At 40.6% G+C, this 72089-nt stretch overlaps 1 long non-coding RNA gene across 2 annotated transcripts; it reads left to right on the forward strand.

Moving 5' to 3' along the window:
- Positions 1-14415: 14415 nt before the first annotated feature.
- On the forward strand, positions 14416-37083 carry LOC135749475 (uncharacterized). 2 transcript variants are annotated; one of them, XR_012335180.1, is made up of 5 exons: positions 14416-14630; positions 22056-22110; positions 22213-22314; positions 22894-22975; positions 36870-37083. It is a non-coding gene; the product is annotated as an uncharacterized lncRNA (long non-coding RNA). The 2 variants fall into 2 exon arrangements; XR_010532392.2 differs by lacking the exons at positions 14416-14630; positions 22056-22110; positions 22213-22314; positions 22894-22975 and adding exons at positions 35826-35960; positions 36032-36290.
- The last annotated feature ends 35006 nt before the right edge of the window (positions 37084-72089 follow it).

Below are 72089 nucleotides of genomic sequence, written 5' to 3' on the forward strand. Positions count from 1 at the left end.
AACATCCTATTATATTATATAAAGTTAGATTAATAATACCATAATGCTTTCCTGATGTCATTATAAAATATAAACTTCTGTCCAAATCTAACTAGCCAATGAGAGTAGGCGTCATTAAGTCACGCCCACATGAGCACTGCTAAAAATGACTTTCTTACTTTTGCCTTGTGTTCAGTAGAAATATTTAAAAATTCCTAAATCAAGATGTATTTTCTCGATGAGCAAATGGCCTTAGACAATAAGTTTTTAGACAAAAATATCAAATTTAAGCAATTAAATTAAGTCGCAAATTCTGACTTAATTTGTCAGCACAGCTCACAAATGATGCAGTAGCAAACAGAAATGGAGAAAGAAAAGGGTCATCTGAAAGGAAAATTCATATACAAAACAATGGCTGATGGTTCTCTTGAACATGTAAACAGGCTGGTGTAACATACATTTGCAAGCATCTATATTTGTTCACACCCATGTTGATTAGAGTATTAAAAAACTGAAAATTGTTAAACCTTAGTATACTTAATAAAATGAACTATCCACTGACCTGGGTTGCACTGACATAGATTCTTATTTCCACCAGTGAACAGGCTAATACTGTTCTCAGATCAGCTTTAGCTGTGAAAGCACTCGTTCTGGTGTGTATTGATAAGGCCAAGTGTAATGGAAGAGATGGCTCCCATTGTTACATTTCTGACAGCAGCAGGTGGGAAGGTAGCTAAGAGGCCAACATGTCACTTCATTTTAGTTGTGCCAGGGAATAGCAGGGATTAAAAAATCATAACCAAATGTTAATTTATATTTTCAGAAATTCCTTAATAACTCATATAAATAAATAATAATATTAAGTGATTTGTGTTGTTTATACACTGTTAAAAAATTTAGGATCCTTATGGTTAATTTCCACATGTAAAGGCTTTTAAGAAATACTCCTCAAACTATTATTTCACACTAATTTGAGGGTTTAAAAATGGTTAGGGTTTGAGTTAAGGGTAGGTTGGGGTATCTTTTATTAAAACGTTGATCCAGGATCAACAAAAAATGTTGATCCAGCATCACATCTTACTTTGTGAAATCACGGCGACCATGCGGATGATACCCAGCTTTACATCTCGTCACATCCTAGCGAAACCCACCAGTTTGCTAAGCTAACAGACTGCATTAGTGATATTAGGGACTGGATGGCACATAACTTTCTTATGCTAAACTCCAATAAGACTGAGATACTTATTATTGAACCAAATCGCTCCAAACATAATATGTCAGATTACAAGTTGCCCATAGATGGCTGCACGGTGGTGTCATCTTCCACAGTCTAGAATTTAGACGTAATGTTCGACAGCAACCTATCTTTCGATAATCATATCTCCAACGTCTGCCGCACAGCATTCTTCTATCTTAGAAATATCTCAAAAATACGCCATATGCTGTCTGCATCAGATGCAGAGAAGCTTATCCATGCTTTTATGACCTCTAGAATAGACTTGTCACGACTCCTGGGTGATCTGTGGTGTGTATGTGTGCGTTTGTTTTTTACCGGTTGGTGACGGTTCCTCACGTGTGCACTTGCCCCTCCCGCTCGTTTCTGTAATCATTTGCCAGCTCTGTCTCGTTTCCTATCTCTATTTATGTTCCTCTGTTCGGTTTCTTGTCACGCGCTCATTGTCAAGGTTGATCATAGTCACGCGTCCAGTCCAGACAGTTGTTTGGTAGTTTTTGTCGCTCTTCTCTGCTCTTGTCTCAGATCCTGTCGCCGACATTTGGATGCTAGCATCAGCTCGGAATCCTCAGCCGGTGTGTGACTGTGTTGATGTCCTCATCTGAACTTTGTCCTTCTCCGGTGCAGCTGGGTTGCCTCGCCTTTAGGCAGTACACCAGCCTTTCCGGTTTTCTGAGGAGTTTCGTGCTGATTGTGTGGATTACCTCTCCGTCGGAATTCCTTCCTTCAGTAAGGATTATATCGCTGGACGCCGCGTGTGGTCTTCGTCATCTCCAGTGGACTGAGGATTATTGAGTTTTCTATTTTTTCTGTCTCTTCTTTTCTGAATAAACTTCCTTTCATTCGCATGAGACTCGACTCGGAGTTTTCCCTGACAAGACTATTGTAACTCGTTACTCGGGGGATGTCACGCAAATCAGGTAAACAAGCTACAGCTGGTTCAAAACGCCGCCGCAAGAGTGCTTACTCAATCTAAAAAGTATGACCACATAAGCCAATTCTGGCATCTTTACACTGGCTACCAGTTAAATATCGCATACAATTTAAAATATTACTAATCACCTACAAAGCCTTAAATGGCCTAATGCCCTCGTATATTATAGAATTACTATCAGAATACAATCCACCACGTAAACTGCAGTCACAAAATTCTGGTCATTTAATTATCCCTAGAACAGCAGCGTAACGAGCCAACACCGGGCCCCTAAGCAGGGTTATCAAGGCGGGCCCTTTACTACAGCACGTGATAACGCAATGTCCACAAGCAGGCTAAAATGAATAGAACAGGGCAGGATCATAGAGACATTAGATGACTGACAAAATCAGAAGTAGCCTAAGCGCACCACAACAAAAACATAACACTGGTGACAGCGCACCATAACATATGAAAAAACACTGCTGGTGACAGCACACTATAACATATTGCTACTCACTGCTATGACTACACACACATACACCTAGGTCTAAATACATGCTCACTCACTTACATTATAGGCTATAGTGTTACATTATAATCACATTATAATTTATAGCGGCATTTTCCGGGCTTCAGTTCTGGATGACATGATGCACACAGCAGCTCTAAACTTCAGACAAACACAGCTCAATCATTACATACGCAGGGTCGATCCATACCGTTTAAAATCATGTGTTTACTTACTGCTAGGGGTGTGACGGTCATTATATAACCGTGAGACCGACGGTTATAGTTGAACACCGTCATTAGAACCCTATAACCGCAAAAACCGTGTTATTAAAATATTTAAAAAAAAAAATTTATCATAAAGAATTTTTAAATACTAATTAAAAACAACTGTTAACAGTCTGTGTTACACGCCCCCTCACGTTCTCACGCAGTGAAAAATACAGAGCGGAGCAGACACTGACAACGCGCTGACATACAGGACAGACCAGGTTACTTTTCGGTTACTTTTGAGATTGAACATATTAAACAAAGTCTCGCCTTTCCAATCATCTCTTCCTTCTAGTTAATTTATAGCATCAAATAAACATGAATGACCATGAGAAGGAATGTTGTTTTAACCGCGGAAGGCGTCAGTACTCTCCGCTTTTCAAGTTCAAATCCTCCCATGCTAATCTACTAACTCTCTTGAATGCACATTCACTGCTAGTTGTCTTGCTGTTAATTTTAAAGAAACGTAGAGCAAGTAGCTAATCAGTGTCTAGTTTATTCAAACGCCGGGTGTGCACTGTGCAGCGCTTCTGCGGAGAGCGTTTGCTGCGCATGGCCATTGTGCTTTTACACCGGCTGCGTTTAATAACAATCTCAAGTTCACATAACTTTCTTTTAGCTGCATTTATGAGCAAAACCTCTTCAATACGCTTTTAATCCACATTGTTTTCGTGCTGTTCTGGCCCGTGTAATGACAGATATATAGACACAATTACAGACATAAAAAGCCCAATGCACAAATATGTTTCTCTGAAGATTATTAAGATAGATGATAGATAGAGGATTAATTTATGCTGGGCAGAGAGTGACAGCGCAGTCTTCTGGCAACAGTGTGTTTTTAAATATTTCATTGCTTTCTGTTAAATTGTTCAAAGTTATTACTGTTTAAAATACACTTGGCATCACATTCATGCTTTTATGGTAAAATGACACTTTCCCGTCAATCCACGAGCATTTAAACGAGCAAAACGCCCCCCACCGACGTCATCACCCATTCTGAAACCGGCACACCCCTACTTACTGCTGCACTTTGTCCTTTGCTTCAGGTGTCTGGTGTAGTATTTGGGTATTTAAAGCGTTATCGTTTCTTGTTTGTGCTAAAAAACCAAAAGATACAAACCAGCCGATTTCAAACGTGCACAGAAACTCTGGGCTGTGATTGGTTGGGCTCTAGCGCTAGCGGTGATTTCATTGGGCGATGGCTTGTTCGACTTTATGCGCTGCAAGAATTGACCCCCGGGGGTAACTCGTTACTCGGGGGATGTCACGCAAATCAGGTAAACAAGCTACAGCTGGTTCAAAACGCCGCCGCAAGAGTGCTTACTCAATCTAAAAAGTATGACCACATAAGCCAATTCTGGCATCTTTACACTGGCTACCAGTTAAATATCACATACAATTTAAAAAATTACTAATCACCTACAAAGCCTTAAATGGCCTAGCGCCCTCATATATTAAAGAACTACTATCAGAATACAATCCATCACGTAAACTGCGCTTACAAAATTCTGGTCACTTAATTATCCCTAGAATATCAAAAGTGTCTAAAGGTGGTAGATCCTTTTCCTACTTAGCCCCTAAGCTCTGGAATGATTTACCAAATAATGTTCGAGTATCAGACACAGGACATTGAGACAAACAGACCCAGTTCCTGCTGCTGTGAATGTCATCGCACCACTGATCTATTGGCTGTCCTTCAACGTGATGCCCAGCCGATGCGCGACCAACGTCCACCGGCTGAACCAGTTTAATCGCTTACCCGCTTCCTATCCTTACCGTGTCTATATATATATAAATATATATTAAATTCTCCCTAGGGTTTTTTGTCCTTCTAGGAGTTTTTCCCACCGGGTTTTCTCCTAAGGGGGTTTTTTAGTCCCAGGGAGAGTCAGCCAACTTTGGCTTAACCCTCTGGGGTCTAAGGGATTTTTAGGGCCCTTGGGAAGTTTTGACATGCACTGACATTTGTGCTTTTTTCAGTTGCTTAAAAACATATTAATGGCAAAAGTCTCATAACACTGTGTTCATCACAAACTGGGCTAAAATATCATATAATCAACATGTATGTACATGTTTGTATTTTTGAGAGAAAAATGTTTATGCGTGGTTTTTGAAAAAGCAAAATTTTTAAGTCACTGATATAACTCCACAAAACTCATTCTAAACATGTTTTCCCAAGACTTTCCAAACTGGATCTAGTAGTCTAGAGTTTTTTCTTCAAAATAATGTGAAAATCATATGGCCTACTTATTCACATAAAGCAAGATATTGATTTACAATTTCTAAGACACTTTTGCTTGGGAAAGGCTGTATGCGTGTAGGCGGGAAAGCTCCTGAATAATCAGTGATTGACAGCTGAGAGACAAAAGAGTTGAATAATGAGCCACATAATGAGCGTTGTGGGGATGTTCAACAGGAATGTAACTTTCTCTGTAGTAAAACCATGATAAGGTTTACTTTTCAATATAATGTAAATACACAAACACACACACACACACACACACACACACACACACATTATATATATTTATATATATTTATATTAATTTCACAAGTATAAGTTACCTTTTAAAAACCATAGTAGCTTAATCATGGTAAAGATACTGTTTGGCCATCTTAACATGAACACACTTCAACCCAGGGTTAGTGTTTGGTTGGCCAGCGATAGGTTTACTTTTGTGCAGTAAAAAGCTCAAAAGAACAACTGCCTATCGTTGTCTGGACTCTTATTTGTGTATTTGTAATCATTATAGTAGAAACACAACAAGGAACACGCGTGGTAAACTTATCAATGTTTGTTTACAGCCGCCACCATTACCTCACGTGTTGATCATGAAAGCAGTGAGTGATCCTGTGTTTAATAAACTTGCTGTGCGGAGATATGCGCTTAGAAGCAACTAAATAAGGATTGTACTGTTTGCAATCGCGTATTATATAAGAATACCAAAAAGCGCGTCGAGTTTCCGAGTGTTTGTGTATGTGCGTTCCAATCGCGTGAACTGTTTGACGGAAGAACAAAGAAAACACTCGCGTCTGGAGATACTGACACACATACGCAAGGAAATAAGGATTTATGTCATGTTTGGTGCAATCGGATGGAACAACAAGGAATGGAGAGACTGGATTGTGGATTGCGTATCCATTGACTGCAGGAGGCACGAGTCATGCATATGGATGTTTCTGCTCATTCACTTCAATGGCGCAGGGGTGTGGCGATCCGATCTCATTACAGATAATGAGGTAACTGGCGAAATACGGTACTTCTCCTCCTTCTCATACAGTTTACACCGAATGACAATATCTGTTTTCAATATCACTTATATCATTTAAAAGGAGACATTCCAAGCATTATGTAGACATTTATCTTTTGTTTCTACACCAAGTATTCGTTAAGTTACAGTTTATTTTTCTGACGCGTTTCTGAAAGGACTTCACTGAGGAAGAGAGAACAGAACGTGTATCATGTTTATTTTCTTAATTTTGCGAAAAGCACAACATTCTGTTTTTATTGGGAGTGGACAGAAAAAAACTAGACACTTTAACGTTTTAAATGATGTATAAATCATATCTGTATGTCAAAAATCAGCAGAGTAATTTAAGTCTCTTTGCGGAGTGATTGAAAAATAAAGAGTTTGCGGCGCCCGCGCCACCGTCGACCCCAGAGTGTTAACTTAGCACTTAACTGTATACGTTACATTATTAATATGCATGCTTATTTTAACCATTTTAACCTTAACCGCTATATTTTACTTCTTATACTATCTATTGATTTTCTGTGTTCTCCTCTACATCTTCTCATGTAAAGCTGCTTTGCAACAATTAACACTTGTGAAAAGCGCTATATGAATAAAATTGAATTGAATTGAATTGAAAAGCGCTATATAAATTAAATTGAATTGAATTGAAATTTAATCTTTTTTTTATTCAGGTTGAGTTTAGACCAAGAGCAGAGAAAGACACCCACCCCAGCTCCACTTTATATTACTTAAAGCGCCCAAGTCAGACAGTCACAGCCTAATACTGCGTTTACACCAGCCGCAGTAGAGGCAGCAAGCACGGGTGATTTACATGTTAAGTCAATTTAAATAAGCAATTACATGTGGATTATTATCCTGCGGCGTGGTACATACCGCGTGAATTAAGCATTGCAGCAGGAAACGCGCGAGTTGAAAATTTTTTAACTTCGGCAGATTTCCGTGCCGCGTTAACCATCAGGACCTTGCTGTAGTAGTTTATGTGATTACAGGAAGCGAGTGGAGTGGTGGACTGTCCGCGGAGTCGCAGAAGCCCCTCCCATGATGCGAATATCTGCGTGAATTTCTCAAATTGAATTGAATTGAAATTTAATCATTTTTTTATTCAGGTTGAGTTTAGACCAAGAGCAGAGAAAGACACCCACTCCAGCTCCACTTTATATTACTTAAAGCGCCCCAAGTCAGACAGTCACAGCCTAATACTGTGTTTACACCAGCCGGGGTAGAGGCAGCAAGCACGGGTGATTTACATGTTAAGTCAATGTAAATAAGCAATTACACGTGGATTATTATCCTGCGGCGTGGTACGTTCCGCGCGAATTGAGCATTGCCGCAGGAAACGGGCGAGTTGAAAAATCTAAACTTCGGCAGATTTCCGTGCCGCATTAACCATCAGGACCTTGCTGTAGTAGTGACGTGATTACAGGAAGCGAGTGGAGTGGTGGAGTCTCCGCAGAGTCGCAGAAGCCCCTCCCATGATGCGAATATCTGCATGAATTTCTCAAATGACTAGAATTTCATCCGCGGCTTTCACGAGTGAATGAAGCAAATGAACTCAAATGTTCAAGCATCCAACTTCGCGCGAATAGCGCGTTTTTGCCGCCCATACCGCGGCTGGTGAAAACGCAGCATAAAGTTTTTTTTTCATAATACCCTCAGAAGACGACAAAATACCTAACAGTACATAGAGTGTTTAAACACAAAGATGGCACAGACAGAAACCGCGGCTGGTGTAAACGCAGCATAAAGTTTTGTTCATAATACCCTCAGAAGACGACAAAATACCTAACAGTACATAGAGTGTTTAAACACAAAGATGGCACAGACAGAAAATGGCTTACATACTGTGAAGAGAACCATACTCTGTATTGTGTAGTGTGTTTAGCATTTGCCAAACCAACTGAAACCAGTCCCTTCATAAGTAGTGTAAGACTGTAACTGTAGTGGTGATAAATGACAAAGGAAAAGAAACATTAAATGTATTGAATCAAAGGCAAATGTGTAATTTGGAACTTGTCAAGTAGGAGGCAACCTGGGGAAAATAAGGACAGACACACAAGATCCCTTCCCCCACACTTGTTACAGATCAAGAAAGAGAAGCAGATCAAATGTGCTTGTGTCTTACTTATTTTAAAATATTAAGATTATCTTTTCAGGTAAGCCCCAATAACTATAAAATATGATGACTGAAAGAGTGAGCAAGTTTATGTTTGTTAGAGACGTGATGTTTTTGAGATGTTAAACTAAAGTACTAAAAAACTGGGTAACACTTTAGAATACTGTATCTTACTTACTGTATAACTAATAAGGAATTACTGCAGAATTAATTGTTAGTTCTTCATTAACACTCAAGTCACTACTATTAACTACTAAGAAATATGTGTTAACTAATCAGTAGGTCATAGCAGTTTTTAATTATGTTAAGTAACTATTAATTAATCAGTAACTAATCAATTTAGTCATTCCTCCTGAAGAACTACGATTAAGTAACTACTAATTCCGCTTCAGGAGGAATAACTATTAAGTAACTATTAATAAACTGTGATGCTCAGTATCCGGTTATGGCCTGTCTTCTTCTTTACTACTATTGTTAGTTGATTTACTTAGATGTATGCCTACTATACTGATTACATTCAGGTTAAAGTTTGAGCGCACACAGGTAATATCTGTGAGTTTTGTAATATCTCCCACTTTGTAAGAGAGATGGGACTGGGGGTTTCCAACTGTCAGCGGAGAGGTGCATCGCTATCGCATTTTAACAATGCGCTGTCGACCCTTAAACCAAACACTGTAGATACCACATTAATGAACTGTAAAAGTACAAGAAAGTTGCTTTTTTTGGTGGGGGAGGGGTTGTCTAAGGCTTAGTTGTTTAAGATAAAATAAAACTGGAGAACTGTATCACTTTCTGTAAAATGTAACATCTTTGATTCTCCAATAAAAAAAAGAAAGAAAGAAAGTTGCGTATATTTTTTGTGTGTGTTTTTAATCAAGATATTTCACATCACTATTATAAAGTGATGACAAATGAATTCTGTATTCAAGGCAATGATCAAAGAATTACCACATCATTCTCAAAGAATTACCTTGAACCCATTGATAATTAATAAAGAATTACCACATCATTATCAAGTAATTACTAAGAACCTGGAACAGTATTCTAAAGTGAAAACAATGGGAACTACCACATAATTCTCAAATAATTACTTTATTAATGAACCCATTTGCGCCTGATTCTGCGCGCCGAAACATTACATCTAATGCTGGTGCATGCAGCATCAGGCGCAAATGGGTTAATAGTGGGTTTGAAGTAATTCTTTGAGAATTATGTGGTAATTCTTTATTGTCAATGGGTTCCCATTGTTTTCACTTTAGAATACTGTTCCAGGTTCTTAGTAATTCCTTGATAATGATGTGGTAATTCTACATTAATTATCAATGGGTTCAAAGTAATTATTTGATCGTTGCCTTAAAGAGTAACTAAACCCTAAACCAACTTTTTTTTAGTTAATGATCTGAAAGAATGATGCTTTATTAGTGCTGTTCATTGATTTTAGTAAGTTTTTTGACATTTGGATATAAAGTGTTTCAATACTACAATATGGTGTAAAAACGTCTGAGTGCTGCCCTCTTCAGGTTGAACGGTGGCTACTGCAGTTGAATTTTTCTATTGGATGTTGGGTCCAAAAAAGAACTCGTGACGTAAGCAGGTTCAAGCTCACCACGCCCTTGTTACGATTTCACCACACACTTGGTACGAGCTTAGTTCATCCCCTCTTTCTCCGTTGGGATCTGCCTACTTTTCTTGCATTTTTCAAATATTGCAATGGGTGGAGTCAGGCTCTGACCGGGGGTTTAGTTACGCTTTAAATACAGAATTCTTTGTCATCACTTTATAATAGTGATGTGAAATATCTTGAGTAAAAACAGACACACAAAATATATATATATATAAGGCCATAAACATACCTGAGGTATTGGCAGGTCATGGCTCCATCTAAGTAAATCAACTAACATTAGTAGTGAAGAAGACAGGCCATAACCGGATACTGAGCATCACAGTTCATTAATAGTTACTTAATAGTTATTCCTCCTGAAGCGAAATTAGTAGTTACTTAATCGTAGTTCTTCAGGAGGCATGACTGAATTTATTAGTTACTGATTACTTAATAGTTACTTAACATAATTAAAAAAGGCTATGACATACTGATTAATTAACACATATTCCTTAGTAGTTAATAGTAGTGACTTGAGTGTTAATGAAGAACTAACAATTAATTCTGCAGTAATTCCTTATTAGTTATACAGTAAGTAAGATACAGTATTCTAAAGTGTTACCAAAAACGGTTTCTATGCTTTTGTGTTAATGGATTAAGTGAGACTTCTGGACCAATTCTCTAATCAATCTTTATGTGTCTTACCATACTTTTGTTAAACTATATATATGAAAATGATATAAAAGTGAGAATGTTACTATTTGCGAGGCCTGTGTTGGATGTTTGCACATTATGCAGATATTTTCATCCGTATATAGTATATTTGTTTTGTTATATATTTATTGGGCAAATTTCACACATATACTTTATACTTTTCATAAAGTATTGTGAGGCATTTTAAAGACTGGGTATAAAACATGTGATGTTCTGTGTTTAGGTCTATTTTATTGGTTGTTTATTTTGTCTGATGAAGTGAAAAGAACAATGTTCCAATATCATCAGATATTCCACTTTGAAATACATGTATTTAATTAAACACACTTGTTACAGATCAAGAAAAGGAAGCAGATCAAATGTGCTTGTGTCTTACTTATTTTAAAATATTAAAAGGATTCTTTTCAGAGGATTACATAACCATATATCAGTCAAAGAGTTGAGGAGCATGGAAAAAGCAACATGCACAGAGGTTGTGCTGAGGCATATTTTTTTTCTAAATGAGATATAGCCTGCAACATGGTCCCCAAATTGTCACTCACAGAGATCAAGTGAGGAAGAGAGGACAGGTGTTAAAAATAGTAGTATATGTGGTGAAGTTCATATGAAAGAGAGGACTGAACTACAGAGGACAGCAATCTGAGGCAGCGTACACTCTAGATGACCACAACATTGACCACGGCAACTTCCTAGAGGTCATCATTCTTCTAGGGAAATATGGTGTATGTTTGAAGGAACATCTCACTGAGTGCATAGAAAAAAGTAAAAAGATGCACCAGTTACAGGCTAGGGGTCGCAGTGCTGCTGTAACATTTTTATCCCAGACCACTGTCATTTCTACAGTGAAGTGGCTAATTCAGGAGACCATTTCAAAAGAGTTCGCTGAAAGTGTGATATTCTCTGTGCAGATAGATACAACCCAAGACATTACGTCCCTTGAGCAATGGTCTGTAATTCTGAGATATGTTACAGATGCAATTCAGGAAAGGCTTCTTGCAGTGGTTAAGTGTGAGGCATCCACTGGCCAATATTTTGTCCAGATGATGACAGATGTGATGGAATGTTTTAATTAGGATATCAGTAACTGTGTCAGTAATGCTACAGATGGGGCATCGAACATGCAAGGCCAGTACATAAGCTTCTCCACACTCCTGTCATCCAAAGCCACAAACCAGGTACATGTTTGGTGCTATGTATATGTGATGAACCTAGTTCTGGCTGACACAACTGAAGTGGCCATATCCAGTGGGCATTCCTGTGTTCGTTTGTGAATCGTATCAAAGAATGAATGTGTGGGAACCAAGAAGCCAGGATACTCGACACAGACGTCTCTCTACAATTGTGGAGAGACAAGGTAGTGGGCCAAAGATGTAGCCTTGAAGAGGATCGTTGGGTCATTTGACCCAGCTTTGAACATTGAAGTCCTCATGACACTAAGCGTCTTTCAAGGTCAGGCCAATTTAAAAACTGCAGTGCGTGTCAAAGCTAGGGAGTTCTTAAAGGCGCTGATAAGGTGACACAGTGTTAACTGCTTAGCTTTCCTACAGATATTTGAGGTCCCAACACCCCTGTCAACAGACCTACAATTAAGTGGACTAGATATCTTAACTGCACACAGGATGGTTATGGCAACTTAAGATGCCATGAAGAACATAGCAAGAGATTTTAAATCAGTAAAGCAAGCTGCTGATGCCTTTGTCCAGTGGGCAAATGCACAACTTATGATGGAAGAGGAATGTGAGCTTGAATTGGAGGCAGAACTTCCACAGAAAAGGAAGAGGAAAAGGAAGATGATGGCTGGTGAAATGACAACAAATGATGAGACTCTCTCAGATGCAAACAGAGCCTATGAAGTTGAGGTCCATAACCAGGTTATGGGTACAATCAAGAGAGCATCCACAGGCGTTTTCTGACCCATGCTACACCTTATGCCAACACAGAGAAAGACATCCTCGAGTCCCTTGAAAATGACTTGGTCATAGACTGTTGAAGAAACTCCTTATCCCCAACATTGAGTAAAATGCCATTTCTGGATTGTTTTTTAGGTGAGTATTTAACCTCAATTTCTATGTGTAGCTCCACTTACATACATTTGTAATCAATCTTTTCTTACGGGCGTCTTTCCGTCTAAAATGAAAACGGCCAAGGTAGTACCCATTTTTAAAAGTGGAGATAAACATCAATTTACAAACTATAGGCCAATTTCACTACTTTCACAATTTTCCAAAATTTTAGAAAAGTTATATGTTACAAGACCTGATGATTATCTCAATAAATTTAACCTTATTTCAGATTATCAATTTGGTTTCAGGGCAAATAGAGCAACCTCAATGGCAGTCATTGAACTGGTTGAGGAGATATCTACAGCGTTTGACAATGGAGAGTACACTGTCGGTGTCTTTATTGATTTGAGCAAGGCATTTGATACCATTGATCACAATCACCTGTTGGCTAAAGTAGAATGATATGGCATAAGAGGCATTGCCCATGATTGGTTGAGAGATTATCTTACTGGCAGAGATCAATATGTGCATATTAACAACTTTGACTCTGAAAGAACAAACATAACACATGGAGTGCCACAGGGCTCTATATTGGGGCCAAAGCTGTTCATAATGAACATAAATGATATTCCGAAGGTATTAACAAAGTTCAATTGTATCTTGTTGATACTAGTCTCTATTGCTCTGGACAAAATTTAGATTTTCTTTTGAAGATTGTGGAAAAAGAGCTCTCCAAATTAAAAACTTGGTTTGACTATAACAAACTATCAATGAATTTGAATAAAACTAAATATATTGTTTTTGGAAATAGAAAAATTGAGGAACCAATCAAAATGAAAATTAATTATATAGAAATTGAGAAAGTGTGTAATACAAAATTTTGGGGTATTTATGTTGATGATTAACTTATTTGGAAATTACACATAAATTATTTAAAGATAAAAATATCTAAAATTATTGGTATAATGTGTAAAATTAAATCATTGATAAATCAAAATTATATTGCAGAAGAAGGCTATTAGAATTGTTTATAGGGTTGATTATAACGCCCCAACTAGCCCATTGTATATTAAACTAAATGCATTGAAATTACAGGATTTGGTTGATCTAAGCACACCTGTAATGATGTATAAGGTCCACAATCTTAAGCTCCCAGTCTTTATTCAGGAGAGGTTTAAGCCAAGAGAGACTCGATATAATTTGAGAGGAATCAAGGCCTATCAAACAAATAAAGTTAGGACCAATTCTAAAGCGAGGTGTTTCTCAGTTAGAGGAGTCAATCTATGGAATAGCCTGGATGACAAAATAAAATAATCTATATCAATAAAGGTGTTTAAAAAAAATTAAAATTAAAAGTGATTGGTAGTTATATCGCATTAGAATGATATTGTTTGGTTCAAAACTAGTAGAAGGCCGGTGTATTATGTAATGATACACGGCAGTATTAGGGTAATGGACTGTTTAGAGGATAATAGATAATGTGATCTGGTAATGTTATTAGTAATGGCTTATATTTGAAAAATATTTTTTATTAATATGTTATCTGTATGAGCTGTTCATATATAGGTGGTAATATTCTCATATCTGTTTTTACTTTGCTGTTTTCTGTTTGTTGCCACATGTTGGGTATTTAAAAGTGGTTGTAAATAGGGTTAGGCATTAATAAGTGTTTCACTTCAGCCTAAACCCCTTCAGTCATTTCTGTATTATAAAATTTTTGTTTGTGTATGTTGTTATGTTTGAATGACTGGAGAAAATAAACTACTGCTACTACTACTAGTAGTATTCAAGTTAAACTGTATGTGGCAGATTAGTTAGATCCTCCCTGTAGTGACGTCATGTTATTGGTAGCCTATCGTCCCGCAGGGAGGTGTGTATAAATGGCTGTTTGGTGCGGGCCGGATGTGCGTCATCTGTTCTGTGCCTGCGCTCTTCCTGTTTACCGGCATTCAACAGAGGTCTGTGGTTAAAACACAGCCGTGTGGACATTCTAACACCGCTTGTGTCATTTTGTGGGGCTTTGTGTACACTGAAGAGGTAAGCATCTTTAGCGTTCGGCTTTGTCTGATACCGGATTATGGTATAGTAACACTAATGCTTTGTGTCATTTGTAGTGTTGGACTTTAAGGCGTCCATTGCATGTTCATAATTTAGAGGAAAGGCACAAGATACAAATATCTAAGTTCAAATATTTATTGATCAGATATGAAAAAGTTTAACAGCGCGCTGGATCTTCTCATGACCACATCTGGTAAGCGAAGACACACAGCCTCTTTTTTGACAATTATTTATATAATATGTGACGTCGATCTTTCTTCAGAAAATCTCCACCCACAAAGGCTGCTTTTCCTCGTGAATCTGACTCCCTCACCACACCCAATTTTAGCCTGTAGGCAAAAATGGACACACACAGACACGAAGAACAAACACAGGAGATTCTGTTTCTTCAAGGTTGAGCTGCCCTGCCCCCATTAAGTTATTCTGTATGCAACCTTCATTTCATTGGTTAATACAAATTTATCAAAGACAACATCTTATATTTATTACATCAATTATTCAATGATTAATACTGATTAAGTAAGAAATACATTGCATATTTTATCCTGTGAACATTAAAGCATTAGTTAATAAAATAGTTGCCTGTTTGCTTTTCCCCCTCAGGCCTCTCTCTTATCTTGATCAATGCCAGGCGTAAATTCCTAGCTGATGCTCCTTGCAGCTTTTACACACATACAAAAGCTGGTAACTTTCCACTCTCAAACATAAACACCTCATTTTACATAATAGCTCAGTGCATATATGAAACACACAATGTTTATAGAATAAAATGATTAATTAAAGAAATATAAAATGGAACAAAATCAATTTCCACAGTCCTTATTTGGACATCTTTGTAACTTTAACACTTTTAGCAATCAGCATGAAATGTAGGCAGTAAATATGTAAAACATAATTATTCAACAACACAACAGTACTCCATTGTTCATGAATTGGTTAAATGCATTCATTAGTTAAACATACTAATTTTCACTTTCTCTAAATATAACATAATTATAAAGCAAACAACTTGTTTATTGAAACCGTCTGTTCTGCGTGTTTTCCCTTCAGGGCTTTGTTATCAGCGTTTGCGGGTTTCTCCCCCAACCGAAACCACAGCCTCTCAACTTTACACACAGACAGTCTCTCACATATCTCAGCACAGAAAGCATAATGGCACATATCAATTATAACATGACATACTGATTAAAACAACATAAAAATCCCACAGTAGTCTATTATAAACAACCGTTACGTGCGGTCTGGCTCGTTACACTGCCTAGTCCCAGGTACGTAAGATTTAATATATTGCCAGAGGTTTTAGGTGATGTGGTGTGGGGGTCAGCTATGTTTATCTTTACTGCACAACCTGATCTCACGAATTTCCGTGGCACAGTCACGGAATTTTTTGCTCATTTTTCCGTGGCATTCTCACGGATCTCCTCATATTTCCGTGGCCCTGCCACGGACTTTCTTTTCCGTGGCATTCTCACGGATTGGTTACTCAACTGTTTTGTCCTATTTTCTTACCATTGTCGCTTCGGTTTAGGGTTAGATTTACATAAAATGACATCCCTACCCAAACCCAACTCTAACCCCAACACCAGGCGACAATTGATTAAAGTTTAGAAAATATAAAAGAATACATCAGAAAAAATAGTATAAACCAATACTTAAAGTGACATACTAACGCAAACACCAAATCTAACCCTAAACCGAAGCGACAATGGTTTGAAAATAGGAAAAAGCAGTTGAGTAACCAATCCGTGAGAATGCCACGGAAAAGAAAGTCCGTGGCAGGGCCACGGAAATATGCGGAGATCCGTGAGAATGCCACGGAAAAATGAGCAAAAAATTCCGTGACTATCCCACGGAACTTTGTGAGATCATGTTGTTACTGCAGCATTCCCATTCCAGCATTAATCCCACAATTCCCTCTCTTGACCTCTGAAAGAGGTCACACATTTTCTTCTCCATCCTCCTCGAGGTTCTGTACAACTTCATTCTTGTGGACTCAAATCCACACAGGAAAAGTAAACTATAATATTATACGAAACTTTAAGAAAATCAACAGTAATGTAAAATGTAATAATTATAGAAAACTCAAAACTCTTAAGCATTAAAATGTTAATCAGGTTATAATGAATATATGGCAATTGTGATATTCAGGTCTCTAAACCCTTCTGTCAGGATTTCCAGCACTTTGTGGAAATCCAATTTATCCAGGCCACACCCCAGCCGGGGAGTGGATACACTTGTTATGTTTTCTTTCTCACACCACTCTCTCATACATCTGAGGCTGTAGGTAAAATTCTCATATGTTGGTAAATCAGTACAATTTTGTTTTATTAGTAAATGAAAAATCAATCTGCCGTCGTCCTCATGGGTAACTGCACATTCACCTGTGTGTTTGTTCTATCTTACAACCTTTTGTGTACCGTACTTCGCTTTGAACTGTACGGCTATACCTGCTCCGTAGGCACAATCTGTGCTCACACAGTGTGCTAGGGATTCTGTTGCTGTGCTGGAAAAAATGTCACCTTTTTTATGCACAATTTTACATAGTGTTTGTTGACTTTGTTGTTGGTGTTGTGCGAGTGTTACCACTGATGTTTCACTTCCTGTTTGTTCTCTCTGTATTCCAGCTGATTCACTTTCACTTTCAACACTCTCCCTCTCTTGGACCTGAGTCCTCAGGTCCACACCTTTGTCTGTTAGAAACCCAATCATCATTTGTAACAGCTGGGTCGTTTTCACAATTTCGTTTTGTGGTAGCCTGGCAAGAAAAATGTTTAATCATAGCAGTTAGTTTGTAGAAATAAACATCATTAGTTAGTGGCATTATAGGGTCCTTCACCAGGGCATTCCTCGGACCCGGAAACTGACGACCTGTAAGCAATTCAAAGGTTGTGAAACCAGAAATCCTGTTAACAGAAGAGCGAATAGACATTAATGCAATTGGTAATGCCTCAAGCCATGTTATTTTTGTCTGTGCACAGATTTTGTCAAGTCAAATTTTAATGTCAAAGTCAGGTTCATTATTTCATCTTTGCTCTAACATTGGGGTGATAAGCAGCCCCGAAACTATATGTCAATTCCATTGCGTGTTTGTCAGTTTGTCAGATCTAACTTTGTCTTGGGAAACCATGGTTGGGGATATAAGTGGTTTATTAGGCAGTTGACAACAGCCACTTCATTAGGTACCTTCACAGCCTGTAGTATGTGTCAGGCTTTGCTAGCATTTACTATAGGCCGGCCTTTCCTGGTTTCAAACCCACCTATCTGCCATATGGCAGTTCCATATATACTGCACCAATCACATATGCAGAGTCACTATAAATAATCACCCTCTCTTCACCAGTGTAGTGCAAGGCTTTGATAACAGCTACCATTTCAGCTCTCTGTGCTGACTGCTTACCCTCCAATTTACCACTCACTCTAGTCACAAAATCACCCTCAACTTGCTCAACCACAGCAAAGCCTGCCTGTAGCGAACCATCTGATGCTCTAAAACAACAACCATCTGTAAACATTGAGATTACCGGTGGGGGAGTTGTCAGTGGTACCGCGAACAAACCATCTCTCAATTTGTTTGCTTTTTCAGTCAATGGTATAACAATTACAATTAATTATAATAATAACAATTTCTATATCAGTCAATGGTATGCAATCATGTGGCTCACCCTCAGTGATGAGATCTGCCATGTGAACACCTTCATGCACATATATGATGTCTGGGCTGGCAATTTCCTTAAATACAAAGTTTGTCACAATAACGAGTTATTTTTCTATTGTCACAGCTTTTCTTGTATACCTTTTATAGTGTTCTATGGTGTTCTTTTTTTCTTTTTCAATTTATTTATTTTATCTATTTTAATTTCCTTTATGCCATAGCTGTTCTATGCCATATATATTTGCTTTTTAGCTTAATACCATCATTGGAGTTCTAACTTCCTCTGTAGATACCAAATTCAATTATGCATTTCTTCCTGTCAGATTAATAGGAGTCTGATTTGATTTCAGAACAGGTAGTCACACCTAACAACAAAGTTCTTGATCAGCCTTTAAATGTGTCTAGCTGATTTTCTCATAAAGATTGTCTGTGTCCCTATAGTAACAAGGTCTTTACTAAACATTGAACGGCTGTTTACTCTTTCCCCTTTTTCACTCAAAGGCTCGTATGAAGATGAAAAAGTTCAGTGTCCAGTGAAGTATTGTCCAGTTTATCTTGCCTCCAAGAACATTATTGTCTTTGTTAGTCTCTTTCTGGATTCCACTCAGTCTTTTTGGTGTTTCATCCTTGTAATTGTCTCTGACCATATGCAGTGCCCCCTTCACTGCTTGAGTTCAATTATAGTTCCATTCAAATAGAATGTGTTCTCAGTCCAGTTTATGAGTTACTCCTCTCTTTGCAACTCCAACACTTTGATGTCACACACAGTTTTTCATTGTCTGTTTCTTGCCAGCTTTTTAGTCACTTTCTTGAATGTCAAAGGATGAGAGCTTTCAGCCTTTCAAGGTTTAACTTAACCCATTGCAAAATATTGCCTTTCAATTTAAAATAAAATTTATCTTGTGACCACCTTCCATTATCAGATGAAGACTCCTCTTCATTTTGTAACAATTTATCTTTCTATAATTTATCTATGTCATTCACCTTTTAACAACTTTTCTGTCCTTTTTTAATTGTTCATCTTTATTTCCACATTTAATGACTTGGTCTCTACCCTTTTTCTCCAATTTGTTGTTTTTCTTTCAAAGCTTCGCTTCTGTCTTTCTGCTAAATTTTGCTCAATCCCATTTATGGTTTTAACAGACTCACTATATCACAGACACACTACATTTTCACACAAATAAAATCTACATCTACATTCAATTCACCGCTATTGATTTGAAAAACAGGCTGTTGCATTGGGGCTTTGGCTTTCTCATAAGGAGGAGGTGTGTGCAAGGAGGGGTAGATCGATTTCACTGGGGGTGGAGCTGGAGGAGGAGCCGTAGGTGTCACACTTGAGTCTGGCTGACTGTTTCCTTGTTTAACTTCCTTTGGCTTTGCAGCTGCACCACTGTAAACTTCCCCTTTTCTATTTGATTTAATAGCCTGCATGGCAGCAGCAACCAGAGCCAATCTTGTCCAAATTCTCAACTCTTTCTCTGAGTCTTTTACAGTTGGTCCCTTTCCAAACTATTAGCCTTTTTTCCATTTCACATACACCGGTGAACACACATATTCATCACACTCTTTCTGAAATTCAACCATTCTTTATACAACTGTAAATACAATTCCTCTATATATATAATGTCAAAATTAAATATACCCAAATACAACTGCAGAATCAAGTGCACAATGGAATTTCCTGGGCCTTTAACCCAAAGGTTCCCACACCCTTAATTTAATACTGTATAGATAATTCCTAGGACTTTCACCTAAAGGTTTCTCAACCCTTAAATTTAATACTGTACTCAATTAGATAATTCCTAGGACTTTCACCTAAAGGTTTCTCAACCCATAAATTTAATACTGTACTCAATTAGATTATTCCTAGGACTTTCACCTAAAGGTTTCTCAACCCATAAATTTAATACTGTACTCAGTTAGATTATTCCTAGGACTTTCACCTAAAGGTTTCTCAACCCTTAAATTTAATACTGTACTCAATTAGATGGTTCCTGGGCCCTCCACCCATTGGTTTCTCAACCCCCTACAGGCTTCAACCCGAGTTGGTATTTTATAACGCCTAATGCGTTAAAGGAATCCTCAACCTTTTATTTAACAACAAAATTCAATGATGTCAAAAACTTTTTCACTCTGATCAATTTACAAAAATGTAAATTTGTAATTCAGTTCGGATCTCCTTATAAACACAAGTAATTTGGTATATCCAAATAGCAGAATTCGATAAAACAGGCTTCTGCTTACCTTGTTTTAGTAGAGCGCTCTTTTTGTGTTGAAATGGAGCCCTCCCTTACTCTGGTTTCTTCAATGTGAAACCCTCCTTCCTCTCACTCTCTCCTTTCCCTCCACAAAACGTCGGCGGTCACCAATTGTTGGACTTTAAGGCGTCCATTGCATGTTCATAATTTAGAGGAAAGGCACAAGATACAAATATCTAAGTTAAAATATTTATTGATCAGATATGAAAAAGTTTAACAGCGCGCTGGATCTTCTCATGACCACATCTGGTAAGCGAAGACACACAGCCTCTTTTTTGACAATTATTTATATCAGTGTTTCCCAATCCTGGTCCTCGAGGCCCCCCTGACAGAAAGTTTTAGATGTCTCCTTATTTAACACACCTGATTTAACTCATCAGCTCGTTAGGGAGACACGTTAACCATTTTTAAAGTAGGCTGATAAGTTGAATCAGGTGTGTTAAATAAGGAGACATCTAAAACTTTCTGTCAGGGGGGCCTCGAGGACCAGGATTGGGAAACACTGATTTATATAATATGTGACGTCGATCTTTCTTCAGAAAATCTCCACCCACAAAGGCTGCTTTTTCTCGTGAATCAGACTCCCTCACCACACCCAATTTTAGCCTGTAGGCAAAAATGGACACACACAGACACGAAGAACAAACACAGGAGATTCTGTTTCTTCAAGGTTGAGCTGCCCTGCCCCCATTAAGTTATTCTGTATGCAACCTTCATTTCATTGGTTAATACAAATTTATCAAAGACAACATCTTATATTTATTACATCAATTATTCAATGATTAATACTGATTAAGTAAGAAATACATTGCATATTTTATCCTGTGAACATTAAAGCATTAGTTAATAAAATAGTTGCCTGTTTGCTTTTCCCCCTCAGGCCTCTCTCTTATCTTGATCAATGCCAGGCGTAAATTCCTAGCTGATGCTCCTTGCAGCTTTTACACACATACAAAAGCTGGTAACTTTCCACTCTCAAACATAAACAACTCATTTTTACATAATAGCTCAGTGCATATATGAAACACACAATGTTTATAGAATAAAATGATTAATTAAAGAAATATAAAATGGAACAAAATCAATTTCCACAGTCCTTATTTGGACATCTTTGTAACTTTAACACTTTTAGCAATCAGCATGAAATGTAGGCAGTAAATATGTAAAACATAATTATTCAACAACACAACAGTACTCCATTGTTCATGAATTGGTTAAATGCATTCATTAGTTAAACATACTAATTTTCACTTTCTCTAAATATAACATAATTATAAAGCAAACAACTTGTTTATTGAAACCGTCTGTTCTGCGTGTTTTCCCTTCAGGGCTTTGTTATCAGCGTTTGCGGGTTTCTCCCCCAACCGAAACCACAGCCTCTCAACTTTACACACAGACAGTCTCTCACATATCTCAGCACAGAAAGCATAATGGCACATATCAATTATAACATGACATACTGATTAAAACAACATAAAAATCCCACAGTAGTCTATTGTAAACAACCGTTACGTGCGGTCTGGCTCGTTACACTGCCTAGTCCCAGGTACGTAAGATTTAATACATTGCCAGAGGTTTTAGGTGATGTGGTGTGGGGGTCAGCTATGTTTATCTTTACTGCAGCATTCCCGTGTGTTTACCGTTTGAGTTGGGACATCCAATATATGCTGTTTGGCATCTACTTCATTTCTATCCCGTGGATACTGACGTCAGCTCTGCTTTTTGGTGTGGCAAGCGGCTGCGTTATTTGGTATGTGCGTTTATATTTCCAATTGCTGTTCATAAACCATAACTAGTTTACTAATCATCTTATTATCTGTTAGGGCTAAGACTGTGCGTGCTGCATTCCCCTACTACATATAGAAGCACAATGCTGTTTTGTTCCTGCTGGATTTGCTTTCGTTTCTTTTTCTTTATATTTTTGCTGTGTGTTTTCATCATTTTTGTCCTGGGTGATTTAGTGCGGCCCGATTTTGGAGTTGTTGGTTAAAACCTGCTCCTACTGTGACTGTATTTAAAGATATTTTCCTCGTACGTTGGGAAATAACGAGTTCAAGGGCCGCGCTCATTCAGATTATTTATTTCTTCATTTTCCCTTTGTGGTGTTTCTCATTTTGGACTGATTCAGAATGCTGAGATTTTTCTCTTGGACATTGTTGTCTTTAAATTTCTTTTCCTTTTTCTTTTGTGTTATTATCTAGCTGTTTAAGCTAGAATTTATTTATTTTTCTTTATGTTGGAAGGGCTTCTTTTGCTCCCCTGCATTTAATAAGTTTTCATCGATTATTTTCTATTGATTTGATTTATTTTGTTTGTATCACAATTACAGGAGCTTTGTGTCCGACGGCAGTGAGGCTTTCCTTCACCGTGTGCTGTGTTATGCTGTGTGAGCACCACTGATAAAATCACGGGTATTGGAGTGAGTGTGTGTGTGCGTGTGTGCACTTAGTGTGATTCTCCTCTTTAGCTCCCTCTCTTAGCCCATCTGATGCCAATAGGCTACAGCTCTGAAATATATGTGAATCCTTATTGTGGATTGTGATTTCCAGCTTTAGTAATTGGCTGGGTGACTATTATTACTGCATTTTAAACTTTTGTACAAATAAACAAACTCTATTTTGCTACCCACGTCTCTTGCTCATTTTATTCAGTGGAATGAACCTGGGTTCCTTATAACATTTTAAGTGAACTGTGATTCCCTGGCATAGTCCCAGGGTGGCGTAGTCTATTGTATATCTTTTGAGTGTTGAATATTACTGCAAAAAGACCACTTTGCCACATTTTGGCGTAGTCGGCAGGATCCACTAAATTGAACAGAGACATGGGTGAATATTACTTTACCAGCTGGTATTGCCATTACTTGTTTTCTTATCATTTCACAGGAACAAGACAGCAGTGTAGACTCTGGCTGAAGCTAGCATTTTCCGATCTAATGGCGGATTCATCTGATATATGCTTTTCTGACCTATCCTCACCTGAGCGGGAAGCTGTGGAGGAGTTGTTTCCCGGTTTTAGCAGATCCAAGGCGAGGTACAGCGCCCACTTCACCCTGCCTTCCGACGTCCACAAGCGAGCAACAAACATGCATTCCACGCGATGCAGCTTCACGGACTGTGAACGACATGAAAGCGATCGGGAAGCTGTGGAGGAACCGCTGCCCGGCCTTCGCAGATTCGGCAAGCCAAACATCACCCTGGCCCCAGACGTTCGCAGGCGACCGAGGCGTGTCACAACCGAACACCCCACGCGATGCAGCTCCGGGGACCGCGTTCGGGTAAACGAAGACGCCATCGCCCAGCATGAAAGCGGTAAGACTCCGCTTGTTATTGTAACATGTACTACTTGCCACATGTATAGTTTAGCTTCTGCTGTTAGCATAGAGGGGTTTACATGCACTAAGTGTAATGAAGTATTAAGGTTAACTGAGAAGGTTGCTGAACTAGAATCGCGCATCCGAACGCTAGTTGAGGATAGCAAAACCGCTAATGTTACTGTCGCAAATAATCTATCGAGCGAAAAGACTAATGGCTCGGTTCCGACATCAGATGCTAATATAAATATTACAAATACTGTATCGAGCGCGCATAGTGTTTATCAAAATACACATGGCTCGGTTCCGTCATCAGAGTCAAGTCGGCGGTCAAACTGGGTGACTGTTAGGCGGCATAGTCATATAAGGCGTCCTTCTAAGACCCATAACGTAACGACAATTTCTAACAGATTCGATCCCCTAAGGAGTATACCAGCTGAAACACCTTTTAAAAGTGCCCTGGTCATTGGAGATTCTATACTCCGGAACACTAACATTGAGGCACCAAACACCATAGTCGACTGTATACCGGGAGCCAGAACGTCTGACATTAGATCCAAACTTAAAGTGCTGGCTAATGCTAAGCGGAAGTTTTCTAAGATTGTTATTCACGCCGGCACGAATGACACTAGGCTCCGCCAGTCGGAAATCACCAAAGATAATATTAAGGAGATGTGTGAAATTGCAAAAACAATGTCAGACAATGTAATATGCTCTGGTCCCCTCCCCGCCTACCGGGGAGATGAAACACATAGTAGATTAGTGTCTCTCAATGGATGGATGTCAAAGTGGTGCCCTCAGCATAACGTAGGGTTTATAGACAATTGGAAGCATTTCTGGGGAAGACCATTTCTCCTAACCCGAGATGGCCTTCATCCGTCATCGGAAGGAAGTGCTATACTCACTAAAAAACTGATCAATAGTCTTAATTCTGATATAGTATGACTATCCAGGGCCCAGGTCAGGAAACAGACGGATCGGCTTAACCGTCCATCTGTTAGCTGCCGTGATATGTCAAGATCACATATATCCCAGCACTTCGAGTCAATCTTACCGAAATATCAGCACATTTCAACTGTATCTGTTCCCCGAACATATAAATACAGGGCACCGCTTGTTACATCTGGTACAAATCTGATTCAAATAAAATTAGAAAACAATACATTAACAGATGAATCTCGAATCTTAAAATTTGGCCTTCTTAACATTAGATCGCTTACCAATAAAGAACCTATTGTCAATGAAATAATTACAGACCAAAACTTAGATGTACTCTGTTTAACAGAAACCTGGCTTAAAGCAGACGACTACATTAGTTTAAATGAATACACCCCACAAGACTATTATTATAAACACGAACCTCGATTAAATGGGAGAGGGGGTGGTGTAGCTACAATATACAACACAATGTTTAAAGTAAACCAAAAATCTGAGCTAAAATTTAAATCATTTGAAGTAATGTTGTTAAATATGGAAATAACTGATCGTAACCACAAACAGCTTTCTTTTGCTTTAGCGACAATCTATAGACCACCGGGCCACCATGCAGATTTCCTTAATGAAATAGCAGATTTCCTATCTGAGCTTGTAGTCACTGTAGATAAAGCTCTTATTGTTGGTGATTTTAATGTCCATGTGGACAACCCAAAAGACGCATTAGGACGTGCGTTTATAGATGTTCTAAATTCTCTCAATATTAGACAAAACGTGACAGGGCCAACGCATACTCGTAATCACACATTAGACTTAATTCTGTCACTCGGACTCAATATTAATGACGTCGAAATATCACCTCAGAGTGATGCAGTTTCTGACCATTACCTTGTGTCATACACTGTACTTCTAGATAGGATCACTCAATCTACAACATGCTACCGACTAGCCAGAACAATAATTTCCACCACTAAAGATAGCTTTATTAGCACTCTTCCAGACCTGTCCCAAATGAAACATGTAGCAGATAACTGTGACGATCTAGATATTGAAATAGAAAACCTAAACAATGTCTGTTCTAACACATTGGATGCCGTTGCTCCCATTCGAAAAAAGAGATTCAAAGAAAAACCGCCAGCTCCATGGTATGACCATCACACAGCAGCCCTTAAAAAGGCAGCTATTATAGAAATTATAGAAGCACAAAGTTAGAAGTATGGCGCGCAGCATGGAAACAGAGTGTTAAACACTACAGACAGGCTATTAAAACCGCCAGATCTACATATCTTAGCAAGCTTATAAATGAGAATCATAATAACCCTCGTTTCCTCTTTAGCACAGTTGCAAAACTGACAAGAAACAAAGAACAAACAGAAACCAATAGTAAACTTCAACACAATAGTAACGATTTCATGAACTTCTTTTCTAACAAAATTACGGCTATTAGGGAAAACATCGTAACTACCCAAGCAGCCATCACTCTACCCATTAGTTCACTAAACACTAGATTACCATATGAACATTTTGATTCATTTAAACCTACTACAATAGATGAGCTCTCTAAACTAGTCACATCATCCAAATCATCGTCCTGTATATTAGACCCCGTTCCCACAAAACTACTTAACCTGTTAAGGCGGACGGGCCCGTGCGTGGTACAGACGCGTTTTTGTTTACAAACTATTAAGTTTACAATACATTATACTGATGAAGAAGGTTATTAAACTTGTCATGCCATATATCATTAGAAAGGTTGAAGGGTTTAGATTTCATTTCTAAGTGCTGTTCCATGAAATAAATGCTCTAGCAAAACTAATAATACATTTTATGCAACAAGGTCATATTTAAATTTGTTCATTCATAAAATGACTTCACGCTCTTATTATGAAACTGCGCCTCCCTCGTAACTTTAGACGAGTTCACACTGCTGAAATCTCATTGCTTAGCATTCACAATATAACATCCATTCGCAGTTTTAGTCCACAAACGTATTACATATGAGAAATATTGATATTTCTTTGTTGTTTCCATGGGATTTTGCATAAAATAATCCTAAATCCATATTGTTATTCAACAACTGCACACGCAGCGCGATTCTACTATGGAAAAGGCATACGCGATCAGGTCAGTCAGAGTATTATGTTTAAAATGAGTCCACACACACACACACATTATGATTAATATTTCACATACAGCTAATAAGTTTAGTGTTTTATTGATGTTTTTGTGTGTTATTTTCGTGCACCTGTTATCTGCAGTAACTTAGTCTACTTTGTCATTCTGATGCACATTCGCTATTTTGCAGACATTGTTGATGTACCTAACATTATGCAAGTACTCTGAATGTATATTGTGAGGACAAAAGCTTATTATTAGTAACAGATCGCTGTCTGTGTGCTTTTCTATCGCCCATCAGTGAATGAATGGTTACGCAATTTACTCGCGATAGAGATACGTCACCGCCATTAATATGAATGCTTCTTTTATCACTTCACAACAACTGGTGAGTGCTTTAGTTTGTAAAACATGAGGTGTCCACAATGTAAATAGTTTTATTTATATTTTAAAAGCTTCATAATTACTATGTTCTGTGTAGTTTACGGTTACTAGTTTATTTCAATATTTAAATTATAACACATTTTTGTCAAATGTGTATACAATGTTTTTATGTAATAAATAAAGTTTTGTAGATACATACTCTAGGTAATAACCACATGTAAATAAGTAATTTATAAAGCTTTTTCTACTTTATTCTACATCATTATAGCAGGTGATGATTTGGAGCAGCCCAGTGGCCATTTTTTGAAATGTGCCATGGTGAAGATCAAAGCTTACAGTAACCTTATTTTTTATCATATCATCTTCAAATTTGAAACATAGATTGGTCAGACATGTGGTCTTAAGTCTATGTTGTATTTGGGTTGGTATGGCACATTTAATATGACATTATTAATTAAATAAAAACACGTTTAATATTAATAAAACATTTTCACCACACTTCAGTGTCTATAACATTTAGCTTTTTTTATTATCTGAATTCTGATAACTGAGAAGTAAAGACACAAGTGTCTTCTTTTTAGAGATATCAAAATTGTGTCTGTAGGTCACAAGGGTTTTGGAACTACAGCTGTTTTAGTGTGGGCATGTAAATTTCATGATTAATAGGTTAAAGGTTTAACAGGTTAAAGAGGTATTCCCTGTAGTGTCAACCCCGGTTCTAAATATCTTTAACTCATCGTTAAAAATAGGATACGTTCCAACAGCTTTCAAGCTAGCAGTTATTAAACCGCTGATTAAAAAACCACAGCTTGATCAGGGAGAGCTTAATAACTTTAGACCAATCTCAAATCTCCCTTTTCTTTCGAAAATATTAGAAAAAGTAGTGGCAAGCCAGTTACGCACATTCTTGACAAATAATAGTACGTATGAAAAGTTCCAATCAGGATTCAGGCCCCACCATAGCACAGAGACAGCGTTGCTTAGAGTTACAAATGACCTCCTATTAACATCCGATCGTGGTGAAATCTCAATTCTTATATTACTAGACCTTAGCGCAGCCTTTGACACAATAGACCACACAATCTTACTCAATAGACTAGAAAACTATGTTGGTATCAGTGGTCAGGCGTTAGCCTGGTTTAGGTCGTATCTAACCAATCGCTATCACTTTGTTTATGTAAATGAGGAACAGTCATATCACTCCCTGGTTAAATATGGTGTACCGCAGGGATCAGTTTTAGGTCCTATCCTGTTCTCATTATATATGTTACCTCTAGGAGACATTATCAGGAAACATAACCTAAGTTTTCACTGCTATGCGGATGATACCCAGCTTTACATTTCCTCACATCCCAGCGAAACCCACACGTTTTCTAAGCTAACAGACTGCATTAGCGATGTTAGTGACTGGATGGCATATAACTTTCTTAAGCTCAACTCCAATAAGACAGAGATGCTTATTATTGAACCGAATCGCTACAAACATAATATGTCAGATTACAAGTTGCACATAGATGGCTGCACTGTGGTACCATCTTCCTCGGTTAGGAACTTAGGTGTGATGTTCGACAGCAATTTATCCTTCGATAGTCATATCGGCAACGTCTGCCGCACAGCATTCTTCCATCTTAGAAATATCTCAAAATTCCGCTATATACTGTCTACATCTGACGCAGAGAAGCTTATCCATGCTTTTATGACCTCTAGAATAGACTATTGTAACTCGCTACTTGGGGGATGCCATGCAAATCAGGTAAACAAGCTGCAGCTAATTCAAAACGCTTCTGCAAGAGTGCTTACTAGATCTAAGAAGTATGACCACATAAGTCCAATTCTAGCATCTTTACACTGGCTACCAGTTAATTATCGCATACAATTTAAAATATCACTTACCACCTACAAAGCCTTAAATGGCCTAGCACCCTCATATCTTAGAGAATTACTATCAGAATACAATCCATCACGTGCACTGCGTTCGCAAAACTCTGGTCTCTTAGTTATCCCTAAAATATCAAAAGTGTCTAAAGGTGGAAGATCCTTTTCCTACTTAGCCCCTAAGCTCTGGAATGATTTACCAACCGTTGTCCGAGAATCAGACACAATAGATACCTTTAAATCTAGACTTAAAACTTTTCTCTTTAACAAGGCATTCACATAATTTGTTTTAGTAATGGTACTCATCTCACAATAGATAGCTTGTACAACCTGATAAATAAATAAACTAAATCCTAATTTTCGTCAACATTTCAAAGCATGGTAAATGCTATTAATAAACTTAAGAAAATGTTTAATCTCTCCTTACTTGTTTACATATTTGCAGCAAACCATGGGCCGAGGCATAAACTCTCAAAAACAAATTTCACGTATAAAATAGAAAAGGCTACATATAAGGAAAAGAAACGCTACTTTGTGCACATACAAACCACAATACAAGGCCAAAACTTCAACACTAGACCAATAAAACCCCGAATCGGGCCATTAATTGCCAAGCGCAGAGGAGTGATTGAAAATTATGTATGGAATTATGTTATCACTTGTTCGGCCCTCCACCTAAGGTTTCTGAGTCGAGTAGGGGAGTACTGTGAAGCCTAGACAGGCATCAGGGAGATGACTGGCGCAGTCACGTCCCCGTCTCCCCTTTACTCCCTTGCTCGTCCGGATTTTAATAAAGCTCGGTGGGTATAGATTTGTGGTGTTAAGCCCACTAGTCGGGGGCGGGACTTCAGTCCTTAAAAGGGCGTCACTGCATCCATTTCCTAAAAACATTCGCCGTCCCGTGCATTTTTCTCATTCTCCCTAAACCGAACTGTGCAGAGTCTGTCACTGGGATGATGTATCTTCAATACGTATATGTATGTGTGTGTGTATGTATGTATGTATGTATGTATGTATAAGTATATATATATATATATACATGTATGTTTGTGTATATGTACATGTGTATACATATGAATGGCCCCTACGCTAATTGGGTTTTGTTTTTCTTTCTTCATGTCTCGTCCTCGTCTCTGAGGACACTTGAGACAAACAGACCCAGTTCCGGTAAATGTGAAAGTTGGCACACCTCTGACTCACCGGCAGACCGTCAACGTGATGCCCAGCTGATGCATGACCAACGACCACCAGCAGAACCCGCTTTACCTCCGCCTAATCTCCTTAATCGTTTCAATGTATATATAAATATATCTCCCAAGGGTTTTTTCCTCCTAAGACTTTTTTTTACTTCCCCTGCTGAGTCTGGGGTTTTTTTTCTCATAGGGGGTTTTTCAACCCGGGGAGGCAGCCTTCTTGGGCTTTACTTAGCACCCTCTTCTTTACGTTACATTAGCAATACGCACGCTTATAATGTTGATTCATAGCCGCAGCAAATTTAGCTGCTATCGTGTATTATGTTGTGATATCTGTCGTTTTTTTTATGCTTTCCACTGCTTCTATTATTGTAAAGCTGCTTTGAAACAATCACAAATTGTGAAAAGCGCTATATAAATAAAATTGAATTGAATTGAATTGAACTCTCTTTGAAGGGTCTCTTTGGCCATCTCTCCTGATTGTGTTTCAGGTCCAAATTTACTTCCTGCCCCGCCTTGCCTGGTGGTAAGTGTTTTACTAAAATTTAGCTATGGCAGAAGAATTACAAGAACTTCGGGATCTTCTGGCCCAATTAAGAGCTGATAATGAGAGACTTAGACAAGAACAGACCCAGATTGTTATTCCAGGTCCCAGTACAGCTCCTATTTCTACCACCTTACCCTCTGGTGCACAGCAATCTGCTGGTGCAAGTGCCCCATCTACTGAGAGATTTGTGTTTGTACCCCGAGATAGGAAGTGTCCAAAATTTAGCGGTAGACCCGGTATTACCATTAATGAATGGGTAGAGGAGGCCCAGGCCTGTATGCGGGTTTGCCATTTGTCCAGAGCTGATCAAGCATTCTTTCTTTTTGATAATCTAGAGGGAGAAGCTCGGGATAAGATCAGGTATCGGTCTGAGGCAGAGGGGGGATCCAGATAAGATAATGCAGGCCTTAAAGGAATTGTACGGGTGTTCTTTATCATATGTAGCATTGCAACAGGCCTTTTTCTCCAGGAGGCAGCAGGAAGGAGAAACACTTTTAGAGTTCTCTATTGCATTGATGGGCCTCTTGAAGGGGGTTAAACAGCAGTCGCCACATGCCATACCAAATGCAGAAGCTCTATTGCGTGACCAGTTTGTCGAGCATGTGCTCGATATTGGTCTTCGTCGGGAACTTAAACAGTTAGTCCGCCGTGACCCTACCTCTTCCCTCTTAGATGTTCGTAGCGAGGCAATGCGCTGGGAGCGGGAAGGAATGCCTGGACCATGAAGGCAGGAGCGTCTTAGGTCTTGTCAATGGTTGCAACTTACCGCGGCGAATGGTCTTGCGATTCCTTATATCGGGTATATGGAGCTCGATGTCGAACTTTGTGGTAAGGTAGTACCGGAGTGTGGAGTGCTGGTTGTCCGAGATCCTCCTGGTGGCACCGGTGGGCATGTCCCGGGTGTTTTGGGGATGAATGTCCTTGGCCGGTGCTACCAGGAACTCTTTGGGCAACACGGTACATCCCTTTTTGATTTACTGGCAGTGTCACAGGCCCCTAGTCCCGTCACAAGGGCATTACAACATTGTAGTAAGGTTAGTGTCCAGACCTCTGTTGATCGTGTTGGTGGGGTTAGGGTGCGGGGGCAGGGGGTGTGTCACATTCCAGGTGGTACGATGAAGTTGGTAGCGCAACCTGCTCAGAACATTATGCTACTGGTACCGTGCTGTTCGAGCCTCCAGATGCAGGCTTACCTGCTGGTTTGTTGGCCTCCCCCGCACTGGTTCAAGTGACCCGGGGCACGGTGTATATACCGGTGGTGAACGTGGGTACCACTGAAATAATTCTTTACCCCAGGACGTCTTTAGGCACATTGAGTGGTGTCTTTGTCATTAGTTTGCCAGAAGGTATTACTGAATTACGATCCTTAACCCCTACTGTAGGCTCCCATAGTTCCTTGGTCCCCTCTATTGTGGAGGACCAGATTGATGCCATAGATTTGTCAGTTTTGGCAGGGGAAGAGCAAAGCCGGGTCCGGGCCTTGCTTCACAAATACAAATTTGTGTTTTCAGCCCATGAGGGTGATCTGGGGTGCACTAACCTCTTGTCCCATGACATTCCGCTTCTGGACGATACCCCTGTCAGGCAACGGTACAGGCGTATACCACCTTCGGAATATGAGGTAGTAAAGTCCCACATTAATCAACTTCTTGAGGCACAGGTTATCAGAGAAAGCTGCAGCCCCTATGCGTCGCCCATTGTTTTAGTTAAGAAAAAGGACGGTAGTCTACGAATGTGCGTAGACTATCGTCAACTTAATTCTAAAACTAGGAAGGATGCCTTCCCTTTGCCTCGTATTGAGGAGTCCCTTGATGCCCTGACCGGTGTCCGCTGGTTCTCCACTATGGATTTAGCCAGCGGGTACAATCAGGTGCCTGTTACTGAAGCTGACCGGCCTAAGACTGCTTTCTGTACCCCATTTGGCCTATTCGAGTGGAATAGGATGCCATTTGGTCTTTGTAACGCTCCCAGCACCTTCCAACGTCTGATGGAGAGGTTGTTTGGTGACCAACAATGCCAATCTTTGCTTTTGTACCTAGATGACATCGTGGTGTTCTCTTCCTCTGTGGCTCAACATCTGGAGCGTCTGGAAGTGGTCTTGGGTCGGTTAGGGGCTGAAGGACTAAAAGCCAAGTTAGGGAAGTGTGCATTCTTTCAACGTGAGGTAAAGTATTTAGGGCATGTGGTGTCGTCCCAAGGTGTGTCCACAGACCCAAGTAAAATCGAGGTGGTATCTCAGTGGCGCACTCCTACAAGTCTGTCCGAGTTGCGTTCGTTCCTGGGTTTTGCCAGTTATTACCGCCGTTTTGTCGAGGGGTTTGCCAAGTTGGCGGCCCCTCTGCATAAATTGGTGGCCGAATTGGCAGGTGGTAAGACAAAGAAACGTAGAGAGGTGAGTTTTAATGGTGCCTGGGATGAGATTTGTCAGGATAGTTTTGAAGCTCTAAAGAGGAAACTCACCTCTGCCCCTGTGCTTGCCTACGCAGATTTTACTTTACCATTTATTCTGGAGGTTGACGCAAGTTTTAGTGGTCTGGGGGCAGTTCTTTCCCAAGAGCAGGGTGGAACCGTGCGGCCAATTGCGTATGCCAGCCGCAGTCTTAGGCCCACTGAGCGCAATATGAACAACTATAGCTCTATGAAATTAGAGTTTTTGGCGCTCAAGTGGGCCATGGCTGAAAAGTTCCGGGAATATTTGTTGGGGCACAAATGTGTTGTCTTCACCGACAACAATCCCCTTAGCCATCTATCATCGGCAAAGCTTGGGGCGACTGAACAGCGTTGGGCAGCACAACTTGCAGCTTTTGATTTTGAGGTGAGGTATCGATCAGGCAGATGTAATAGAAACGCAGATGCTCTGTCGAGGCAGCACCCACTCGACTCTAGCATGTTAGGGGACTTGCTTCCAGGCACTGCAGTTCCTCATGCTGTACAGCAGGGGGCTGGTACGCAGGTAGCCGTTCAAGCCACTCAAGCGGTGATCACAGCCCTGCCCAGTTATACCACTGCAGAATTGAGCTCTTTGCAACAGGCAGACCCTGTGATTAATGAAATTTTGCCCTTTTGGAAACGAAAGGTGTTCCCTAGAGCGGAAGAACGCAAACGGTTGTCTAGGCTGGGATTGATCCTGCTTCGTCAGTGGGATCGGTTCATTGAGAGCGAGGGTGTATTGTATCGACGAGTGTTCCGCTCTGATGGGGGTGAGGAGCGTTTTCAATTGATATTACCCACTACCTTAAAATCTGAGGTTTTGAGGCAGCTTCATCAGGAGCATGGGCACCAAGGGAATGAGCGTACCACTGAGTTGGTACAGCAGTGGTGCTATTGGCCTGGAATGTCCTCAGAAGTGGCACGATGGTGCCAGGAGTGTGAAAGGTGCCAAGTCGCTAAGCATGGGGGTCCCACTGCCTGTAGTTTTATGGGCCATTTGTTGGCGTCAAGACCTAACGAGATCGTAGCCATTGACTTCGCTGTGCTTGAACCCTCTCGTTCAGGAGTTGAAAATGTCATTGTGATGAATGATGTCTTCACGAAGTACACCATGGCTGTCCCCACACGGGACCAATGGGCGGAGACTGTGGCCCAGGTTCTTGTGGCCGAGTGGTTTTACAAGTTTGGGGTCCCTGGTCGGATTCATTCCGATCAGGGCCGAAACTTTGAATCCTCTCTCATCCAGCAGCTCTGTCAGTTGTACAAGGTCGAGAAGTCTCGCACTACTCCTTACCATCCGGCTGGTAATGGCCAATGCGAGCGCTTCAATAGGACGTTGCATAATCTCCTCCGCACATTGCCTGTTTCTCGGAAGAGGGACTGGGTGTCTTGCCTTCCACAAGTACTTTTCTGTTATAACACCACCCCGCATCAGACCACTGGTTAGTCCCCATATTTCCTAATGTTTGGGCAAGAATCACGGCTCCCAGTTGACTTTTTGTTGGGCAGAGTCCAGGAGGTGGGGGTAGGTAATATTCATGAGTGGGTTGTGGAACATCAAACTAGGCTCCATGTGGCCTTTGAAGGGGCACGTGATCGGCTAAGGGTGGCAGTGGAGAGACGTAAATCACATCATGATCGGAATATGAGGTGTGTGTCACTTGAGGAGGGCCAGTTGGTTTACCTCCGTGAGTGTGGCATGAGAGGTCGCCATAAGATCCAAGACTTGTGGAGCCCAGTTGTGTATAAAGTAGTGAAGGCACCTGTTGAAGGGGGTTCAGTATATACAGTTGCACCGGTTGATGAGTTGGGTAAGGTAAGGCATGTTCATCGCTCTTTGTTGAAGGCCAAGATTTTAGGGGACCGTCCAGTTTCGAGCCCTCAGGATAGGCCTTTGGCGGAGGGGGGGCTGCCTTTAGAGGATGAGCCAGACGAGGGCGATTTGCTACTGTATGTCCCTGAAATCTCTCAGGCTCAGAGTCCGGCTGTTAGTGATTTAGTCCCTGCAGCTGTTCAAGCTCCCTTGGATATCTTGGACCCTTGCCCCCAAGTGACGGTACCTGGGATACCAGTGGCCCAAGGACAGCATCGTTCTGGAGAGATGGGTCTCGCTCCGGGATCTGTTACTGTGTCTGTAGGCCCACCAGGCACTGAGGTAATGGCTTTGCGGAGATCAACGAGACCCAGAGCAGGCCAGCACTCCAATGTCCATCACCTGCCACGGTCAGTGGAGGTGCCTGGTGAGGCTGTGCCCCGAGGTGGGTCTGTCTCTAGTGGGATCTCTGTCATTTTCAGGCCTTGGAATAGATAAGTGGAATTGTGGGGTTGCCGTATTCTATCGTCGGGGCGACGATACAAAAAGTAGGGGTAGATTGTGGCAGATTAGTTAGATCCCCCCTGTAGTGACGTCATGTTATTGGTAGCCTATCGTCCCGCAGGGAGGTGTGTATAAATGGCTGTTTGGTGCGGGCCGGATGTGCGTCATCTGTTCTGTGCCTGCGCTCTTCCTGTTTACCGGCATTCAACAGAGGTCTGTGGTTAAAACACAGCCGTGTGGACATTCTAACACCGCTTGTGTCATTTTGTGGGGCTTTGTGTACACTGAAGAGGTAAGCATCTTTAGCGTTCGGCTTTGTCTGGATTATGGTATAGTAACACTAATGCTTTGTGTCATTTGTAGTCTATTGTAAACAACCGTTACGTGCGGTCTGGCTCGTTACACTGCCTAGTCCCAGGTACGTAAGATTTAATATATTGCCAGAGGTTTTAGGTGATGTGGTGTGGGGGTCAGCTATGTTTATCTTTACTGCAGCATTCCCGTGTGTTTACCGTTTGAGTTGGGTTATCCAATATATGCTGTTTGGCATCTACTTCATTTCTATCCCGTGGATACTGACGTCAGCTCTGCTTTTTGGTGTGGCAAGCGGCTGCGTTATTTGGTATGTGCGTTTATATTTCCGATTGCTGTTCATAAACCAACACTAGTTTACTAATCATCTTATTATCTGTTAGGGCTAAGACTGTGCTTGCTGCATTCCCCTACTACATATAGAAGCACGCTGCTGTTTTGTTCCTGCTGGATTTGCTTTCGTTTCTTTTTCTTTATATTTTTGCTGTGTGTTTTCATCATTTTTGTCCTGGGTGATTTAGCGCGGCCCGATTTTGGAGTTGTTGGTTAAAACCTGCTCCTACTGTGACTGTATTTAAAGATATTTTCCTCGTACGTTGGGAAATAACGAGTTCGAGGGCCGCGCTCATTCAGATTATTTATTTCTTCATTTTCCCTTTGTGGTGTTTCTCATTTTGGACTGATTCAGAATGCTGAGATTTTTCTCTTGGACATTGTTGTCTTTAAATTTCTTTTCCTTTTTCTTTTGTGTTATTATCTAGCTTTTTAAGCTAGAATTTATTTCTTTTTCTTTATGTTGGAAGGGCTTCTTTTGCTCCCCTGCATTTAATAAGTTTTCATTGATTATTTTCTATTGATTTGATTTATTTTGTTTGTATCACAATTACAGGAGCTGTGTGTCCGACGGCAGTGAGGCTTTCCTTCACCGTGTGCTGTGTTATGCTGTGTGAGCACCACTGATAAAATCACGGGTATTGGAGTGAGTGTGTGTGTGCGTGTGTGCACTTAGTGTGATTCTCCTCTTTTGCTCCCTCTCTTAGCCCATCTGATGCCAATAGGCTACAGCTCTGAAATATGTGTGAATCCTTATTGTGGATTGTGATTTCCAGCTTTAGCAATTGGCTGGGTGACTATTATTACTGCATTTTAAACTTTTGTACAAATAAACAAACTCTATTTTGCTACCCACGTCTCTTGCTCATTTTATTCAGTGGAATGAACCTGGGTTCCTTATAACATTTTAAGTGAACTGTGATTCCCTGGCATAGTCCCAGGGTGGCGTAGTCTATTGTATATCTTTTGAGTGTTGAATATTACTGCAAAAAGACCACTTTGCCACATTTATATTAAAACCTTTTTACTTTGTGATTTGTCATAACTCATACAGTGCTATGCGTTGTGTGTTTCAGATACCTCACTGCATGAAAAGTGGAATCTTCGTCAGAATGTGGCACTGTAGATTGTTGTGAAACTCCAAGTATACGACTGCGCATGACAATTTGCAGCCAACACCGAAAACTGCCGTAAGTTGTCAGAAGTTGACGTGGGTCTCGCTCTGAAGTTGTCCCCCCTTCCCCTAATTCTAGGGGAGGCTTTAACATGTAAATGAACATGCTGTGAGCTATACAAATGCAAATCAGGGTAGAAGCTGGGGGAGTTTTACTCAGGTGACATTCTGAGAGGTTTTAAACTTGGTATCAGTATAGCCAAATTACAAACTCTTAAATTGTAGCTTGAATTGATTTATTTTCAAAGTATGCTACACTGTTAACCCAGATATTGTCTTAATGATGTAAACATTACTTAATATTTTGAGACATATACTTAAAAATATATTATACCCATAATCCTTTGTCCCTGAATATTATGATTATTTAAGCTTTTTTACAGAATTAGGAACTAATAAGAACTTTAACTACTTAAATATTTGTTAAAATGTCATAGAGGTTTATGCTCTAATATTATTCATGTTGTTTAGTTTTCAATGATAAATTACCATTTTTGTTAATGAAAGTCACTGTTCAGGTGATCAGTATTTATTGACATAAACAGCACATTGTATTGTATTTTTCGCAGTTTTGTGTGTTTCAGTGGAGAATCAAGTTTATTCAATGACTGATTTAGTCATGAGTTTTGTGTTATAATACCATTTATAACACTAAGAGAATTATAATTATAAATGAATTAAAAATAGAAAATCTTTCAACTCAGTTAACTAAGCGGAGATGTTGGACAGAGTAATTCAAAATCATCTTTAAGTTTAATGACAATCATTTATCAAAATATTTTCTTCATCATTTATCACAATACTTTCAAAATATTTTTAACTAATTTTTTTAAACTATCCCTTTAAGTAGATTCAGTTTGTCCAGGCTAACAGTATATATTAATATCTCTGTATGTCATTAGCAATAACCAATGTTAGGTTAAAAAAAGATACACAAAACAATTTATTTCAACAATTTTAATTGTTTTAACAGAGTTTTAATCAGGCTCAATTTGTGCATTCTATGCAAACAACATAAAAACAACATGTCAAACAACAAAATGTCTGTCTGGAAGGGAATGAAGCAAGAAAACTTGTGCAATTACATCACAGCTCAAATACTGTGCATAGTGGCATGACTACAGTTATTGAATTCACATACTGGTAATCCTGCCATACTTGTCCATCATATACATCTCCTAACACACCCTTTGGCATTTCCCGCTTTCGCCTTTCATCTAATTTCTCTTCAAATCCAAGTCTTTTAACAAGTCCTCCCAGAGACTGCACAACACTCTTGTAACAGTAAGAATGTATTGGATGGACATACTCTTCACCAGGGACGTGCACAGACATTTTGAGGGGCAGGGGCTCAAGTGAAATAAAGGGCACTTCTCATAATTATGTCTATTTTTTTTTTAAACAAAAGTATATATATTAACACAATTCTGACTTCCTTTTTTTTAAAAATTATTAAAAACGTTAATTAATTTTATCTTCCTCAAACTCACACAATTGTTTAATTTTCAAAAGATGTCTACAAAATAATCAGTTCACACAGACACCATGGTCTCCTTATTAGTAGGTTTATAGAGCAGCAAAGGAAGCCATTACACAATGTGCATGTTTTGAAAACTTTAAATTACAAATTAATTACAAATTTGTTAAAATGCTAAAAACAAAGTTGTGACTGCTGAGTTAGCGCTACATGCCAATAAATGCTATATCATATGCTAGCGTTTAGCTGATTAGTTGTTAGTTGTTACTCAAAATGTATTTTTGTCTGATAAGGGCTCAAAATATAAGGTCTGTTTACTAATGTGAGCTTCTGGCATGAGCCTCAGAGCAGAGCTCAACATTATTATTCATGACCCTTTCAAATAGGGCAAAAATAGACCATTTCATTCAAATGACAAATTCTAGGGTTGTAAATGGACATGTAAAAACGTTTTGGATAATTTTTGCACTTAATAAAGCAACATACCTTCTATGTAATTGTCAAAGAACAATTTAACATATTATAACAACACATCCTATGGCACCTTTAATCTAGGTTTCATATTTATTAGGGTTACACATGTCAGAAACAACAAATATAGATTAGGCCTATTTTATTTGTATTTTATATTTTACTTTTTTGTGATGTCAGTGAAAATTCAGACTGGGCAAGTAAAATACTGAACCATCCATCAGATTTCTTCCCAATCTACTCCAGCAATCCAGTATAACACATTATACTTATTTAACAGCCATTACAAAAAACGCAAACTTACTACTGCAGTTAGCAATTATTTTATTGTTTGTGCTTTATTATTTTATGAGCAGTCTATTTAAACTACATACACTACACTGTTACAAGTTTGCAACTCTTCAGCTTAATATGGGATTGCCGTGGAAAACAATGTCCCTGAATCGTTATGTGTAACAACGTGTCCTATATTTTGTGCATAAAACTGTTAATATAAGAATGCTTTCTTCCTCACACACTTACCGATAGCCTGCCTGCATAATCATGCACATGATCGCGTCTCGTTCAGGCTGAGCTTTGGCGCTTGAAGCGCGAATGATGCAGCACGAGTGTAGACAAACCAATCATAAAGCGTAGTAAGTTAGAGAGGCGGGACTAAGGAAAGGTAAAGCCAATCATATTAGCGATGTGAATTTTGGAGGCGGGACTCATCTGTTAACCGTTTGTGTGCCACAAATAGCGCTATTTTTCTATATAAGAGTTTAAATCTCATTTAAATTATTCCTGAATGAATTCATGTTAAATTAAAATAAGCAACAAGTAAAAAACACAAGAAACAGACAGACATCAGTTGTTATATGAATAAAGATCTTTTTTTTTAAAAGCCCCAGAAAAAAAGGGCACTTTCTCTCCAGGAATAAAAAGGGCAGGTGCTCAAGCCCCCTTTGATGTCTATGTGTGCACGTGCCTGCTCTTCAATGCTCAAATATGTAGTCTTGCTTAGCAAGGCAGAGCCACATTTATTCCTTAATGCAGACCTCTGCTGTGGGTGATTGTAGAATGGGATGTGACCACAAGTCCTGCAAACCTTTGTACCATCCCGTCTGAGCTCATAGGTTTCAGTAAGCATGTACACTGTCATACATTTTGGACAAACCACATACTGTAAGAAGTCGTCACGGAGGATACCAGTCAATTTCATCATGGCCAAAAGTTTCATTAACAAGTGTTCTGTTTTTTCACTTCTGGCCTGATCACTTCCATGCTCCTCCCCATCTTGTATGTGAGGATAGCCTTCACTCTGCTCCTCAGCAAGGATTTCCCCCTCTTCATCCACATAGTCATCCTATGAAAATTTAAAGGACATATTTAAAACACATGCAATGCACATACTCAGCACCACCATTAGACCATTTGAGATTGAAAAGTTCATCATGAATGTGGCCATTTGAGATTGAAAAGCCCATCGTTAATATGGTCATTTGAGATTTAAAAAGAACATAATTAATATGTTCATTTCTCATCAATACTGTATGGCCATTTGAGTATGAAAAGATTTGAAAACTGTAGCTGGAAAAGATCATGTGCATCTGAAACAGCTAGCTTTAGTGCAATGAACCAGTTACTTTGTGGGAACTTCATCCACTTCAACTTCATTTTAGGATTTTTTAATACTTTATAAAGTGTGTTTATACTTTAGTTGCTTTCATTAGTTAACTAACAGAAATTTAAGAGTGGAAAACAATCATGTGGGTGAAAATTGTTAGGTTTTCCCATTTCAGCTCTGGATTAGCATGTATTGAACTTTATACTAGTATATCCAAATGTAATTTCATGCTTACCACACAACAGGAGATGTCCAGGAAAAGATGAATGCTTTGGTCATCTGCAGTTTCGTCTGAAAAACAACAAACAGAAGATACCGTTATGCATTATAACGCGATATTCCTATTCAATTATAATTTACTATTAAAATAACAACAACAGTGATAATCAACCACATTTAACTCCAACCTTTTTGTGAGCAAGGGCTGCCACAATGGAAAAAACTTGCTGGAGGACTACTTTTTGATATAGTATACTCAAAACGTTTTTGTTTAACTTGTTGATTTTATTTTACTTTACTTGTTGATATGTTTTAGTATTGTTTAAAATGATAACATACGTAAAGCAAGCCAAGCTTATAAAATATGTAATTATGCTCACCGTTGTCTGAACTGCAATTCGCTGGGTGCGTTTCTTCAAATTCTTCAATCACTTCTTTTTCTGGGTCCTCGGAGTGCATTTCACTTTCACCAATCTCTCTAACTCCAGTAAAGTTATCCTCCGTGTCTTTACACATGACGGGACATCACTAACAGCGGGTTAATGACTGGATAGCAGCAGGCTCTGTACGTTATCTGATGTAGCCCTTGTGGATTTTTTTCTCCCAAACTCCATTTTTGAAATAGCGCTTTCTGTGGTCAAAATACTGTGTATGACACAGTTCAGTGTTGCAATGTTTACAGAAGCGCCGAGGTCGTTTCTTCAGTCTTGGGACTTCCATCTTTCAACTGACAGCACACTGTGTTGATATCACACAGAGCTTCCGGCACGTCGCGTTTGTTGTTTATATCATACGCATGCGCGCACGTCTCACAAGATTTTCCTTATATCAATAACCTCGCATGTGATTGGAGGAGCCCGACAGCTTTCTCGCCTTCGTCCAATCACGTGCAAGCTCATGGCCACGGCTCACACAGCAGTGTCGACGAGTGTAACAGACGTTTGGTTTGGTGTTTGTAACTCTCCAAGAAGAGAAGACGGGTGCACAATACCAAGATTGCGGTAAGAATAATTTTATGTATAAGAATATTTTTTTGAAGTAGCCCAAGCTGTGTGTTTTATAACTAAGAGGTGTTTTTTGTCTTGTAATTTTTAGGAGGCGTCTCTGAGGCACACTGCAGGCGCTATGGACCAGAGAAAAGGTAACGTTACGATTTAAAGAATATGTTTTTATTCTTGTATAAGGAAATAAATACGTTAATAGATCCAAGCTTAAACCCGCACATTTTGTTTTCACAGACTAACGTCACCTCATAACAAAGCCGTGACCTCCGATTTGCTTGGGGCTATTTCAGCATGTCCAGATTTAACTGCTGAGAATGATAACATTGTTTGTAAGTATAACTTCTAATGTTTTTCCTCATTTATTGTTTTATTGTACCATGACTCTCTTCATTAATACCAGTCTCATTTAATTTTTCCACCTGCCTGTTAAACGTATTATGAGTCGGTACGACGGAGCTTCAGATACAAACAACCTGAACTCGCATCGCAGGCGGAAAATGCGAAAAGTTTAGCTCGGAGTCGATCCAGAAGAAAAAGGGTAAGTTTATTATATTAGATCAGTTTTTTGTCAATGTGAGTATTTTTCAGGTCACTTATTGTCTTTATTGATTGTATTACAGTTGCTGGAAGCGAGACGAAGTTTGCTGGCTGAGGATGAGATGGACATTTGGAAGTGCGCCACCATAGATCTCATATCTGATGAGGAAGACGGCATTGTTGGCGGGGTGTCTGGATGGATTGTGCGGCCACCGCCCTCTCGCAGCCTGGAACTATCCAAGCTCTGTCCCACGCTGAAATCCAGATTAGAGGCGATACCAAAGTACAGGGCAACTCACCATATACGCGTGAAAAAGTGACTTTTTTACAACGTTTTTGAGTTTTTTTTGTTCAACACTTTGAAAAATATTTGTAGGGATCTTTCCCGAACGTCTTAAGCACTTTTGACGTGTTTGGAGGACAATATAAGAGACATTATGCTGCTTTGTACATAGTTGTGTGTTTATAAATAAAGCTCTTTCTTTGAATAAACAGCTGTGTGTTTATAAATAAACCTCTTTGTTTTCTCTTATATTCCTTGATGTTGTGAATAATGTAGTACATAGCACAATGACATTAATATATAAAAAAATGATTATAAAATAAATTATTTATTATTATTATTATTGGGGTTTACATTTATAATGAGCCAGGGTGCCCAATAACCCCCCTCTTTAGAGTAACGGCCCGACTTGAATTTACTCACTCGGTATTGGCTGAAGCCACTACTTTTAAACAAGAAAAATTCCTTGTGATTGGCTTGAAGTGATCTGCCAACCATTCACGGGGGATTTTACTTGTTTATAAGTTGTGGCTTCAGCCAATACTGAGTGATTACTTTCAAGTGGGCTTTCTCTAGTTTTGCTGCTATTCACATGCTAATTAGGCCAGAGACGCTCTACCTTGCCGGCAGAGGTTTCGCTGCTATTCATATGCTAATTAGAGGCATCACACCCGCGCGGGGCTCTCCACCTACGTCATGGTTCGTTTATGACAATTTGTGACACAGACAAACGCGACGCTCGCTGCGTGTAAATTGAGGAAAGCTGCCGAAAATTAGGGAGATTTTCGGTAGCCTACAGGCGCTTACGGGGACAAAAATCCCACTTTTCATGCAGTGCCTGTTTTGTATTGGTTCAGCCAGAGGGACTGCAGTGTGTTGAGACCTCCATTTCTATGTGAGTATTCAAGTTAAACTAGAATACTATGCTTTTAACACAACATCTAGTCAACATCAGTGCTATTGCTATAATTTGGATGGTATGGTATCATGAGCCACAATTAAAGTATTGTGACATTCATGCCAGGCGTTATTGTTGTTGTTGTCGAGTTTCCGCCCGCCAATTGCTTTGAGCAGGGCCTAGCCAAAGTCATGGTTCTGCCTTCTTGTCCTTTGTTTAATCTAGTCTTGTGGCAGAATCATGACAGACTCATGTTTTGTTTGTGTTCCCGTGGTCTCAGTATTGGTTTTACTAGACCACGTGTTCCCTGTGTCGTGTCACTTTTACCCCGCTCCCTTGTCATCCTCCTCTTGATTGTTTTACACATCACCGGTCGTCCTCATTAGTTCTCCCTATTTAATGTCCTTGTGTTTGATGTTCCTTACACGTGCGTTTTGTCTCTTCATGGTTCCAGTCTTGTTTCATGTCAGTGTATATCCAAAAGTATTTTGCTAGTGTTAACCTTGTCTTGTTTCCTGTGCAGTTAAGCGTTTGAGTATCGTGTCTAGTTTAGTGTCAGTATTGTTGTGTTCATCTCGGTCTGTTTTGCCCCCTCGTGGGTTTTTGTTTTCTTGTTTGTTATAATAAACCATATATCATTTATCTGCTGTCTGCATTTGGATTCATCCTTTTACAAATCCTCACTAATCCTCACATCAACAATAAGACTCAGTAGGCTTGACTCCAGGGGCCCGTTTCAATAAGGAGGTTCAACCAACTCTGAGTTTAAACTTGAACTCTGAGTTGACTTCCTCTGAGATAGAAAACTCTGAGTTTTCGGTTACAGAACAGCTGATCTGAGTTAGTTCAATCAACTCTGAGTAGGTTGACTCTGAGTTAAGCGCGTGCACAGCCACAATTAAAAGCCATCATCAATGGAGCTCAGATATTACGATTTACCATGGCAACAGCACGTGACAAAGAGGTCTAAATCATTTTTACTACTACAATTGAAGGTGTTACTGCAAGTGTAATGCAACTAAGAGCATATATTTTTAAGAAAAGAGTTGTTTTTGTAAATTGCTTCTCTAGTAAATGCGTAAATTTAATTTTTCATCACAGTTAAAATATCCGAAGTAAATAAGCTGAGGACTGTACGTTATTATATTCATTTACATGCAGATGCAATCCCATGGACAAAAATATGACAGCAGCTCAGCTAAAAATGAAATTAAGCATAATACTTTGTCATTAAAGGCTACGAACTTTACAAATGTTTGTCGTGAATAAAACAGATATTCGCCGAGCCGGGATTCGAACTCCGGTCGCCCACAGTACATCTGCCCTAACCACTGCACACAGTACTACCCACTAGACCAGCGATAATGACAAGTAGATGTTATGACTACTGGGTGATCGATGGCTGTGTGATCTGTGTGTGTGTGTGTTTTGTTTACCTGTGGTGCCGGTTCCTCGTGTGTTCACTAACTCCGCCCCCTTGTTTCGGTAATTGTTCACCAGTGGTGTCTCGTTTACCTTTTCCTTTATATTGCACGTAGTCCTGTCCTTTGTTGCGCGCTCATTGTTTTATCACAGTCCTGCTGCCCTGCCTTGTCTTGTCAGTCGCTCTCTGTCTTCTCCTCTGTTACCCCAGGTTTGGTTTCGGCGTTCGGGGACCCATCTTCACCCGGACCGCTCGCTTGTGGAGTGTTGGATTATATTGACTTTGTTTGTCTCTCGATACAGCTGGTTCGCTTCGTTTCTAGGCGGTATACCAGCTGTCTTCCTCTCTCTCCGGTTTGCATCATCACCCGTGAGTGGAGTACACCCATTTCACCTTTGTGGATTATATTGACTCTAATGACTGTTGTTTCTCGGAACCGCTGGTTCGCTTCGTTTTTAGGCGGTGACCAGTGGTTTCCGGGTGGTCCTTCTACATTTGGATTACACAGTGGATTACCCGTCTTTAGAACTTGGACTTCCATCTCCCATCTCCGCCTGTCATCCTTCTTCAGGGCGGCGTGTTTCATCCCTCTGTTGCGTGTGGTGACGGTGCTGGCGTTCTCGACGGAGCGCGTGGGTGGCTCTCTCTCTTCCTTTGGATCTGTACTGGATTATTGTGTAGCGTCGACTCACTCTCTCCTACTGTGGGAGTGCTTCATTCCCACAGTAGTGTTTCCACCAGAGTGAGTCAACGGGTGTACGCCGTGTGTGGATCTACCAGTGACTTTGCTCTCCTGTTCTCTATTTTTTCTAAATAAACTATTTAACTTGCACTTGACTCTGAGTCCGTTTTCCTGACAGATGAGCGCGCCAAAAATGGAGTCAGCAAGTTTAGAAAGTCTGGAGGTGCAGACCGCCCTTCACCAGCAGGGGGCGGCCATCGACCAACATTCGTCGTTATTGTCTGCTGCTGCCAGAGATTTCAGCATCCTGTCTGGGCAACTGAAAGAGCTCAGCAATCGCTTGGACCAAGTGACTCCTCACCATGAAGCCCCAACCTCATCCGGAGGAGCCGCTTCATTTGAACGGGAGCCACACACGGCTACACCCCCCACCTACAATGGCGATCCCAACACCTGCAGATCCTTTTTACAGCAGTGCTCTCTCGTCTTCGCGCTCCAGCCCCGTCGATTTTCTTCATCCACTTCCAAGGTGGCCTATGTCCTGACATTACTCACTGGTAGGGCGAGAGACTGGGGTATGGCCGCTTGGGGGGCTAAAGCTCCTTTTACTTTTTCATTTGAGGCTCTCGAGGAGGAGATGTTAAAATTGTTTGACCGCTCACTCAAGGGAGACATGGCAGCGGCTGAGTTGGTGAGATTACGGCAACGTAATGACTCTGTGACAGATTTTGCCATACGATTTAAGACGCTCGCTATTTGCTGCAACTGGAATGACGCGGCATTAAGAGCACAGTTCCTCGAGGGTCTCACGCCAGGTATTCAGGACGAGATTGCACTGAGGGAGCCACCCACGTCCCTGGAAGCTGCCATCGATCTGGCTCTGAGGGTCGAGTCTCGCCATCGGCAGAGAGATCTGCGTCGCTCATTTCGCCAGCTGATGTCGGAACCAGGGGAGATCGCTTCAGAGACGCCCTCCGGGGAGCCTATGCAGCTGGACAAGTTCCGGATTTCTGCTGGAGAGAGAAATCGTCGGCTGTCTAATGGCCTCTGTTTGTATTGTGGCATGCCGGGGCATCTGGCGGCCACCTGTCCGGTAAAAGCTCACGCCCGCCGATGAACCTGGGAGTCTCGGTGGGCGCATCGTCATTTAAATCTCCCGTAAGCAGCACCACACTACCTGTCATTATTAACTCTTTCCCGTCACAGGCGTTGCTGGATTCTGGTGCGGAGGCGTGTCTTTTGGATGCTGGGTTGGCCAAGTCCTGGGGTATTCCATTCATCCCTCTCTCCTCTCCTTTGTCTGCCTGGACATTGAAGGGCCAGCATATGGCTGTGCTCACGCACTGCACACCTCCTGTGAGTTTGTTTGTTTCTGGCAATCATCGTGAGGAGATTGAATTTTACATCTTAGAGGATTCACAATCGCCAGTCATTTTAGGTCATGACTGGCTATCCAAACATAATCCTCACGTTGATTGGCAGAACAATGTTGTGTTATCTTGGAAGTCTTCGTGTTATGTTTCTTGTCTTGGTCCTGCTCCCTCTCTTGTCTCTTGTTCTGTCACGCAGGTTCCGGCTATCGATCTCTCAGGGGTCCCGGCGGAGTACTCGGATCTGTATCAGGTTTTCAGTAAGTCCCGGGCTACTTCTCTGCCTCCTCATCGGTCGTATGATTGCGAGATCAAACTACTTCCCAACACTTCTTCGCCTAAGGGTCGTATATTTTCCCTAGCTAAACCAGAAAGAGAGGCTATGGATAAATACATTAATGACGCTCTTAAAGCCGGTCTCATTCGCCGCTCCTCGTCTCCAGCTGGTGCTGGATTTTTCTTTGTAAAGAAGAAAGACGGGTCTCTTCGTCCGTGCATTGATTATTGAGGGCTGAATGACATTACTGTTAAGAATAAGTACCCCTTGCCATTAATGTCATCAGCATTCGAGTTATTACAGGGAGCGCGCGTATTTACCAAGCTAGATCTGCGCAACGCTTATCACTTGGTACGTATTAGAGAGGGCGATGAGTGGAAGACAGCCTTTAACACACCCTCAGGACACTGGGAATATTCCGTTCTGCCGTTTGGTCTTTGTAACGCTCCAGCTGTCTTCCAGACCATGGTCAATGAAGTGCTGGGTGACATGATTAACAGATTTGTCTTTGTGTATCTCGATGACATTCTCATCTTTTCTCCCTCCATGCAGATACACACTCAGCACGTTCGCATGGTTTTACAACGGCTATTAGAGAATCAGCTATTCGTTAAGGCGGAGAAGTCCGAGTTCCACAGAAAGTCGGTTTCGTTTCTGGGTTTTGTCATTGCCGAGGGAGAAATTCGTCCCGATCCCGCTAAGGTTAAGACGGTTGCCGATTGGCCAGTACCCGACACTCGGAAGGAGCTTCAGCGATTTCTGGGGTTCGCCAATTTTTATCGGCGTTTCATCAGAAATTTTGGTCAGATCGCTAAGCCTCTCACTGCTCTCACTTCACCTAATGTATGTTTCCGTTGGAATAGAGAGACTCAGGAGGCCTTTGATGTGTTAAAATCCCGGTTCATCTCTGCGCCTGTCCTCTCTATTCCCGATCCGGCTAGACAATTTATAGTGGAAGTGGATGCATCTGATGTCGGGGTAGGCGCCGTTTTATCACAGCGATCATCTATTGATGGGAAAGTACATCCGTGTGCTTTTTTCTCTCACCGGTTAAACCCAGCAGAACGTAATTACGACATAGGGAATCGGGAGCTGTTGGCGGTTAGACTCGCTTTGGGTGAATGGCGTCACTGGTTGGAGGGAACCTCGGAGCCCTTTCTGGTCTGGACGGATCATAAGAATCTTGAATATATCCGTTCGGCCAGAAGACTAACATCTAGGCAGGCTCGTTGGGCACTCTTCTTTAATCGTTTCAACTTCACCCTCTCGTACCGGCCTGGCTCGAAAAATACCAAACCTGATGCTCTCTCCCGTCTGTTCGAAAAGTCCGATTCGGAGAGGACGGAGACCATTCTCCCGGAGGGGAGGGTGGTCGGCGCCCTTGTATGGGGAATCGAACAGCGGGTGAGAGAGGCCGGCCGGGAGGGGGAAGTTCCGGAGGGGTGTCCAGCGGGTCGCCTATGGGTTCCTGAGCGGTTACGTTCCGATGTCATCCGGTGGGGTCACGAATCCAAATTTGTCGGCCATCCAGGTATTCGGAGAACGTTGGCTGCCGTCCGTCAGCGTTTTTGGTGGCCTTCTATGTCCATTGACGTCAGACAGTTTGTACTAGCCTGTTCGGTTTGTGCTCGTAATAAAGCATCTAATTTACCACCCGCTGGTCTGCTTAAATCTTTGCCCGTGCCCTCCCGCCCCTGGTCTCATATAGCCCTTGATTTTGTCACCGGCTTACCCGCATCTAATGGTAACACTGTTGTTCTAACTGTGGTGGATCGTTTTTCGAAGGCGGTTCATTTCATTCCCCTGCCCAAGCTACCTTCTGCAAAAGAGATGGCTCAGGTTTTGATTAATCACGTTTTTCGGTTACATGGTATTCCGAGACTGACGTAGTGTCAGATAGGGGTCCTCAGTTCATCTCTCGTTTTTGGCAGGAGTTTTGTAGACAAATTGGCGCCACGGCCAGCTTGTCTTCTGGTTATCACCCGCAGACCAATGGGCAATGCGAACGGGCTAATCAGGATCTCGGTAGAACGCTCCGCTGTCTGTCGTCACAATATCTGAATTCCTGGTGCGATCAGCTCCCGTGGGTTGAGTATTCTCATAATTCTCTTCCCGTTACGTCTACCAATTTGTCCCCGTTTGAACTTTCCATCGGTTATCAACCTCCCCTGTTTCCATCACAGGAGCAGGAGGCAGCGGTTCCGTCTGCGTTAGCTTTCGTACGCAGGTGCAGACGCACCTGGAGGAGAGCTAAGACATTGTTATTATCTAATTCCAGACGAACCAATGCTGCAGCTGATCGTCATCGGCGACCTCCACCCCGTTACGTTTGTGGTCAAAAGGTATGGCTTTCTACCAAGGATCTGTCTCTCCGTGAGCCTTCTCGTAAGCTGGCTCCGAGATTCATTGGGCCATACAGTATTTCTAAGGTCATTAATCCGGTGACGATAAAGCTTAAGTTACCCCTTTCTCTTGGTCGGGTTCACCCTGTTTTTCATGTATCCAAGGTTAAACCTGTGATGTTTGCTCGCTATAACCCCCCTGTCTCTGCCCCTAATCCCCCCGCCCCTCGTCTAGTGGATGGTGCCCCTGTCTACACTGTTAAGAGGTTACTAGACTCCCGCCGCAGGGGCAGAGGATTTCAGTATTTAGTGGATTGGGAAGGATACGGTCCTGATGAGAGGAGCTGGGTTCCGGGTCGGGATTTGCTGGATCCTGGGCTGATCGAGGACCCCTGTCGGCGACAGGGTGAGTCTCCCGGTCCGTCTGGTGCCGGTCGTGGAGGGGGGGCTACTGTCATGACTACTGGGTGATCGATGGCTGTGTGATCTGTGTGTGTGTGTGTGTTGTTTACCTGTGGTGCCGGTTCCTCGTGTGTTCACTAACTCCGCCCCCTTGTTTCGGTAATTGTTCACCAGTGGTGTCTCGTTTACCTTTTCCTTTATATTGCACGTAGTCCTGTCCTTTGTTGCGCGCTCATTGTTTTATCACAGTCCTGCTGCCCTGCCTTGTCTTGTCAGTCGCTCTCTGTCTTCTCCTCTGTTACCCCAGGTTTGGTTTCAGCGTTCGGGGACCCGTCTTCACCCGGACCGCTCGCTTGTGGAGTGTTGGATTATATTGACTTTGTTTGTCTCTCGATACAGCTGGTTCGTTTCGTTTCTTGGCGGTATACCAGCTGTCTTCCTCTCTCTCCGGTTTGCATCATCACCCGTGAGTGGAGTACACCCATTTCACCTTTGTGGATTATATTGACTCTAATGACTGTTGTTTCTCTGAACCGCTGGTTCGCTTCGTTTTTAGGCGGTGACCAGTGGTTTCCGGGTGGTCCTTCTACATTTGGATTACACAGTGGATTACCCGTCTGAGAACTTGGACTTCCATCTCCCATCTCCGCCTGTCATCCACCTTCAGGGCGGCGTGTTTCATCCCTCTGTTGCGTGTGGTGACGGTGCTGGCGTTCTCGACGGAGCGCGTGGGTGGCTCTCTCTCTTCCTTTGGATCTGTACTGGATTATTGTGTAGCGCCGACTCACTCTCTCCTACTGTGGGAGTGCTTCATTCCCACAGTAGTGTTTCCACCAGAGTGAGTCAACGGGTGTACGCCGTGTGTGGATCTACCAGTGACTTTGCTCTCCTGTTCTCTATTTTTTCTAAATAAACTATTTAACTTGCACTTGACTCTGAGTCCGTTTTCCTGACAGTAGATACATAAGAAATGCCAAGACAACTGTTTAGATGTAAGAGCACCACAAAGACTGATATTAGTCATATAAGGATATTTAAATATCTAAAATTACTGGAAAAAAATAATTATTTTGCTCACATAAATGTAAGTGGATATGATAAAAAACCACTCAGGGTCTCAAAATCCACTCGCAACATAAATTTAACTTCCTACAAATGAATGCAACATCATCATCTACAGGATTCTCTATAAAAGTACATGACATTTTTGTCACTAAGACGATCTATGCACCTAAGTATACCATATTAGCTTTACAAGTCATTTCAATTTACTGTTTTAATTTTTTTGTTGAAAGTTTAGTGTAATATATAAAAATATAAAGTAGTAAGTTAAAATGGTTTGCACTGGCAATTTAATTATAACTTAAAGAGGCGGTTTCGCGGACAGGGATTAGACTAGTCCTAAACACTTATAAGAACTCTCCAAACTGAAAATAACTTGCACTGACATATCTTAAAATACATCAGTGCCCTTTGTATTACCTCAAAATGCACACAGGTAATGTTTTTAGTAAGGCATGTTTGTTAAAACTAGTTATATTTCCTAATTAAACTAAGGCCTAGTCCTGGATTAAGCTAATCCTGGTCCGGGAAACCGCCCCAAAGACAGCTAAAAAATATTTTACAGTGTACATGATAAAAATGTGCACAATGAATAAATGTACTAAAGCAACTAACAAGATTAAACACTGCTACTCCTTTAAAAATGGGGAGGAGACCACAAGAAACTCAGAGTTTACAGGATAAAACCTGCTCCCGACCAGGTTAGGTTCAGAGAGTATGTTACTCCGGAAACAGACTATGAGTATAAGTGACCTCTCCTTCTGAAACAGGCTTGACTTACCCCGCTGTCTCAGGTTTAATCTACCTCCCTTTTTGAAACGGAAAACTCAGAGTTTCCCTTATTTCAGGGTTAACAAACTCAGAGTTTTCACTTAACCACCTTTCTGAAACGTGCCCCAGGTTGAGTGTTTTCTTAACTAAAATCTTGGTTGTTTTCTTTTTTTAAAAACTGTAATACAGTATAAAATAAACACTGTTACAGTCAAATATGTGCAGCATCAACATAAATATAATAACCATAGCACATATTACAATATAATTCACTCAAGTAACATAAATAAATGGGCTACATCAAATATAGGCAAATGAATAATCATAAATGAGGCTTAACAGCCTGCTAACTCTTAATATATAACCCAGATAAATACATGCTAGCGGTTAGCATTACAGTTAGCATTCACTCGATTTTTACTGAAAATAAATGCTTTTAAACAACAGTAGTAGAACGTCTACACATGTTTTAACTACTTAAACAACTGTGATAGACCATACTCACTGATGGATCTATTCCAAGGCAAGTAACATTAGTGGAGGAGCATTCAGTCTGCATGTACATTACAAGTGCAATGACTCCAAATACCACCAGATGTCGCTACACAACATTTACAAACCACTGACACTGATAGGAGTCAGAACACTCACATTTGATTGGTCCAACTCATTATAGTTGAGATAGCCATTGTGAAAGGTTGTTGATCGAGCAAAAAACAAATCTTTGTTTTACTCAGCCTTACATCATAAGCACAGTTGCTATTTTGGGGATTTCCGCCTGGATTTGGTCACTCAAATTCAAAAGCTTTCCATACCCACATGCAGATGTTTACACAGTGGTGGCTCAAGACTGCTTTAAGTTGATGCTTTAACCTTTAATCAATCCTTGGGTGACAAGGTGTCAAACTCCCTATCTGAGGTCACAGTTTGAAGCTGTTAATTACCCAGACTCCTGACCAGATATTAAAATCAAATATGCAAGAAAAGATTTGTACTCTAAAAATCCATTATGTAAGGAGAATTTCCTGAATAAAGATAGCCCCTCCCCAAAGAGCACAGAATGAGTTATGCAGGCCCGGGAAAACAACTCTCTACGATTCACAGTGGACTTATGGGGGTAATTTGATGCCAATATTATTGAAAATGGACAGACTAAAAGTCACAAATAGATATTACAACTTGTAAACACAAAACGCAATCTACAAATAGATTAAAAATCCACAAACACAGTCCTCGTGATCTGCAAATGTAAAACAAGATCTACTAATCGTCTTCGTGATCCACAAATATAAAGCATGATTTACAAAAAGAAATCAGTGACTTGTACTTGAAAACCAGAATTTGAATGAATGTAAAGTGACTTCTTTGCAGATGAATATCAATTTCTATTTGTAGATTGTGTCACATTTGTTTTCAGATTTCTGACACTATTGTTTCACTTTTGTGACAAAATAATGCCATAATCGTTGAAAATGAAGAGACTAGGAGTCAAAAATGCATATTACAATTTGTAAACACGAAACAAATCTGCAAACAGGTTCCAAATCTGCAAACAAACTCCTCATGATCCGCAAATGTAAAACGAGATCTACAAATATATAAAAATCCACAAACATACTCTTCATGACATACAAATATAAAATGCGATTTATAAATAGATTTAAAATCCGCAAAAAAACCCAACTCTTTATGATTCACAAATAGAAATCATCGACTTTTACTTGATAAACAGAATTTAAATGAATGCAAAGTGATTTGTCTGCGCATGAGGGTCATTATTTGTTTGTAGATTGTGTTGCATTTGTTTTCAGAATTTTGGCCCAACTGTTTCGCTGTTTTCCATTAAAAAAATCTACAAATGCCCTCCTCACAATTTGCAAACAAACACTGTCTAACTTGTATTTTCCAACCATTGTAAAAAGACATTCTTACACATTCTGTGCAAAGTTCAGCATGCAAGTGTTGAATCTATGTTTGAAGATCACAGGGCATTCACGAATCCTTCTGCACAAGTCTACAGATCTTTTTGGGACTATCTTTCCACAGAGTTTGTCACAAAGATCCACGCGTGTAGTCAGCCAATCAGGGGTATTGCTTCAAAGTGATGCCACGCCCCCCAATAATTCAATTCAATTTTATTTATATAGCGTTTTCACAATTGGTGATTGTTTCAAAGCAGCTTTACATTAACTCTTTCACCGCCAGCGTTTTTAAAAAAAGTTGCCAGCCAGCGCCAGCGTTTTTCATGATTTTCACTAAAGTTTAATGCCTTCCAGAAAATGTTTTTCTTTAAATATATAAACATACAATATACCAAATGAAAGAACAGACCCTCTGCTTTCAAACAAAAAAAAAACGTTTCATCCTACCTTTAGTGGTTCTTTTGCAATCAGCTTTTGAATATGGGTAGGTTTTTGAAAAATCACCATATTTTGAGCAAAAAGCAGAGATAATTCCATTTTTGTGACGGACTTTTCATAGAGATCCCATTCAGAGCGATCTTTAAAACAGACACGGACATGCAGCAGCTTGCCATAGGGCAATACTTCCGGGTTTAAAAAGTTGCGGAAGGGCGCCACCTGGTGGATAATAGCGGTATTGCGGAAAGACGGAAAATATCGTCATTGGCGGGGAAGCGTTTTCTCTTAATTGACGAGATATCTCGTCAATGGCGGGGAAAGAGTTAATAGAAGCAGTGGAAAGAACAGAAAAATGACAGATAGCACAACATAATACACAATATCACAAACAGCTAAAATCAACATTATAAGCGTGCGTATTGCTAATGTAAGTAAAGAAGAGGGTGATAAGTTAAGCCCAAGAAGGCTGCCTCCCCAGGTTGAAAAACCCCCTAGGAGAAAACCCTTTGGAGATATATTTATATATACATTGAACGATTAAGGAGATTAGGCGGGAGGTTAAGCGGGTTCTGCCGGTGGTCGTTGGTCAGGCATCAGCTGGGCATCACGTTGAAGGTCAGCCGGTGGATCAGAGGTGTGCCGACTTTCACATTTACCGGAACTGGGTCTGTTTGTCTCATTGTCCTCGGGACAAACAGACCTAGGACAAAATAAAAGCTGGGCTCACTGCCATTTACCGTTGCCGGTGTTACAGCGCTGAAAGGCGGTCAGACCGGGTTATCGATATTATATTAATGATATTAAAGCATTTATGTATAGCATGGCAAATATGTAGCATTAACGTGAACTAGAACAACCCCTCGTTTAAGTCATTATCAGTGCCTGACAATTTAGCCGGTTGACTGTATGCAAGTCTATTATTTTTCCATGAAATTGCTTTTGTGAACAACAAATCCGTGTTGGAAATAACATAGCTAGCAAGCGGCGTGCAGCTAATGTAGTGTGTGTTTACAACTAAGTGTTACCTCTGGTTGGTGCTCAGTGTTTTTAGTTCAGGAGATTTCCACCGGGAAGCGGTTTTATCCTTAAAACATCAGTGTCTCTTCAACAAACAATTGCCGAGCATCAGCGAGCCAGCTGGATGGAGTGGAGCTGCTAAGGTGACTTAGCTAAAATAAAGCAAGCAGGTGCAACGATAATATTGGATGTAACTTGCCGTAATTAACAAAAACATGAGCCTTATTTGACAGCAGCACTAATTGAACTATTTGACCATATGCATTTGATATACATACCGTGACCGGAATACAGTTACAAATCGCGCTGTTATTAGAAACATTTAATTGTTTCCAGACTGAGCATGGAGACAAACAAGCACAAGCCGTTTATAAAAGCAGCTGCCTGTCAGCGTGTACGGAATGAAGTCAAAACGGTCTCGGTTTTTAGACCAGCAGTCTGCCTGTGCCATTCCACCCTAATCCGGACTGCAAATTACATGTTAATATTATATCCTATCCACCATTTACAATCCTTCCTTAAAGGTCTGTTCTGCTTTTAACAGCTCAAAGCTATTACTAGGGTTGCCAACCGTTCCGTATAATACGGAATCGTCCCGTATTTGACACATAAAATTCTTGTTCCGTATTGAACTGATACGGAATGCAGTTTGTTCCGTATTTTATGAAAATTAATTCAGTGCAAATACATGACAGACACATAGCTTATAATGTCAGCCATGAACGAAGACCGCGTCATTTGTTTAAGAAAACCCTGATAGTGCGGTAATTTCTCCCTCTGTTTGTCTATGATCTGCGTAGCGTTGCAGCCCCATCAGGGAATGCTCATTGGTCGTTTCAGTCATTGTGATGTCACGTATCATAGCAACGATGACGACAAGTGACAACAGCGGGAAATGTAAAAATGACTGCATCCGAGCAGCCAGCGAAAAAGAAACGAGCACAAAAATATAGAATTGAATGGGAAAATGACTACCCGTGGCTGGAATGCATGAGGGACAATGAATACAAGGCCAATTGTACCATATGCCGTCGCGTTTTTTCTGTTTGTCACGACGGAGTGTGTGATATAAAGCAGCACGCATGAGGAGATAATCACAAGAGGAGCGAGAGGCTGCGGGCACAGGATGGAGGAATGTTAAGGTTCATTGTCCGTCAGTCGTCTCCAGAGGCTCATATGGTATGTAATTATGTGGATTTTTAAAACTCAAATATAGTTGATAAGAAAGTGATTATATTAAAAGAGATAGTACAGATTTAGCCTAACAATCCACATATATCTCTCCAGTGCTCTCCCTCTGTTCCTGTGTCCCGCTCCCTCCCGTCTCATAATGTGTCAATCATTTCTGATGGGTTTCTTATTAAATAATTATGGAGTTAGATAGCTCAAGGTTTAAAAAGGGGTGGGGTCTTTGAAGAGGGCGTATTATAAACTTAAATTAAAACCATGGTTCATTGTTGGCAAAATGATCATGATAGCCTTTATATGATAGCCTTTATATGTCACATCTATGTGGTTCAGTCTTGTACTTATTAGGCATACTTTGCTATTCATTAAATATTTAGGGCCTAAGAAGTTGTATAAAATATATGTATCTAAATTTATTAATTAGTTTCCACTATTTTCACCAGAAGTCTTCATTTCAGGGGTTATTTTTTTATTTTATTATCTTCTGTGGGGGCATGTCACCGGACCCGGGCACCCCCCCCCCCCCCGTTCCTTATTTCCATTTCAGAAAGGTGGCAACCCTACTCTCTTTAGCTTTCGAGTCTGTTGTAGGCAACAGGTAAATTTTGCAGTTGTTTTAGTTAACTTTGCAGCGCATTTTATTGTCGGAAATGGTCCTGGGCTGGGTTTCCCGATAACGATTGAACTTAGCACTCAACAGCGCTTTCTACGAGCTAAAACGATCGCTCGCAGCTGGGTTTTAAGTGCTACTAACGAGCAGTGTTGGGTGTAACTAGTTACAAAGTAACGCGTTACTGTAATAATATTACTTTTTTCAGTAACTAGTAGTGTAAGGCATTACCCGTCTGAAAATGGTAATATTATTACAGTTTTCCCGAGCTAGTTACTTGCGTTACATTCGCCAGTAGCACCTTCATCAGACAAGGCACACAACACAGAGAACAAAAGTACAGAGCCCGTCTCATGACATGGTAAAACTTTTTTTTTAAATCGTGGCCACGAATTAGCAATTCGTTCCCACGAACTATTAAATCGTGGCCACGGTTTAGTAATTTGTTCCCTCGTTTAAGCTAAATCGTGCCCACGTTTTAGTAATTCGTTCCCTCGTTTAACCCTCGTGTGGTGTTCATATTTTTGTTACGTAGACAATGTTTGTGGGTCTAGTGGACCCACTGCATTATTCGTATCTTAAAACAATGCAGTCATACAAACTTATGTATAACTGTTTACAGATGTTTACTTTAGCCTTATTGCAAGTTATATAAACAGAATTTATGGTTAATATTTGTCATTTACCACTAGTAGAGGACTATTTATAGATTAAAGTGCTATTCGTTTTTGTGATAATATGAAATAAGAGAAGAAAATTCTATTCTCCCCCAGATATTGGGGAAAAACATGTTTATCTTAAATTTGTATTTATCTCTTTTTCATCTCAAATACGTTTTTTATCACTTTGATGATTAATTCTTTGAACTTAGTTTGAAATTGTACACATTTGTGTCAGTTTACATAGCACAAGCCCCATCTGAAAAGATGTGGTATCATAATACATCATCCACATTGAACACATAACCTGTTCATGCAAGCCTACACAACACATAAGAAGAAGATTTGTACTGTGTAGTTGTGTTGCATATGCATTTCTTACATTTTATAGACATACTGTGTTTTCCTGTCCATCTTATGTCCACACACACTGCAGTACAATGTGTTGCTATTGGCTACAACCCTAAAATTATGAAAATGCTTGGATATGAAATTTTACTTTCTTTATTTCTACTTCTCTATTTACTTTCTCTCTCTCTCGCACTCACACACACACACACACACACACACACACACACACACACACACACACACGTGCGTGCACACAACATAGGTTTTGTGGTAAACCCATGGTTTTACAAATGGTAATCAATACACCAATTTACCATGATTACTACACTTTTACTATAATACAACCATTCTTATTTTTTGTAAGGGAGATAACGAGAAAATGTAGAAGGATTCCTTTTAGACAGAAGGTAAAGTGTTTGGGACAGTGGGGGGCAGACAAGTGTTCATGCTTGATATATAACATCATGTATCCTTGCGCTCATACAGCAAGTGCAGAAGGACAAAACTCTGACATGCATCCATCACATAATGTACAGACATATATACAAACACACTCATGCACTCACAGGAGTCCCAGATAGAAGAAAAACAGAGTAAAGTTACATAGCACATTCAATTTTCACTCTCTTATTAAACCCGGGTCCAGTGGACCCGAACACCACATATGTAATATAAATGTGTAGGGGGGTGTACAGTGTACGGTCATTATCAAGTTGTTTATTTTTATGTTCTTTATAGAAAATGAGCCAAGGCCAATGAATCTGAGGTTGAAACAACAATTAATTGCATAATTTTTCTTTTAGTAAACATTAAAAACGGGTCCCACAGACCCGAACACCACACAAGGGTTAAGCTAAATCGTGCCCACGTTTTAGTAATTCGTTCCCTCGTTTAAGCTAAATCGTGCCCACGTTTTAGTAATTAGTTCGCTCGTTTAAGCTAAATCGTGCCCACGTTTTAGTGCCCAGAATTTCATTTAAACCATCGGGACATTATTAACACAATGCACATCTATTAAAAGATCAAATTTACTATACACATTATTAATGACGCATACTAAAATCAGTTTTATAAATTTTTGCCCAGTATTTCATTAAAATCATCAGAATAGTGACGCTTATCGCAGCTCAATACATTAATACATTGCTATTAAGGATACAATTCATACACCTGGGTCGTGTATAAATCCAGTTTTATTAACTCTTTCCCAGAATAAAAAAAAAACATTGGGACATAACGTGAGCTAACGCATTGATACAGTGCTATATAAGGATCAAATTCATACATCTTGGGTCTTAAAGCGTTTTATTAATTCCTGGCCGGAATAATAAAAAAAACATCTGGACATTAACATGATGCTTAACGCATAAATACATTGCTATTTAAAGATCAAGTTTACTATATACCTTATTAAGGAGTGTTGGACTTTAAGGCGTCCGTTTGCATGTTCATAATTTAGAGGAAAGGCACAAGATACGAATATCTAAGTTCAAATATTTATTGATCAGATTGAAAAAGTTTAACAGCGCTGGGTCCTCTCAAGTAGCGAACAACCAGCTCAGGAAGTAACATGCTTATTTATAAAATATGTGACGTCGATCTTTCTTCAGAAAATCTCCACCCACAAAGGCCGTTCCCCTCGTCCATCTGACTCCATCACCACACCCAATTTTAGCCTGTAGGCAAAGATGGACACACATAGACAAAGAAAAACAAACTGTTCTCCTCTCATCCCTGGGAGCCCTGCAGTTCCTCTCCAGTACTCCTCCACTTTGAATAGCATGTTATAATGCTTTCTTAAAAACAAATCATTAATAAAACATTCATTTATAAAAAACATAAGCTGTAAGATGAAAGTGATTATTATGTAAAACATATTTCAATATCATGACATCATTTCATTATTTGTAAAATTGGTTATATGAATAAGGCACACATTAACTTCTTTAGATAGATAAACACATATTAAATCTTTTACTGCAATACTACTTCTAAGCAAACACTTTAATCATTATTAAAAACCATCTGTTAGGAAAGAAAACACACACACACACACAGACACACACACACACACAGACACACACACACACACACACACACACACACACACACACACACACACACACACACACACACACACACACACACACACACACACACACACACACACACACACACACACACACACAGGAGATTCTGTTCTTCAAGGTTGAGCTGCCCTGCACCCATTAGGTTATTCTGTATGCAACCTTCATTTCATTGGTTAATACACATTTATCAAAGACAACATCTTATATTTATTACATCAATTATTCAATGATTAATACTGATTAAGTAAGAAATACATTGCACATTTTATCCTGTGAACATTAAAGCATTAGTTAATGACATATTTGCCTGTTTGCTTTCCCCCTCAGGCCTCTCTCTTATCTTGATCTATACCAGGCGTAAATTCCTCGCTAACCCTCCTTACAGCACACACACAAAAACTGGTAACTCTCCACTCTCAAACATAAACACCTCATTTCTACATAATAGCTCAGTGCATATATGAAACACACAATGTTTATAGAATAAAATGATCAATTAAAGAAATATAAAAATGGAACAAAATCAATTTCCACAGTCCTTATTTGGACATCTTTGTAACTTTAACACTTTTAGCAATCAGCATGAAATGTAGGCAGTAAATATGTAAAACATAATTATTCAACAACACAACAGTACTCCATTGTTCATGAATTGGTTAAATGCATTCATTAGTTAAACATACTAATTTTCACTTTCTCTGAATATAACATAGTTATAAAGCAAACAACTTGTTTATTGAAACCATCTGTTCTGCGTGTTTTCTCTTCAGGGCTTTGTTCCTACCCCCAACTGGAACAGCCTTTCAACTTCACACACAGACATCCACTCACACATCTCAGCACAGAAAGCACAACGGCACACATCAACTACAACATGACATACCGACCAACAAAACAACATAAAAATCCCACAATTCCCTCTCTTGACCTCTGAAAGAGGTCACACATTTTCTTCTTCCTCCTCATCCAGGTTCTGTAGGCCTAATAGCGGCATGCTGTATTTGGGTGGATTTTCTTTTTTCTCTATTGCAGACACTATCAGTCTGTTACACAGGGATCTCCATTGTTTATGCCAAATATTATGGTGACTATAATTGCAGTTATAACTCCTACGGCCCACAGAACCTTCCAATTTGCATATAGCTTCATCTCTGTGGAAAAAATACACTTATGCCTATTGGCTAATACTCAAATAACAATCGTAAATTCAAAAAGGAAAAGAAAAATTAAATATGAAATTAATACTGTAGAATTGTATAAGAAACTTAAGAAATTCAAAGATCAAAATTCAAAGGTCAATATGGTATGTAGTTACCCAGGTTATAATGAATATATGGTAATTGTGATATTCAGGTCTCTAAACACTTCTGTCAGGATTTCCAGCACCTTATGGAAGTCCAATTTATCTAACCCACACCCCAGCCGGGGAGTGGATACACTTGTTATGTTTTCTTTTTCACACCACTCTCTCATACATCTGAGGCTGTAGGTAAAATTCTCATATGTTGGTAAATCAGTACAATTTTGTTTTATTATTAAATGAAAAATCAATCTGCCGTCGTCCTCATGGGTAACTGCACATTCACCTGTGTGTTTGTTTTGACTTACAACCTTTTGTGTACCATACTTTGCTTTGAACTGTACGGCTATACCTGCTCCGTAGGCACAATCTGTGCTCACAAAGTGTGCTAGGGGTTCTGTTACTGGGCTGGAAAAAATGTCACCTTTTTTATGCACAATTTTACAGTGTGTTTGTTGACTTTGTTGTTGGTGTTGTGTGAGTGTTACCACTGATGTGTTACCACTGATGTTTCACTTCCTGTTTTTTCTCTCTGTATTCCAGCTGATTCACTTTCACTTTCAACACTTTCCCTCTCTTGGACCTGAGTCCTCAGGTCCACACCTGTGTCTGTTAGAAACCCAATCATCATTTTTAACAGCTGGGTCGTTCTCACAATTTCGTTGTTTGGTAGCCTGGCAGGAAAAATGTTCAATCATAGCAGTTAGTTTCTAGAAATAAACAGCATTAGTTAGTGGCAGGATTGGATCCTGCACCAAGGCGTTCCGTGGGCCTGGAAACTGACGACCTGTAAGCAATTCAAAGGTTGTGAAACCAGAAATCCTGTTAACAGAAGAGCGAATAGACATTAATGCAATTGGTAATGCGTCAAGCCGTGTTATTTTTGTCTGTGCACATAGTTTGTCAAGTCAAGTTTTAATGTCAAAGTCAGGTTCATTATTTCATCTTTTCTCTAACATTGGGGTGATAAGCAGCCCCGAAACTATATGTCAATTCCAGTGCGTGTTTGTCAATTTTGTCAGATCTAACTTTGTCTTGGGAAACCATGGTTGGGGATATAAGTGGTGTATTAGGCAGTTGACAACAGCCACTTCATTAGATACCTTCACAGCCTGTAGTATGTGTCAGGCTTTGCTAGCATTTACTATAGGCCGGCCTTTCCTGGTTTCAAACCCACCTATCTGCCATATGGCAGTTCCATATATACTGCACCAATCACATATGCAGATTCACTATAAACAATCACCCTCTCTTCACCAGTGTAGTGCAAGGCTTTGATAACAGCTGTCATTTCAGCTCTCTGTGCTGACCGTTTACCTTTCAATCTACCACTCAGTCGTGTTACAAAATCACCCACAACTTGCTCAACCACAGCCAAGCCTGCCTTCAATGTGTCATTTGCTGCTCTGAAACAACAACCATCTGTAAACAGTGTGATTAACGGTGGGGTAGTTGTCAGTGGTACCGCGAACAAACCATCTCTCAATTTATTTGCTTTTTCAGTCAATGGTATAACAATTGTAGCCCCTATCCTCCGCCCCTTTACACAAGACCAGAGTTTACGATAAGGACCTGGGTTCTTTTAATACTAAATGATATTTTAATCCTGTCTTCTACTAATTAATTAGTCCTCCAGTGATTCACTTCAAAACTGCAAAAACACACACACTCACAAATCAACGTTTAAACACAGATATACTGTATTGAATGTCTTTTGAAATGAATAGTTTTTTACTTGAAATGAAACATGAAATGGAATGATATATGAATCAATATCAAAATCTGACAATGTAAATGAAATGTAAATAAACAAATAAAATAAATCAAACAAACTTCTGTGTGATTGTCTTTCTTTTAACTGCAACTAAACACTTTTTCACTGTATCACTGCAGGATTATCAATCTTAAATCACCGTAGTGGATTTAAGTCACAAAAGTTATCCACATAAACACCAAACAGACAGTTTAAAGCTTCAGTTACTCAAAGTTATACTTTACAAATGAACGTGTAACTCGTTTAACTTTCTGTAAGCTCAAATAACTCCAAAAACACATTAGAATTAAAGAAAAGGAAAAGACCGGTCACCTTGTTATTAGTGCACTTGAATCTCTTTCACACGTGCACGCGCACACACATACACAGTACACACATCCCACCCCGTTGCAGGCCTGATACGGAGCTTGAGTGCGTAGTGGCCGGGAAAACAAAACTGGCCCCTTCGCTCTGAAGAGCAAACAAAAAGACTTTTTGGACGTTTACCTCAATCTGGAAGCTAGTGTGCGTTGAAACACATTCACGTTCACCACATTGAAATGGTCCTCAGTGTCACGTGCGTGGCGATGTCTCAGTGTGCAACAGGTTCGATGGCTGTTTAAGCACCAGATGCTCATAAAGTTACCAGACGATGCCCACTGACATCCCGATCCCGAGAAACGAAAGTCCGCGTAATTGTCATGAAAATCCGCTCGGTTAAAGCAGATAACAACAGCAGTTTCAGTCACAATAATACCGTAAGTTATGCTGACGTGCACCGCGTTCAACTCTGACCGAGCCAAACATGCAGAGACTGCAAACTTACTTGAAACAGTACGAAGTAAAACGATCCACCTCCTCAATGTAGAAATACGAGCAGAACTTCTGTTTACAGCAAGATTCACGTTTTAAACACTCAAACAAAGCACTATATATCACGTCTTTCCTCTTGGTCACTTTCTTTCGTCTCTCCTCTCTTATCTCTCCAACTTTCTCTGAGCATCTCCCAAACAAACCCTCCCTTCTGACAATCTGATTGGCTCAAACACATGTCAATCACTTTTTTGTCCAATGAACATCAAATGACAACCCAAACTGATGTTAGACACGTTTTTCTCATGTACAAATCAACCAAACTATAATATAGCAAAGTAAACAAAAACAATACATTTTAAACAAAATCCAGTTTCAAAATACATAGAAAATAAAACATTTTATAATACATTCACCCTCAGTAAATAAAGAAAATAACAAATTTATACATCAGGGTTACATTCTACCCCTTCAAATGGTCTTCATGCCCCCATAAGACCAAACTTAAAACATATGCTTATACATATCAAGAGGGGACAGGTACACATTTACAACGTGTATGAAAGGAATCAACATGCCGGGTTTCGTAACTTATCCGAATGACAAGCCCACGATGTACTAAAGTAATAGGTCGATTTGTAGGTACTCCTGGCTCATCATAACTGAGTCGAATGACAGGTTCAACTTTGCGTCTGAGTCTGTAAGTATGCCCACTCTCTTCAGCTTTATCAGAATCATATGAAACAGGATGGTCTCCCCCTTCAGACTCCGACTCCACTGCTTCAGACACAACAGACTCAGCATTGTTCCCCACCAGTTCATCAGTTACAACAGGTGGTTCTTCTACATCACTCTGCTCACTAACAGACATGTTATCTTCCACTAACTCTACTGGATTGCTATCACCAGTTTCAGGCTCTTTTCTGAAGGAATCCAGTATCTCTTGGCAAATTTCTGAATCACCATAATACATTTCATCCTCAGAACTGGATAAGCTGGCTGAAAGATCTACAGATACATGAGGTAACTTAGCAGTCTCTGTTTTTGATGCTTTTCTGGATTCTCTCACTGCTCGCTCAGCCCTTGTCACAGGTTTACGAGAGACTTTTTCTTTCTCAACAGAATTGCCAAACCGAACAAACTCTCCGATCGGAAGCAAATGATCTCTGTGCAACGTTCTTTCTCGCCCAAACCCATCCTCGGGTTTCACGCGATATACTGGCAAATTAGGCAATTGCTCCACTACAACGTGTGGAACGGAACTCCACCTATCTTGAAGTTTGTGTTTCCCTTTGAGTCCCAAATTTTTAACCAACACTCTGTCTTCTTTAGCTAAGACCTGATGCCGGACTCTACGGTCATAGTAAGTTTTGTTTTTCTGGTGGTTTCTCAAAGCTGCAGCGGAAGCTAGTTCATAGGCCTCCTGAAGATCAGCCTTCAACTTTTGAACGTACTGTGTGTGAGTGGTATTTTCCTTCCCATAGGGAAAAAGTCCAAAACAAACATCAATGGGCAAACGAGCCTCTCGCCCAAACAACAAAAAATAGGGCGAGTAACCCGTTGCCTCATTGAAAGTGCAATTGTACGCGTGTACCAATGAGCTAACATATTGGCTCCACCTTTGTCTCTTTGCTGACTCCAGAGTGCCCAACATTGACAAAAGCGTCCTGTTGAAACGCTCTGGCTGTGGGTCACCCTGGGGATGGTAAGGCGTGGTCCTAGACTTTCGGATGCCTAGCATTCTGAGAAACTCTTGAATCAGTTGACACTCAAAATCTCGCCCCTGGTCAGAGTGTACCCGTGCAGGCAGACCATAGTGGACGAAAAAATTCTCAAACAGGACCTTTGCCACTGTTGTTGCTTTTTGATCACGAGTGGGATATGCCTGAGCGTAAGAGTTTAATGGTCAGTAATTACCAACACATTTGCAAATCCCTTGCTGTCAGGCTCTATGGATAAAAAGTCTATACAGACTAAATCAAGGGGGCCACTACTGGTTAACTGATTCAACAGGGCAGCTTTCTGTGGGATAGTCTTACGGGTAATGCATCTACCACAGTTTTTCACATAGGACTCAATCTCACTACCCATTTTCGGCCAGTAAAACCTGTCCTTTATCAATTCAAGGGTCTTGTCAATACCTAAATGGCCGGACTCATCATGAAGAGACCTTAGAACTGTCAGGCGATACTCTTCAGGCAAGACTAACTGTGTACATTCTTCACCCTTATCTGTCTGCGTTACTCGATACAAAACATCATCCAAAAGGCGCAATTTTTGTTTCTGCCGCTGAAGTAGAGTAACAGCTGGGTTAGTGCCTTTCACCGTAGACACTACATTACCTGTCTCTAGTTCCCTCTTTACAACACCAATTACAGAGTCGTTATTCTGAGCCTCCTTTAAGTCAACCATAGATAAAAGTTCTAAGGCCTCACCACCTAACTGCACAGGACAAACGAATGCTGCAGGGAGGCCATCAGGAGGGACTCCTAACTGATCGGCTAACCTGTAAGGAGTACTGGAAGGGACATCAACTTGGGCAAGTTTGCATACCGCTTTAACACCAGAAGGGGAGATCTCAGCCCACTTAATGGGAGTCGTGTCATCATGTGGATTGCGAGACAATAAATCAGCATCAGTGTTAATGCGACCTGGCTTATACTGAATGGTAAACTCATATGTGGCGAGAGCGGCCAACCATCGATGTCCAGTGGCGTTCAGTTTAGCACTGCTCAGTACGTAAGTGAGAGGATTGTTGTCTGTACGGACAGTAAACCTTGCCCCATACAAATAATCATGAAATTTATCGACAACAGCCCATTTAAGGGCAAGGAATTCAAGCTGATGGATGGTGTAACGCTGTTCTGTCTCACTCAACTTACGACTGGCGTATGCAACGGGGCGCAACCCGTCCGGGTTTTCTTGATTAAGAACTGCCCCAAGACCATTCATACTTGCATCCACATGCAAGAAGTATGGCTTGGATGGATCTGCAAAGGCCAAAACTGGCGCGTGTGTCAGTCGGTAAATAATTTCGCTAAACGCTTCTGTACATTCAGGAGTCCAGCGATCTCCAAACGGCTCCGACTCTTTAAAATACCCCTGAATGCTGGCGGTCTTAGGTTTTGTTTTTCTCTTACCAGTGGGTGGAAACCCTTTAGTTAGGTCAGTGAGTGGTCGCACTACGGAAGAGTAACCTTTTATGAACCGGCGGTAGTAACCGCAAAAGCCGAGAAAAGACCGCAGTGATTTCAAGTCATACGGCTGCTTCCATTTTGCTACTGCCTCAATTTTTGCAGGGTCAGCCGCAATACCCTCTGCTGACACCATATGGCCAACATATTTGACCTCAGGCTGGCAAAATTGACATTTGTCAATAGAGACTTTAAGACCGCACTCTTCCAACCGATCGAGAACTTTGAGCAGACGCTCTTCATGCTGCTCTAATGTTCGTCCAAAGACAATGATATCATCAAGATAGACAATGGCTTCGAGGAGGTGCATGTCCCCAACGGCCCTTTCCATCAGCCGTTGGAAAGTAGCTGGAGCCCCAGTGATCCCTTGGGGCATGCGTTCGAATTGGAAAAACCCCAAAGGCAGATGAACGCGGTTTTCTCTTTATCCTCCTCGGCCATCTCTATCTGATAATATCCGCTCCGGAGGTCCAGGACAGAAAACCATTGGCTACCGGCTAGGCAGTCCAATGCGTCATCTATCCTGGGGGTCGTATACTGGTCAGGTATCGTACGACTATTTAAAGTGCGGTAGTCCACACACATCCTCACATCGCCATTCTTTTTCCGAGCAATGACGATGGGAGATGCATATGGGCTCCGCGACTCTTTAATGATTCCGGCAGTCATCAAATTTTTTAAATGCCGACGAACGTCTTCAACATCCGCAGGGGCGATACGACGTGAGCGCTCACGGAAAGGGGTGTCGTCCCTCAGCCTTATATGATGTTTGACCCCTTGTGCTAATCCCACATCAACCTCGGATAGCGAAAATACATTCACTCTTTCTGATAATTTCTGTCTGAGTCGATCTTTCCACGCCTGCGACACAGGGGAGTTACCAAAATCAAACGCTTCTGGATCAAGTAGTTGATGGTCTTTTGGTGCCTCACGCGCGTCTCTTACTGTGTCTGTAGCATAAACTCTGCCTAGCACTGTCCCGTTAGGTATAGACTTTTCCTTAAATGTGTCAATGCGTACCAAAACTCTGACTTGGCTTGTCTCCATGGCTGAAAAGGGAACCACTACAGGAGGAACTAAGACTCCAGCAGGAAGGACATCCTCTTCAGGACCCTCTACCAGATAAATATCTTTCTCCAGGGGAGACTGACAGTCGATGCGGCCAACTACACATTTCTCGGTCTGAGGAGGGAGTGTAAGAGGGCTATCTCCCACCCACTTCACCTCACCGACAGGCTTTTCTTCAAGAGCAGCAAGGTTACTTGTAGGGACTAACCTGTCTGTTACCCACTGAGGCTGTATCTGCATAGCATGAGAGGTCTTGGTCACTGTACTACCAGTACAAATGTCAGCTAATCTCTGGAAAAAGCTGGCATTGGTACCAACAATCAACGGCGTTTGCTTAGGCCCTACTGGATCTGGACACACCAATGCAAGTACCGAAATCACCTCAGATGAGCCCATTAGCGCCTGTGGGAATTCCACATCCACGACAATATACCCCCGGTAAGGGTAGCTGGATGAGCTCAAACCCCAGATAGCCAACCCATCAAGGTGATTTAATGGTACTTGGGGTAGGTGACTTAAGTACCATTTCTCAAAGACAATGGTCACCTGTGACCCGCTGTCTAACAAAGCCGAACAAGGCTGTCCATTAACCTTGACCTCCACTGTGGATGATGGCCCTACTAGACCAGCTGGTAGAAGACTAGGCTCAGGAACCTCAACTAGGCTTTTCTTGGAAAAACAATTACTCTTCTCTACATCAGTATCTTTCGGTGCTGAAGAGGGTTTTCTGTCTTTGGATTTGCGAAGTACTTGTAAAAGTTTCTGAATGACTAAAGCAGAATTTGTGGCATGCTCACATCTGCTGGCAATGTGGCCATCTCCACCACAATTGTAACAGAAAAAGCCATCACTGTTTTTACCTGCCGATCTTGACGGAGCAAATGAACCACGGCTCACCGGAAACTCTTGAGCACCCGGGCTACTCGCCCCCACACTAAGCACAGACAATTGTTTCTGTAGTTGTTCTACTTGAGCTTTTAGTGCTAGCACTTCTGCATTAAGCGGGTTATCTGAGGGCCTCACATCAGATTTGCTTTTAACCTCATCCCTTTCTGAGGGCCGTGACAGACCAGTGCTGCCCAGTTGGAGTTGTAACTCTTTAGCATCTACTTTCACATTGTCTCGATTTGACAGTGAGCCTTTCACTCTGTCTTTTACTGTCTTATCTTTCACACTGGCACCCAGCTTACGTCTAGCCGCTTCATTTTCCTCCTCTTCTCGAATCTCATTAAGAAGTTTAAGAAATGTGGGGGGTTTTTCTTTCCGTTCATGCAGCCGCAATTTCAAAAGCATCAGATCTGATTCAATCGCACCCCTTAACAACTGTTCTACTCGGGCTCGATCAGCTCTCTGAGGCATTAACCCTCCCCTTTTAATCACTAATGTTAGCGATTTTTCTTGTCTACGGAGAAAATCAGACAAGGCCTCTCCAGGCTCTTGTCGAAGCAAACGGAAAGCAAAATATAAGTCCTCACCTGACTCGGAGGTACTAAAAGCACTCTCTAAAGCCTCAATATACTCAAGTGCTGTAGCATCTGGGTTGTTGACTCTTACCGCTTTGATCACATCTAAGGCTGGCCCTTTAAGGCTCTCCACAATGCGTTTGCGCTTCTCCTTGGTGGAGCAGTCTGTCTCAAAAATCATCAATCTAGCTTGCTCAAGCCAATTCTCACTATTCTCTTCACCTACTGGGGTAGGCTCGATACCTGAAAATATGCGCAAGCGACGGTAGGCTTGACCATCGCTAGTAGGCTTAGTTTTCTCCAACAATTCCCCAATGGCGCGAATAATTGTCTCAGGGGATGTAACATTTGAAGCCAAGGGGTTAATCAGACTCTGAAGGTCAGTGATGCTTTTGCCCTCCCTACTTAAGAACTGAGATAATTTGTCAGAAAAAGCATTCACATTAGGATCCTCATCTTTTACCACAACAATTTTCCAGGTGTCCCCAGAGGATGGCAACACCTCAGATGGCACCTGGGTGGGGCAGATTTTCTCTCTGCACTCACACAATACTAAAAATGTCCCAGGAACTGTGCCTTCTTTCGTGGCGCGAGCCCGCACTCGACCAAAGACTTTAACAGTTTGCACCGTGTCTTCGATAAACGCAACATCAGTGTCAGATGGCACACCGACAAGTAAAATAGCATGTTGGGGATCAATTTTCTCATTTGCGCACCAGCTGCGAAGTTCTTTTGAATGATCGTTCTCTGACATTTTGCTTTTACCTTTAGTTTAGAAGACAGGAAATCCCAGCGGTGCCTCCATTATGTAGCCCCTATCCTCCGCCCCTTTACACAAGACCAGAGTTTACGATAAGGACCTGGGTTCTTTTAATACTAAATGATATTTTAATCCTGTCTTCTACTAATTAATTAGTCCTCCAGTGATTCACTTCAAAACTGCAAAAACACACACACTCACAAATCAACGTTTAAACACAGATATACTGTATTGAATGTCTTTTGAAATGAATAGTTTTTTACTTGAAATGAAACATGAAATGGAATGATATATGAATCAATATCAAAATCTGACAATGTAAATGAAATGTAAATAAACAAATAAAATAAATCAAACAAACTTCTGTGTGATTGTCTTTCTTTTAACTGCAACTAAACACTTTTTCACTGTATCACTGCAGGATTATCAATCTTAAATCACCGTAGTGGATTTAAGTCACAAAAGTTATCCACATAAACACCAAACAGACAGTTTAAAGCTTCAGTTACTCAAAGTTATACTTTACAAATGAACGTGTAACTCGTTTAACTTTCTGTAAGCTCAAATAACTCCAAAAACACATTAGAATTAAAGAAAAGGAAAAGACCGGTCACCTTGTTATTAGTGCACTTGAATCTCTTTCACACGTGCACGCGCACACACATACACAGTACACACATCCCACCCCGTTGCAGGCCTGATACGGAGCTTGAGTGCGTAGTGGCCGGGAAAACAAAACTGGCCCCTTCGCTCTGAAGAGCAAACAAAAAGACTTTTTGGACGTTTACCTCAATCTGGAAGCTAGTGTGCGTTGAAACACATTCACGTTCACCACATTGAAATGGTCCTCAGTGTCACGTGCGTGGCGATGTCTCAGTGTGCAACAGGTTCGATGGCTGTTTAAGCACCAGATGCTCATAAAGTTACCAGACGATGCCCACTGACATCCCGATCCCGAGAAACGAAAGTCCGCGTAATTGTCATGAAAATCCGCTCGGTTAAAGCAGATAACAACAGCAGTTTCAGTCACAATAATACCGTAAGTTATGCTGACGTGCACCGCGTTCAACTCTGACCGAGCCAAACATGCAGAGACTGCAAACTTACTTGAAACAGTACGAAGTAAAACGATCCACCTCCTCAATGTAGAAA

This window comes from Paramisgurnus dabryanus, chromosome 16 (assembly GCF_030506205.2).
Source record: "Paramisgurnus dabryanus chromosome 16, PD_genome_1.1, whole genome shotgun sequence".
Lineage (NCBI taxonomy): Eukaryota > Metazoa > Chordata > Actinopteri > Cypriniformes > Cobitidae > Paramisgurnus > Paramisgurnus dabryanus.